We start from the raw sequence: 66,285 nt of genomic DNA, 5'->3' as shown, positions 1-66,285 counted from the left end.
CATTCTAAAAAATATATGTTTTAATTTTGTGCCCTCATAATTTGCATTGATGAAATTTGGAGACACAAACTATAGGCTTCTGTAGGGCTGGACCAACCGAGTTGATGTGCTATAGAATGTTTTCATTTTATGCCTGGGCTTTTCTCTGTTTTATTTTACAATTTTTATCATGTTAGATATTAGCCACGGTCGGGAGGCACCTTCAGTAATACCCACATAAATTTATAACTGTCATTTTAGTGTTTGTTTTCTTCAATTTGTAGTTTACATTTCACATCATTCCATAAACAGTTCCATGATTCGTGAGGATTATAGGACTATTGTTCAACCCTTATTGTACACTTGTTTCCACCTTCCAATATCTCATGGTTTGAACTTGGATATGACAACTTTCAGGATGAATCAAACCAATGTATTTGATTAATCAATATATTTCATGTGTAAAGGCTCTCCTAACCCCAAAAATTGCCTAAATAATCTACAAAATCAGAGTATTTTGAAATTTACCAGTTGCTGAAACAGAGTCAAATATATTGATCCCTATAATCTGAACCCATTGTATTCTATTCTCAATGTATTCTAGTGAGTCAGTTGACAAAATTCTAATTAAAGGTACACCGTATTTAAAGGGATGGCTTAAGATAAATGTACTAATAACACTATTGAATGAAAACTTGAATTAAATGTATTCAAGGGAACACGCCTGCAAAGCCCGTTACACACCTGCATAAGGTAAGTCTGAATACTAACTACTGAGAATTGAATAGGAAAGGTAACTGAACTAAATGACTATCGCCCCGCATCACTCACTTCTGCCATCATGAAGTGCTTTTAGAGGCTAATCAAGGATCATATCACCTCAACCTTACCTGACACCCTAGACCCACTTCAATTTTCTTACCGCCCCAATAGATCCACAGACGATGCAATTGCCATCGCTCTTAACACTGCCCTATCCCATCTGGACAAGAGGAATACCTATGTAAGAATACTGTTCATTGACTATAGTTCAGCCTTCAACACCATAGTATCCTCCAAGCTCATCATTAAGCTCAGGCCCCTGGGTCTGAATGCCGCCCTGTGCAACTGGGTCCTGGACTTCCTGACGGGCCGCCCCCAGGTGTTGAAGATAGGAAACAACACCTCCACTTCGCTGATCCTCAACACAGGGGCCCCATAAGGGTGCGTGCTCAGCCCCCTCCTGTACTCCCTGTTAACCCATTTCTGCGTGGCCATGCACGCCTCCAACTCAATCATCAAGTTTGCAGACGACACAACAGTATTAGGCCTGATTACCATCAATGACGAGACAACCTACAGGGAGGTGAGGGCCCTGGGAGTGTGGTGCCAGGGAAATAACCTCACACTCAACGGCAAGAAAATGAAGGAGCTGATCATGGTCTTCAGGAAACAGCAGAGGGAGCACGCCCCTATCCACATCGACGGGACAGCAGTGGAGACGGTGGAAAGCTTCAAGTTCCACGGTGTACACATCACTGACAATCTGAAATGGTCCACCCACATAGACAGTGACGCCTCTTCAACCTCAGGAGGCTGAAGAAATTTGCTTTGGCCCCTGAGACCCTCACAAACTTTTACAGATGCACAATTGAGAGCATCCTGTCGGGCTGTATCACCGCTTGGTACGACAACTGCACCGCCTGCAACCGCAGTGCTCTCCAGAGGGTGGTGCTGTCTGCACAAACACATCACCGGGTGCACACTACCTGCAGCATCCAATAGCCGCAGCATCACAGGAAGGCCAAAAATATCATCAAGGATATCAACCACCCCACCTCCCGAGTAGCACAGCGGTCCTCAGGCACTGCATCGTAGTGCTAGATGCATCAACTCGCAGACGGCCGGGCTGTGTCGCAGACGGCCGGGACCAGGAGACCCATGAGGCGGTGCACAATTGGCCCAGCGTCATCCGGGTTAGGGGAGGATTTGGCGGCTGGGATGTCCTTGTCCCATCACGCTCTAGCGACTCCTTGTGGTGGCCGGGTGCATGCACGTTAACTTCGGTCGTCAGCTGTAAGGTGTTTCCTTCTACGCATTGGTGCAGATGGCTTCCGGGTTAAGCGAGCAGTGTGTCAAGAAGCAGTGCGGGTTGGCGGGGTCGTGTTCCCGGGGACGCATGGCTCTCAACCTTCGCCTCTCCCGAGTCCGTATGGGAGTTGCAGCGATGGGACTAGACTGTAACTATGAATTGGATAGTGGGCCTGTTCGCCCCACTATCATCCAGAAGGTGAGGTCAGTACAGGTGCATCAAAGCTGGGGCTGAGAGACTGAAAAACAGCTTCTATCTTAAGGCCATGCCTTCTGAAAATTCGTAGGCGAGTGAGTTAACCCTCTCTACCATCAGTCCTATTAGCCAACATGCAATCATTGGATAGCTAAATGGATGAGCTCCGATCAAGGATATCCGACCAACGGGACATTAAAAACTGTAATATCCTATGTTTTTCACCGAGTCGTGGCTGAACGACGACATGGATAACATACAGCTTGGCGGGGTTTTTGGTCCATCAGCACGATAGAGAAAAGCTGTCTCCGGTAAGACAAGGGGTGGTGATCTGTGTCTATTTGTAAATAACAGCTGGTGCACGAAATCTAATATTAAGGAAGTCTCAAGGTTTTGCTCACCTGAGATAGAGTATCTCATGATAAGCTGTAGACCACACTATTTACCAAGAGAGTTTTCATCTATATTTTCGTAGCTGTCTATTTACCACCCCAAACCAATGCTGGCACTAAGACGGCACTCAACGAGCTGTATTGGGCCATAAGATAACAGAAAAATTCTCATCCAGAGGCGGAGTTCCTAGTGGCCGGGGACTTTAATGCAGGCAAGCTTAAATCCGTTTTACCTCATTTCTACCAGCATGTTAAATGTGCAACCAGGGGGGAAAAAACTCTGTACCACCTTTACTCCACACACGCCCTCCATTTAGCAAATCTGACCATAACTCTATCCTCCTGATTCCTGCTTACAAGCAAAAAGTAAAGCAGGAAATACCAGTGACTCGCTTAATAAGGAAGTGGTCAGAGGACGCAGATGCTAAGCTACAGGACTGTTTTGCTAGTACAGACTGTAATATGTTCCGGGATTCTTCCAATGGCAATGAGGAGTACACCACATCAGTTACTGGCTTCATCAATAAGTACATCGATGATGTCGTCCCCACAGTGACCATACGTACATACCATGGATTACAGGCAACATTCGCGATGAGCTAAAGGATAGAGCTGCCACTTTCAAGGAGCGGGACTCTAACACGGACGCTAATAAGAAATCCCTCTATGCCGTCTGACGAAACATCAAACAGGCAAAGCGTCAATACAGGACTAAGATTGAATCGTACTACACCGGCTCCGATGCTCATCGGATGTGGCAGTGCTTGCAAACTATTAGGGACTACAAAGGGAAGCACAGCCGCAAGCTGCCCAGTGACACGAGCCTACCAGCGAGCTAAATAACTTCTGTGCTCACTCGAGGCAAGCAACACTGAAACATGCATGAGAGCATCAGCTGTTCCGGACGATTGTGTGATCACGCTCTCCGTAGCCGATGTGAGTAAGACCTATAAACAGGTCAACATTCACAAGACCGCATGGCCAGATGGATTTCCAGGATGTGTACTCTGAGCATGTGCTGACCATCTGGCAAGTGACTTCATCAACATTTTCAACCTGTCCCTAACCGAGTCTGTAATACCAACATGTTTCAAGCAGACCACCATAGTCCCTGTGCCCAAGAACATCAAGGTAACCTGCCTAAATAACTACCGACCCGTAGCACTCACGCCTGTAGCCATGAAGTGCTTTGAAAGGCTGGTTATGGCTCACATCAACACCATTATCCCAGAAACCCTAGACCCACTCCAATTTGGATACTGCCCCACCAGATCCACAGATGATGCAATCTCTATTGAACTCTACACTCCCCTTTCCCACCTGGATAAAAGGAAGACCTACGTGAGGATGCGATTCATTGACTACAACTCAGCGTTCAACACCATAGTACCCTCAAAGCTCATCACTAAGCTAAGGACCCTTGGACTAAACACCTCCCTCTGTAACTGCATCCTGGACTTCTTGACGGGCCGTCCCTAGGTGGTAAGGGTAGGTACCAACACATCTGCCATGCTGATCCTCAACACAGGGGCCCCTCCGGGTGCGTGCTCAGTCCCATCCTGTTTCTTCCTGTTCACCCATGACTGCATGGCCAAGCATGTCTCCAACACGATCAGTAAGTTTGCCGATGACACAACAGGGGTAGGCCTGATCAATGACAACAACGAGACAGCTAATAGGGATATCAGAGACCTGGCAGTATGCTGCCAGGATATCAACCTCTCCCTCAACGTAATCAAGACAAAGTAGATGATTGTGGACTACAGAAAAAGGAGGACCAGCACGCCCCCATTCTCATCGACGGGGCTCTAGTGGAGCAGGTTGAGAGCTTCAAGTTCCTTGGTGTCCACATCAACAAACTATCATGGTCCAAACACACCAAGACAGTCGTGAAGAGGGCAGGACAATGCCTATTCCCCCTCTGGGTCCTCAGATCCTCAAGACGTTCTACAGCTGCACCATCGAGAGCATCCTGACTGGTTGCATCACCTCCTGGTATGGCAACTGCTTGGCTTCCGTCTACAAGGCACTACAGAGCGTAATATGTACGGCCCAGTACATCACTGGGGCCAAGCTTCCTGCCATCCAGGACCTCTATACCAGGCGGTGTCAGAGGAAGGCCCAAAAATTGCCAAAGACTCCAGCCACCCTAGTCATAAACTGTTCTCTCTGCTACTGCACGGCAAGCAGAACCAAAGCGCCAATTCTAGGTCAAAAAGGCTTCTTAACAGCTTCTACCACCAAGCCATAAGACTCTTGAACAGTTAACATAAGACTCTTGAACAGTTAACCAAATGGCTACCCGGACTATTTGCATTGTCCCCACCCCACGGCCCATTTTTACGCTGCTGCTACTCTCTGTTTATTATCCATGCATAGTCACTTTACCTCTACCTACATGTACATATTATCTCAATTACCTCGACTAACCGGTGTCCCCGCATATTGACTCTGTACCGGAACCTGCTGTATATAGCCTCCATATTGACTCTGTACCAGAACCTGCTGTATATAGCCTCCATATTGACTCTGTACCAGAACCTGCTGTATATAGCCTCCATATTGACTCTGTACCAGAACCTGCTGTATATAGCCTCCATATTGACTCTGTACCGGAACCTGCTGTATATAGCCTCCATATTGACTCTGTACCGGAACCTGCTGTATATAGCCTCCATATTGACTCTGTACCAGAACCTGCTGTATATAGCCTCCATATTGACTCTGTACTGGAACCTGCTGTATATAGCCTCCATATTGACTCTGTACCGGAACCTGCTGTATATAGCCTCCATATTGACTCTGTACCGGAACATGCTGTATATAGCCTCCATATTGACTCTGTACCGGAACATGCTGTATATAGCCTCCATATTGACTCTGTACCAGAACCTGCTGTATATAGCCTCCATATTGACTCTGTACCGGAACATGCTGTATATAGCCTCCATATTGACTCTGTACCGGAACCTGCTGTATATAGCCTCCATATTGACTCTGTACCAGAACCTGCTGTATATAGCCTCCATATTGACTCTGTACCAGAACCTGCTGTATATAGCCTCCATATTGACTCTGTACCGGAACCTGCTGTATATAGCCTCCATATTGACTCTGTACCGGAACATGCTGTATATAGCCTCCATATTGACTCTGTACCAGAACCTGCTGTATATAGCCTCCATATTGACTCTGTACCGGAACCTGCTGTATATAGCCTCCATATTGACTCTGTACCGGAACATGCTGTATATAGCCTCCATATTGACTCTGTACCAGAACCTGCTGTATATAGCCTCCATATTGACTCTGTACCGGAACCTGCTGTATATAGCCTCCATATTGACTCTGTACCGGAACATGCTGTATATAGCCTCCATATTGACTCTGTACCGGAACCTGCTGTATATAGCCTCCATATTGACTCTGTACCAGAACCTGCTGTATATAGCCTCCATATTGACTCTGTACCAGAACCTGCTGTATATAGCCTCCATATTGACTCTGTACCGGAACCTGCTGTATATAGCCTCCATATTGACTCTGTACCGGAACATGCTGTATATAGCCTCCATATTGACTCTGTACCGGAACCTGCTGTATATAGCCTCCATACTGACTCTGTACCAGAACCTGCTGTATATAGCCTCCATATTGACTCTGTACCGGAACATGCTGTATATAGCCTCCATATTGACTCTGTACCGGAACCTTCTGTATATAGCCTCCATATTGACTCTGTACCAGAACCTGCTGTATATAGCCTCCATATTGACTCTGTACCGGAACATGCTGTATATAGCCTCCATATTGACTCTGTACCGGAACATGCTGTATATAGCCTCCATACTGACTCTGTACCAGAACCTGCTGTATATAGCCTCCATATTGACTCTGTACCGGAACCTGCTGTATATAGCCTCCATATTGACTCTGTACCAGAACCTGCTGTATATAGCCTCCATATTGACTCTGTACCAGAACATGCTGTATATAGCCTCCATATTGACTCTGTACCGGAACATGCTGTATATAGCCTCCATATTGACTCTGTACCGGAACATGCTGTATATAGCCTCCATACTGACTCTGTACCAGAACCTGCTGTATATAGCCTCCATATTGACTCTGTACCGGAACCTGCTGTATATAGCCTCCATATTGACTCTGTACCAGAACCTGCTGTATATAGCCTCCATATTGACTCTGTACCGGAACCTGCTGTATATAGCCTCCATATTGACTCTGTACCAGAACCTGCTGTATATAGCCTCCATATTGACTCTGTACCGGAACCTGCTGTATATAGCCTCCATATTGACTCTGTACCGGAACATGCTGTATATAGCCTCCATATTGACTCTGTACCGGAACCTGCTGTATATAGCCTCCATATTGACTCTGTACCAGAACCTGCTGTATATAGCCTCCATATTGACTCTGTACCAGAACCTGCTGTATATAGCCTCCATATTGACTCTGTACCAGAACCTGCTGTATATAGCCTCCATATTGACTCTGTACCAGAACATGCTGTATATAGCCTCCATATTGACTCTGTACCGGAACATGCTGTATATAGCCTCCATATTGACTCTGTACCGGAACATGCTGTATATAGCCTCCATATTGACTCTATACCGGAACCTGCTGTATATAGCCTCCATATTGACTCTGTACCGGAACCTGCTGTATATAGCCTCCATATTGACTCTGTACCGGAACATGCTGTATATAGCCTCCATATTGACTCTATACCGGAACCTGCTGTATATAGCCTCCATATTGACTCTGTACCAGAACCTGCTGTATATAGCCTCCATATTGACTCTGTACCGGAACATGCTGTATATAGCCTCCATATTGACTCTGTACCAGAACCTGCTGTATATAGCCTCCATATTGACTCTGTACCGGAACATGCTGTATATAGCCTCCATATTGACTCTGTACCAGAACCTGCTGTATATAGCCTCCATATTGACTCTGTACCGGAACCTGCTGTATATAGCCTCCATATTGACTCTGTACCAGAACCTGCTGTATATAGCCTCCATATTGACTCTGTACCGGAACCTGCTGTATATAGCCTCCATATTGACTCTGTACCGGAACCTGCTGTATATAGCCTCCATATTGACTCTGTACCGGAACCTGCTGTATATAGCCTCCATATTGACTCTGTACCGGAACCTGCTGTATATAGCCTCCATATTGACTCTGTACCGGAACCTGCTGTATATAGCCTCCATATTGACTCTGTACCGGAACCTGCTGTATATAGCCTCCATATTGACTCTGTACCAGAACCTGCTGTATATAGCCTCCATATTGACTCTGTACCAGAACCTGCTGTATATAGCCTCCATATTGACTCTGTACAAGAACCTGCTGTATATAGCCTCCATATTGACTCTGTACCGGAACCTGCTGTATATAGCCTCCATATTGACTCTGTACCAGAACCTGCTGTATATAGCCTCCATATTGACTCTGTACCAGAACCTGCTGTATATAGCCTCCATATTGACTCTGTACCGGAACATGCTGTATATAGCCTCCATATTGACTCTGTACCAGAACCTGCTGTATATAGCCTCCATATTGACTCTGTACCGGAACATGCTGTATATAGCCTCCATATTGACTCTGTACCAGAACCTGCTGTATATAGCCTCCATATTGACTCTGTACCAGAACCTGCTGTATATAGCCTCCATATTGACTCTGTACCAGAACCTGCTGTATATAGCCTCCATACTGACTCTGTACCAGAACCTGCTGTATATAGCCTCCATATTGACTCTGTACCAGAACATGCTGTATATAGCCTCCATATTGACTCTGTACCAGAACCTGCTGTATATAGCCTCCATATTGACTCTGTACCGGAACATGCTGTATATAGCCTCCATATTGACTCTGTACCGGAACCTGCTGTATATAGCCTCCATATTGACTCTGTACCGGAACCTGCTGTATATAGCCTCCATATTGTCTCTGTACCAGAACCTGCTGTATATAGCCTCCATATTGACTCTGTACCAGAACCTGCTGTATATAGCCTCCATATTGACTCTGTACCAGAACCTGCTGTATATAGCCTCCATATTGACTCTGTACCAGAACCTGCTGTATATAGCCTCCATATTGTCTCTGTACCAGAACCTGCTGTATATAGCCTCCATATTGACTCTGTACCAGAACCTGCTGTATATAGCCTCCATATTGACTCTGTACTGGAACATGCTGTATATAGCCTCCATATTGACTCTGTACCAGAACCTGCTGTATATAGCCTCCATATTGACTCTGTACCGGAACATGCTGTATATAGCCTCCATATTGACTCTGTACCGGAACCTGCTGTATATAGCCTCCATATTGACTCTGTACCAGAACCTGCTGTATATAGCCTCCATATTGACTCTGTACCGGAACCTGCTGTATATAGCCTCCATATTGACTCTGTACCGGAACATGCTGTATATAGCCTCCATATTGACTCTGTACCAGAACCTGCTGTATATAGCCTCCATATTGACTCTGTACCGGAACATGCTGTATATAGCCTCCATATTGACTCTGTACCAGAACCTGCTGTATATAGCCTCCATATTGACTCTGTACCAGAACCTGCTGTATATAGCCTCCATATTGACTCTGTACCAGAACCTGCTGTATATAGCCTCCATATTGACTCTGTACCGGAACATGCTGTATATAGCCTCCATATTGACTCTGTACCGGAACCTGCTGTATATAGCCTCCATATTGACTCTGTACCGGAACATGCTGTATATAGCCTCCATATTGACTCTGTACCAGAACATGCTGTATATAGCCTCCATATTGACTCTGTACCAGAACCTGCTGTATATAGCCTCCATATTGACTCTGTACCAGAACATGCTGTATATAGCCTCCATATTGACTCTGTACCGGAACCTTCTGTATATAGCCTCCATATTGACTCTGTACCGGAACCTGCTGTATATAGCCTCCATATTGACTCTGTACCAGAACCTGCTGTATATAGCCTCCATATTGACTCTGTACCAGAACCTGCTGTATATAGCCTCCATATTGACTCTGTACTGGAACCTGCTGTATATAGCCTCCATATTGACTCTGTACCAGAACCTGCTGTATATAGCCTCCATATTGACTCTGTACCAGAACCTGCTGTATATAGCCTCCATATTGACTCTGTACTGGAACCTGCTGTATATAGCCTCCATATTGACTCTGTACCAGAACCTGCTGTATATAGCCTCCATATTGTCTCTGTACCAGAACCTGCTGTATATAGCCTCCATATTGACTCTGTACCAGAACCTGCTGTATATAGCCTCCATATTGACTCTGTACCGGAACATGCTGTATATAGCCTCCATATTGATTCTGTACCGGAACCTGCTGTATATAGCCTCTCTACTGTTATTTTATTGTTGCTCCTTAATTATTATTATTATTTAAAATATATATATATATTCTTGAAACTATATTGTTGGTTAATGGCTTGTGAATAACCATTTCACTGTCATGTCTACACCTGTTGTATTCGGCGCATGTGACAAATACAATTAACATTTATTATATTTTATTTTAGAGGCTGCTGCCCTATATAGATAGAAATGGAATCACTGGTCATTTTAATAATGGAACACTAGTCACTTTAATAATGTTCACATACTGCTTTACTCATCTCATATGTGTTTACTGTATTCTATTCTACTGTATTTTAGTCAATGCCACTCCGACATTGCTCGTCCTGATATTTATATATTTCTTAATTCCATTCTTTTACTTTTAGATTTGTGTGAATTTTTAGATATTGCTGCACTGTTGGAGCTAGGAACACAAGCATTTCGCTACACCCGCAATAACATCTGCTAATATGTGTATGTGACCAACAACATTTGATTTGATTTGAAAGGTGTGCGTAGGAAAGGCATACATTTCCTATATCGGAATCGGCCCCTTGGAGAGTAGGCTATACTAGCCCATGGAGTGTGAACAATGTTGTTTAATCTGCCTTTCACCCTAGCTGTGTGTTTGGTCTGGCCCGGGTATGGAAGGAGTAGGGGAGAGAAATGAAGGAGAGAGGGAGGGGGAGGGAGAGAGCGGGGGAAATAGAGGGGGGCAGGATGCAGGAAGTGGAGCTGGCAGCAGAATGCGGGGGAGGATGGAGGATGTGTGTGTGTGTGGCAGGGGGGTGGGGAAGTATTAGGGGGGTTATATATAGAACAGACATTAGAACAGAACACCTCACACATCCGCCTGGCTCACTTTCCCTAAGCCCACCACATTCTTTCCCTCAACCGGCCTCTCTCTGCTCCCCCAATGCCACGTATCCTTCCCTCAACCTACCTCTCTCTTCTCCTACCTTATGTCCATATCTTCTCTCCTCACACATTCCTCCACCGCATTCCTCCTTTTTTTCTCTGCTGTACTTCCTCCCTCCTGTCTAAAAACATCTTTCTTCTCTGCTCACCTTTTCTCTCCTCACCTCACACATTTCAGTTCATTCTGCTGTTGTATGATGCACTCATCCAAAAGTGAATATGTAGGTGACAACTGTATTAAAAACCTTATAGTAAGACATCATAAAAACGTATGCATGTGTATAACAAGTTATAAAGCAGTATGCAGACTTTCAGTTGTTACCTATCTATTTTATTGAGACATTGTCTATACATAAATTGGAAGAACACAGGAATAACTACTGTGCAGGTGAGATGGAAACCCTGAAACTGGCTCATAAAAAACCCTCCAATAATTGATAGGACAAATCTGTATTATCAGGATAACTAACTAAAGTTTTATTTTGCTTCCTTTATTAATCCAATTAGCTGTGCTACTGAAATGTCATGTAACTGACAGAGGTACACAACCCCTCGCTCTCTCCCTTTTCTCCATCCCTCCCTTTTCCTGGTGCTGCCTGTTGGCCAGATGGGGAAAGGGGGAAGGAGTGGAAAATAGGAGGGGAGTATAGGTGTGGAATGTGACATCCGGCCCATTGATTGTACTGCTAATGTTTCCGGCAGCAATCTGATCTGAAGCTGTCCTCTCCAAAGTACACAGAACACACAGGGTAGGCAGGGGGAACACTAGAAACAGACTAGAACACACAGGGTAGGCAGGGGAACACTAGAAACAGACCAGAACACACAGGGCAAGCAGGGGGGACACTAGAAACAGACCAGAACACACAGGGTAGGCAGGGGAACACTAGAAACAGACTAGAACACACAGGGTAGGCAGGGGGAACACTAGAAACAGACCAGAACACACAGGGTAGGCAGGGGGGACACTCGAAACAGACCAGAACACACAGGGTAGGCAGGGGGAACACTAGAAACAGACCAGAACACACCCACTGGGCACACATTGGTTGAATCAACTTTGTTTCCATGTCATTTCAATGAAATTAAGTTGGAATAGAGGTTGAATTGATGTCTGTACCCAGTGGGACAGGGCAGGCAGGGGGAACACTAGAAACAGACGGGAGATAGCAGAGACACAATATTTACACTCCTAAATGCGCGTATACACACTACCTTACACATAACAACACACTCCGTTACACACATCAAACGTCTCTACTTCTCCAAATCGATAACCCCAACGCAAACACACTATCATTCTCACTATAATACACTATTTCACTCAAACATACGCATTCAAGCATACACTTGAAAACACACACACACAAAAAAGAAACGGAAGTCTCTCCAGACCAACAGTGTGCATTCTCTCTGGTTTTTATTCATTAGGAAGAATTCTGTCTGGAATTACAAAATGCACTGGTAGAAATAGCGGTGAGATAGGTTGAGAGTGTGAGAGATAAGAGTGAGAGAGACAAGAGTGAGAGAGAAATAGAGAGGGAGTGAGTGAGAGATAAAAGATCCCACAGCCAGAGTTTTAAGGGTTACATCATCAGATTTGGCTGGCTCCTGGCCCTACCCAAAGTAGGCAGGGATATCCCCATCTCTTTTTATATGATTCTCTTCTTTAAAACAGGAGTTCTCTTTTTTTGTAGTGTCCTGAACATGGTTGTGTAGTGTCTCACCTCCATGTTTACAGTTAACAGCTGGCAACATAAATAAACAAACCAACTTTGATTCTTACCAAAGTCATCATGTCGCTCTTTTGATGTTTTTTTTTTTTAAATAGATTTTTTCAACCTTTTTTGTTCTCAAAAATAGAAGGAAAAAAGAAAACATGTTGCTTAGTAAAAACATCTATCTATATTCATATATTTTTTAATCTGAATTCATATTCTTATTTTTTGGATTCCTGAAGATGACTGTTCACCCACGGTGTGGCATGCACATAGCACATGCAGTTCTGGAAGTAGATATTTTCCCTTTTTTTTGTATTTTTTTGGTACTTAAAATGCTTTTATTTCTATGTTTTCCATAGCAGCTCATACATTGCTTTTTGAAGTAACGGTGGGGTTATTTAGAATATGTGTTGTTAGTGGATGGTTGGTCAGTACAGGACACAATGATTGACAGTGAATGTTAGGGCCTCTCATAGTTTGAATTGGAGGGTGATTGACATCTTATTTAATCTTGCACACAGTCACACAAACATTCTGTCACTCGCTCACAAACACAGGCTAACTCACACACACACACACACAAACACTCACCAACTCAAATGTCATCAGTGTGCTTTCACAAAATATTCAAAGCAAATAAACAAATGAAATGAAATATCCAATGAAAACAGCTAGCTATTGATGTACACACACACATTGAATGTACACACACATTTTTGCTATAAAAGAACGCATTCATACACAGACACACACGCAAACGCACACACGCCATACGCACGTACACGCATACTTGCTACAGCCAGGAGCTACATACTGAGAGTGTATCTGTGTATTCCTATCTTATCAGTGTTGTGATGTGACTTATACACGTCTATGACATTCCTACGTTAGATGAATACTGTAAAGGCAATGTGCCTGTGCACTTTCTGGTCAAAGTGTGGTACATAGAATCATGGGATATGTCATTACAGTACATCAGAATCCAGATATGTGCAGATCTAACTGCGCTATATCTATGGCAGCCGTGAACAAACACTGTTACCTGACGCTAATGGTTTTGACATGGGGTGTAATAATAAGAATAATAATGACATCATTCTAATAAATGAATGGTTCACTATGGATATCCTCAAAGTCCGGCAACTGTGAGAGAGACACTGTACGGGACAGTGGTAGGTATTAGGATGGATGTTAGTTTGAGGCGCACAAAGACACACAAAAAGAGAATAGGGTGACACAGGACACAGAGGTTTGCCAGAAAAGACCCAGTCATTGTTTCTCCCATGCATTTTCATTGGCTGTGATACATGTCCTGTGCATTTGTGATTGGCTGTGTTACATGTCCTGAACACAAAGGAGGTGATCCACCAGTGACAGACAACACTTAAACCTTATGCTCCCAGTTTAAAGACAGATACGAAAACATTGGAATCAGACAGTCAAAATAGAAGGGGTGATACAATGATACAATAGGACAGGGGTGCAATGTATTGCATACAGTGCCACCTAGAGGGCCAAACTGGTAGAGGAGCTCTGTCTCATTACTGCTTTATCTGGTCTACTTTAGTCTGTAGACCCCGTTACCTAAGCAAAAGTGACCATTTAGCTGCCCTATATTTACCCAAATGATTCATATATGTAAACAACTGTTTGATCAACAAGTATACATGTCAGATACATGATTTCCTGTATGACTTTTGACATTGTTCTTTTTTTTAAAGTTCATTTTTAAGTTCCTTTTCCCTTCCCCACCGTAATACACTGTATCAGAGTCATTACTATGATTACTACTGTTCCCACAATGCACCTCTCTGACAAAGCTCCGCCCACCAGCCGGACCAGTGGACCACCAACCAGTCTCACTAAACAAAGATGGTGACGCGCTGAGCACAACCGACTCGAAAGTAACAAACACAAATACAAGACTAAAATAATTCTCTCTCACAAGCATGAACATCGTCATCATCATCATCACCATTATCATCATCGTTATTATTATCATCATCGTCATTATCATAATCATCAATAGTATTGTTATCAGTATCTATAGAACCATTATCACTATTATTAACAAATAAACAAAAGATGAAGAGGTTCCCTCCTTTCATCGGCCTTTCTTTCTCTCTCTCTCTTTTCATCGCTCTTTCAAACACAAACCCTGGAAGACGAGAGACATATCTCTGGTTTGAACGAGGCTGTGCGTCAGCAGATGAAGAGCCAATAAGGACCATGGAGCTTGTAACTTCCTCCCCAGTTTCAACTCCCTTTTAATATGAACCTATAATATGTGGGGTCTGTTTTTCATACTTTCCTGCCTTCTTTCCTTCCATGAAATAAAAGTTGGCCTTGTAACAAAATATCTACTTCCTTGAAAATGATTGTGCAATCTCAGCCACATCAACAGTTATAATTTGGCACAGAGCATTTCAATAAGAACAAAGTGGGAAATAGATCATCCTGTCCCTCAGCATAAAAAAGGCTTGGACCTTGTTCTTCTCTTCCTCATCGCCCCATCTCTCCATCCATCCTAACTATCCTGATTATACCTCCAGCACAGGAAGAGTGAGAGAGGGACGCCTCAGGGAGAAGAGAGAGAAACAAAGGGATTACAGGAAAAAGAGAGAACCCCACAGACTAATATAGAAAGGACCAAGGAATAGTTTCCCCACATTACAGTAGTTTCTCTTTGTTATCATTTTTTTTGTATCAATCATGCAGGATTCCACAGGTTTTGAAACTCTGCAAGTTCCAACGAAGCTGAGCGGGTGCAACAGAAGAATCAAGCTTCAATGTTTCGAAGAAGAAGAAAAAGAGGAAGAGGAAAAAGTAGCAGCCGCAGGAGTAGAAGAAGAAATACTGAAGAAAATGTTTCTTTTTAAGTTTCTTTTTTTTTGTTCACCATCCACTTTTTTATGTCTCTTCTCTACTCGGTTGGGGCGGAATCTTTTTTGGGGGTTGGGGGATTGGAATGGATAGATTCCGCCTACATAACCCCCTCCCTCCTTCAGAGTTAGGGTGTGTGTCCCGGTGTCCCCCCCACCACCTGTTACCCCCACTCCCCCCACCACACTCAGGTGGAAGGCTCATCATCACTGATGTCATTATTAACAGTAAACACAGATGATAAAACTCATCAATATCTCCCCATCATCGGGGTTGGTGGTTGGTTTTTGCAACTAACGCAACTCCACTTAGTTCTCCGCAATGTCATAGTTTTTTGCGTTGATTACGTGATGACGTCTTGGTCGTTGTGGCGGTTTTTAATATTGTTTCCAGAGGCGTAGCATCATGATACGTTGAGAAAAGCATCCGTCCCCCATATCATCCATTTAGAATTTTTTTTACATTTTGAGTTTTTGTCTCCTTGCATCCGATGAGCTGGGTTCCATAGTTTTTGGAGGAGGAATTGGTTTGTACTCCATACACTGTTCACTAATTTCCACTCATCCTTCAGTGGTCCTCCTCCTCATCCCTCTATTCTAACTACGCCTTCCTCACTCCCTCCATCCCCGGGAAACACTGAGCAGCAGAAGAAACGAAAAGAAAAACAAACGGAAATAAGGAAAGAAAGAATCATGCCTTGGTTTCCCCTGTCTCATGGCGGTCAGTGCTCTGGTTGTGTGTTTTCCTGGGCTGGGAGGGACTGATAACTCAGACAGTGTGGTTGAGCCCTCCCTCCCTCCATCCATCCCTCCATAGTCCCCAGAGGCTAGCACCTGTTGTCATCCGTGTTGTTGTAGGGTTCGTGCAGGCCTTTCGTGCGGGGCCCTCTAGGCTGGGGAGGGGGGACCTTATGGGGCCCGGGGTGGGTGGGGCCGTGGTGGTGTTGCGAGGAGGGGGAAGAGGCGCGGTACCCGTTGGGGAGGCGTCGAGTGGGGGGAGGCTGCTGCCCTTGGGGGGTGGGGGTGGTGTTGGGTGGGGGCGCGTGGCGGGAAGTCCTGGGCGAGGTGCGGGAGTTGGGGCTGTTGGGGTGGGGGTTGTTTGGGTGTGGGTTGATAGGGTGCTGCTGCTGTGGGGTTGGGGGATGGTTTAGCACGGGGAGAGTAGGGTGGTTGAGGGGGTGAGGCTTGTGAGGGTTGCCCTGTGTGGGGCTCTGCTCGTAGGGAGGCGGTTTGTGGTGCTCACGGTCGTAATCCTGGTAGTCCTGGTTGTAGAAGCAGCCGTCGCCCTCCAGCGACCCACTCTCTCCTCCTCCTCCTCCCCCGTCCCCCCAGCGGGGAGGAGGGTGGCAGGCTTGGTTGGGTGAGCCATGGTGGGGCGGGGGAGGTCCCTGGGGGGGCTCAGGGGAAAAGCGGTGAGGGGCGGGGGCGGGATTGCGCCCCAGGGGCTGGGCTCCGGGAGGTGTGGCCATGGCTTTACGGACGACAGGAGAGTAGGTGACGTGTGGGCGGGGCGTTGCCGGGGTCTGAGGGAGTTGCCGACGGCCTCGTCTCGGGGTACTGGTCCCCGAGGTAGAAGGAGCGGGACTTTCGCTCACCGAACTACTGCCCTACACGAACATTGAAGGCAAATAAAAAAAGAACCATAAAATTAACGACGACACGAACAGAGAGAAGGAGGAAGAGAGAAAGGGAGGAAGAGAGAAAGGGAGGAAGAGGGAGAGAGGGAGGGCGAGAGAGAGAGAGGTAAGAAGGAAGAGAGGGAGGGAGGGAAAAGAAAGGGAGAGAGAAAAAGAGAAAAAGAGAGAAAGAGATAAAGACAAGGAGAGATAAATAAAGAGAGGGAGAGAGAGAACAACAGACAATAACAACAAGAACAACAACAGCAACGAGAAGAAGAAGAAGAAGAAGAAGAAGAAGAAGAAGAAGAAGAAGAGAGCAATCAGGAGAGTGTGAGGGGAAGGAAGGATGCCGGGAAAAGAAAGACATAAAAAAGAAAGAAAGAAAGAGAAGAGATATATAGAAAATGATGGGAGTCAGCATACACCGTAGAAAACAGAGAAAAGCGATGAGTCATGAAGAATAAAGAGAGGACACAAAAACAACAGGAGAAAAGAAAAGAAGAGATCAGATCTGACACAGTAGGCCTCAAAATGGTGATTGTGAAGGTACCCACAATGCACTCTTTCAGTGTTGTTGCCTTGTTCAGTCTGTCTCTTATCTGAATCTAGGTTGTTAACCAATCACCTCTGTGTGTAAGTGTGTGTCTAAACTGCTGAGTCCTATAAACAACAATAGTTAATGAAAAGACAATGTATGGAAGTGTCAAAAAGGGAAACACAAGAGACAGTCAGCCGCCTAAAGATATTTAGGCCAAGGAGATGGGGGAGACACTCAAGGCAGAACTAAAAGGAGAACCTGAGGCTAAAACAGTTAGGAAGGTGGTTCACTGTTGACACACATCATAGAAGCCCACCTGTCTGTGTGTCATGCACTCTCTGCCCTCGCTGGGTGACCGTGACCAGCGACGATCGTGCTCCCTATCCCGGTCGTGGTCTCTGTCTCCTCGGGGCTGTCTGTGACCACCGTGCTCTCCCCCCCGGTCGGCACGGTCTGGTGTGTAGCGCTCCTTGTCCACAGAGCCGCTGTGATGGTGGTGGTGATGGTGGTGGTGTTTGCGGTCTTTCTGCCGACCGCGGTCTCTGTCGCGGTCACGTTCCTTCTCCTTGGGTGGCAGGTCACCTGACTGAGTGGTGGTGCTCAAGTCTGTGCCCAGTCCTGCCAGAATGGAGGCCAGTTATTGTTGTCATCATGGTATCTCTAATGTCTTTGTAACCATGACAACATGACAACATCAAACACACTTTGACACAGTAGCAACTCAGGGAACTAAGCACGTTCTCCTCACACACTCTCTGACTCACACACATTCTGAACCGTTCCTGACCAAAGCATGCACACTCATTCTGTCTCTAACCTGCATCTGCGTCTGTATATCGACACAGTGACCGCTCGGAGGCCCGGTGGCTTCGGTCGCGGCGTCGGTGGCTGTGCCTCGGAGCTCCGCCCTCCTCAGGGATCACATACTCCATTGCATAATCATCGGCCCCTCCCCTTTCCCTCTGGCCCCTCCCAGATCGACTGTGACCAAGGGAGGAGGCCGAGCGCTTCATAGGACTATTATCTGTTATAGTCTGAGAGAGTGGGATGGAGAAAGAGAGAGAGAGAGAGGGATGATGGGAGAGTGAGACAGAGAGGAAAAGAGTAGTCACACAGCAGGCTTCTTTCCTCGTGTCTCCTTTCTATATTTTATATAGACTTTCTTGTCGACTTGTGTGTGTGTGTGTGTGTGTGTGTGTGTGTGTGTGTGTGTGTGTGTGTGTGTGTGTGTGTGTGTGTGTGTGTGTGTGTGTGTGTGTGTGTGTGTGTGTGTGTGTGTGTGTGTGTGTGTGTGTACTGTATAGTTGTTTACCTGACTTTTACATGTGTGTGCTTCTACATTCCTACCATATACAGTATAACCTTGTAGAGGTGGGCACCAGGTAACCCATGACAACCCCCCCCCCCCCATACTGTTCCACACACATGCCTGTATTAGTTTCATATATACATCATGCTGCCTCAGGCAGAGAGAGAGACCGAGAGAGAGAGAGAGAGAGAGAGAGAGAAAAGAGACACAGAGAGAGAAAGAGACAGAGAGAGATCGAGAGAGAGAGAGAAAAGAGACACAGAGAGAGAAAGAGACAGAGAGAGATCGAGAGAAGAAAAAGAGAGAAGAGGAAGAAGACAAATAACAGTAAAAGTAAGAAGAAAGGGAGATGAGAGGGAGGCAATAGGCCATGCCTGACATGCATCCAGGACTTCATCTGGAAAGATAGGTCAGTGTCTCCTAATCCCCCTAAAAGACTAACCCACCCGTCCCCACCCAATCCCTCCCCCAAAATCATAACACAATCCAGGCTGCGCACAAGGCTCTGCCAGCCCCCTCTGCCAGCGTGCACATAGGAGCTGTCCCGAGTCCTCAGCCCCACTCAGGAGCTCTCTTTCTGGGGCACGGGGAGCCGCTCTGACCTCCTAGGGCTGCTGGACACCAGGACAGTGCCTATAATGCTACTGGTACACACCTGCATAGTGCATACTGTATATACCAGGCCTGCTCAGTACTAGTCCGCCAGTGTCTGCTGGTTTCCGATTCTTTATTGAACGAAGGGATCATTTGGCTGTTGAGTTAACTTCTTTGGGGTAGGGGGCAGTATTTTCACATCCGGATGAAAAGCAAGTCCAGAGTAAACGGCCTGCTACAAAGCCATAAAAGCTAGAATATGCATATTATTAGTAGATTTGGATAGAAAACACTCTGACATTTCTAAAACTGTTTGAATGATGTCTGTGAGTATCACAGAACTCATCAGGCAGGCAAAAACCTGAGAAAAAATCCAACCAGGAAGTGAGAAATCTGAGGTTTGTCCGTACTTTCCGCTGGACCTGCCCACGCGTTGTGAGTTTGGAAAGTGTACTGAATGCTAGAACAACAAGGAGGAATTTGGACATAAATGATGGACATTATCGAATAAAACTAACATTTATTGTGGAACTGGGATTCCTGGGAGTGTATTCTGATGAAGATCATCAAAGGTAAGTGAATGTTTATATTGTTACTTCTGACTCCTGTTGACTGCATAATATGGCGGCTATATTTGTGGCTTGATTGGGCTCTGAGCGCCGACTCAGATTATTGCATGGTTTGTTTTTTTCGTAAAGTTTAAAAAAAATCTGACACAGTGGTTGCATTAAGGAGAACTGCATCTACAATTCTATGCATAACAGTTGTATCTTTAATGTTTATTATGAGTATTCCTGTAAATTGATGTGGCTCTCTGCAAAATCAAAGGATGTTTTGTGACTTCTGAACGTAAGGCGCCAATGTAAACTCAGATTTTTGGATATAAATATGAACTTTACCGAACAAAACATACATGTATTGTGTAACATGAAGTCCTATGAGTGTCATCTGATGAAGATCATCAAAGGTTAGTGATTCATTTTATCTATATTTCTGCTTTTTGTGAATCCTCTCTTTGGCTGGAAAAATGGCTGTGTTATTCTGTGAATAGGCACTCACCTAACATAATCGTTTGGTTTGCTTTCGTCGTAAAGCCTTTTTGAAATCGGACACTGTGGCTGGATTTACAACAAGTGTATCTTTAAAATGGTGTGAAATACATGTATGTTCGAGGAATTTTAATTATGGGACTTCTGTTGTTTTGAATTTGGCACCCTGCACTTTCACTGGCTGTTGAAGAAGTGGGACGCTAACGTCTCACGTACCCTAGAGAGGTTAACTCCCCTGGTATTCCAGGTTGAAACCAGAATAGATTATAATGGACTGAAACCAGCAGACAGTGTGTAGCTAGGATACCCTTACACACACAAACACACATGGACACACACACACCAAGCACACACAACAAACACACTCACCAAGCATACACACACACGCAAACACACACATGCATGCACGCACACACAAAATCACTCCAACAAGGGCACACATATTCCTGGCATGCATGCAACACCAACACCAATACAGCAGCACATTGATGACATCAGCACAGACAAGCACACAGGCATGATACACGCAACACACATGGTACTCCCAACACAGAGCAGCAGCAGCAGGAAGAGAGAGAGACAGAGAGAGGGTGCAGAGTTTGCCAATCCCAAATCAACACCTTGACCCCACCCGCTTGGCACTTGGCACAAGGACTAGAGAGGTAAGTAAATTAGCCTTGTTCCAACATCCTGACCTCGCATAATCACATTCACCAGGCAAGATGTAAGTAATATGGCAAAAATCCATCTGGCTTATCAGAGGGCAGGGTGGAGCTATTGCAATATTGCTTATATTTTGCGTAGACGCCGAGTATCCAAAACATTAAGAACACCTGTTCTTTCCATGACATAGACTAACCAGGTGAAAGCTAGGATCCCTTATTGATGTCACTTATTAAATCCACATCAATCAGTGTAGATGAAGGGGAGGAAACAGGTTAAAAGATTTTTATGCCTTGAGACAATTGAGACATGGATTGTGTATGTGTGCCATTCAGAGGGTGGGTAAGAAAATATTTAAATGCCTTTGAATGGGGTATGGTAGTAGGTGCCAGGCGCACCAGTTTGGGTCAAGAACTGGGGGGTACAAAAAGGGGGGTGCAACTCAGAGCCCCACCTGTTTTGAGCCCTATCTGTATACATATACAGTGGGGCAAAAAAGTATTTAGTCAGCCACCAATTGTGCAAGTTCTCCCACTTAAAAAGATGAGAGAGGCCTGTAATTTTCATCATAGGTACACTTCAACTATGACAGACAACATGAGAAAAAGAAATCCAGAAAATCACATTGTAGGATTCTCTATGAATTTATTTGCAAATTATGGTGGAAAATAAGTATTTGGTCACCTACAAACAAGCAAGTTTTCTGGCTCTCACAGACCTGTAACTTCTTCTTTAAGAGGCTCCTCTGTCCTCCACTCGTTACCTGTATTAATGGCACCTGTTTGAACTTGTTATCAGTATAAAAGACACCTGTCCACAACCTCAAACAGTCACACTCCAAACTCCACTATGGCCAAGACCAAAGAGCTGTCAAAGGACACCAGAAACAAAATTGTAGACCTGCACCAGGCTGGGAAGACTGAATCTGCAATAGGTAAGCAGCTTGGTTTGAAGAAATCAACTGTGGGAGCAATTATTAGGAAATGGAAGACATACAAGACCACTGATAATCTCCCTCGATCTGGGGCTCCACGCAAGATCTCACCCCGTGGGGTCAAAATGATCACAAGAACGGTGAGCAAAAATCCTAGAACCACACGGGGGGACCTAGTGAATGACCTGCAGAGAGCTGGGACCAAAGTAACAAAGCCTACCATCAGTAACACACTACGCCGCCAGGGACTCAAATCCTGCAGTGCCAGACGTGTCCCCCTGCTTAAGCCAGTACATGTCCAGGCCCGTCTGAAGTTTGCTAGAGAGCATTTGGATGATCCAGAAGAAGATTGGGAGAATGTCATATGGTCAGATGAAACCAAAATATAACTTTTTGGTAAAAACTCAACTCGTCGTGTTTGGAGGACAAAGAATGCTGAGTTGTATCCAAAGAACACCAAACCTACTGTGAAGCATGGGGGTGGAAACATCATGCTTTGGGGCTGTTTTTCTGCAAAGGGACCAGGACGACTGATCCGTGTAAAGGAAAGAATGAATGGGGCCATGTATCGTAAGATTTTGAGTGAAAACCTCCTTCCATCAGCAAGGGCATTGAAGATGAAACGTGGCTGGGTCTTTCAGCATGACAATGATCCCAAACACACCGCCCGGGCAACGAAGGAGTGGCTTCGTAATAAGCGTTTCAAGGTCCTGGAGTGGCCTAGCCAGTCTCCAGATCTCAACCCCATAGAAAATCTTTGGAGGGAGTTGAAAGTCCGTGTTGCCCAGCAACAGCCCCAAAACATCACTGCTCTAGAGGAGATCTGCATGGAGGAATGGGCCAAAATACCAGCAACAGTGTGTGAAAACCTTGTGAAGACTTACAGAAAACGTTTGACCTCTGTCATTGCCAACAAAGGGTATATAACAAAGTATTGAGATAAACTTTTGTTATTGACCAAATACTTATTTTCCACCATAATTTGCAAATAAATTCATTAAAAATCCTACAATGTGATTTTCTGGATTTTTTTTTCTAATTTTGTCTGTCATAGTTGAAGTGTACCTATGATGAAAATTACAGGCCTCTCTCATCTTTTTAAGTGGGAGAACTTGCACAATTGGTGGCTGACTAAATACTTTTTTGCCCCTCTGTATATAGTCAAGTCAACAACCTTTGTTGAGTTGCAATTTTTTTAAACGTATGAAATCAAGTTGAATCAGCTAAGCACTATGTGTGTCCTCAACTTAGAAATTCACATCCATGAAGTCATATCAACTGAAGCAACATAACAGTTGTGTTGACAAAAAAAGTCCAGATGACTATAATTAATCAAATTGTCTGAACTTATGAAATCCAGTTGAATCAGCTAAGAACTATGTGTTTAACTGACTTAGAAATTCACAACCATGTTAGGAGATGACATGAGGAGAGAGAGGCAGAGATGGAGACAGACAGAGAAAGAGAGAAATGGTTTTCGTGAGTGAGTGAATCAGTGAGTGAGAGAGAGAAAGAAAGGGGGAGAGATGGGGGAGACAGGGTACATACACTGAGGTTATTTCCACGCTGCCTCCCTTTCCTTCGCTGCTGTGTGAGCACAGAGAAGACACACACACGCACACACACATCACAGCCACGGATACAGCACAGGTAGAGCACACACAGACACACAGAAGAGGACAGAGGGACAGGGAAGGAGAGAGGGATGGATACGCAAATAAATATTGAAGGGAGGGGTGAAGAAGGTAAGGCGAGGGGGTGAAAATCGGATAACGGGGGAGGCGTGGGCAGAGAGCGAGGGAGAAATGGAGAGGGGGATAAATATGGGTGAGGATAACCCGAAAAGAAAGGGAGGTGAGATGGAGGAGAGGAGAGAGAGAGAGAGAACCCGGTTAGACACAAAAGCAGCGGTGAGGGGAGAAACAACACTTACCACAGTAGCGCACAGACACTGGAGAGCCAGAGACAGTGTTATAGACAAGGTCACCATGGCAACAACACTACCATCTACACCACAGTCACCATAGTAACAGCACCCATCAACACCATGCTACTACGGCAATAACAACAGTACAGTGAAGTACAGTGTAAAGGCACAACTTACGACACACAAGAGTACGAAAGAAGACTGGATGACACACACACACACACACACACACACACACACACACACACACACACACACACACACACACACACACACACACACACACACACACACACACACACACACACACACACACACACACAGGACATCAGGACATAGTCACACATCCACACATAGCAGCAGTACACTTACTCATATCAGAGCAAAAGCACTGTTTCAACCTGGTGACAGTTTTTGTTTCAAGATAGTAGTATTCTATTTTCTATATCTTTTAGTTTGAGCATGACAGTACACCACTCGACCACTTGAACAATACCTTCTCAAAGAAATGTTGACCCCAAAATGACACTAGATCATTTGCAGTTGGGCATGATTTCAAATTCAAACCTGGTTGAAACAAAACCCCACATTTCAAGTCACCTTTGTAGCAAAACCATTAGAGAAGAGGGAAAGAAAGAATGATTTAGATAGAAGATAAGAACTTTAGCTGGAGAGAGAAAGAGAAATAAAGATTGATTTAGATAGAAGATAAGAACTGAGGCTGGAGAGAGAAAAAGGAAGAGAAAGAAAGAAGATCTAGGGCTTGACAGCAGTGATAGTTATGAGGGTAGAAGAATGTACATGTGTGCTGGTGTGTGTGTGTGTGTGTGTGTGTGTGTGTGTGTGTGTGTGTGTGTGTGTGTGTGTGTGTGTGTGTGTGTGTGTGTGTGTGTGTGTGTGTGTGTGTGTGTGTGTGTGTGTGTGTGTGTGTGTGTGTGTGTGTAGCAGCGGAAGGAGGCACAGAGTACTCTACGACAAAATGAGTGGTGGATCTCCAAAGCACAAGAACTTCAATCTTGTGGGGATAGATAAAACATGCACAAGTTGTATGTTGCCCCGAAAACAACCCACGGCCCAAGAAGTTGTATGATGCCCTGAAGACAACCCACGGCCCAAGAAGTTGTATGATGCCCCGAAGACAACCCACGGCCCAAGAAGTTGTATGATGCCCCGAAGACAACCCACGGCCCAAGAAGTTGTATGATGCCCCGAAGACAACCCACGGCCCAGGAAGTTGTATGATGCCCCGAAGACAACCCACGGCCCAAGAAGTTGTATGATGCCCCGAAGACAACCCACGGCCCAAGAAGTTGTATGATGCCCCGAAGACAACCCACGGCCCAAGAAGTTGTATGATGCCCCGAAGACAACCCACGGCCCAAGAAGTTGTATGGTGCCCCGAAGACAACCCACGGCCCAGGAAGTTGTATGATGCCCCGAAGACAACCCACGGCCCAGGAAGTTGTATGATGCCCCGAAGACAACCCACGGCCCAGGAAGTTGTATGATGCCCCGAAGACAACCCACGGCCCAAGAAGTTGTATGATGCCCCGAAGACAACCCACGGCCCAAGAAGTTGTATGATGCCCCGAAGACAACCCACGGCCCAAGAAGTTGTATGATGCCCTGAAGACAACCCACGGCCCAGGAAGTTGTATGATGCCCCGAAGACAACCCACGGCCCAGGAAGTTGCTTTCTCTGTCCCCTAAGAAGTGCAGATGGGTCCACTCTCATAAAGGACCAAACTACGATAGTCCAGAGGTGAAGCCCTCTTAAACCAGCCGAGCCCAGTTGACTACTCAGTCCTGGAGGAGCTCCAAACACTGCCCACCATCCAGAGCCTTGATCTCCCACCCACCTTTTCTGAGGTCTGCACCACCGTCAGGTCACTGAAGAATAACTCAACTCCTGGACCTGACTCCATCCCTGCTGAGATCCTAAAACTGGGGGGCTATCTCTGTACCAGAGCAGTTTGCCTGTTCATCTCTGAGGTATGGAGACAAGAGCACATCCCGATCAATGGAGGGATGCAAACATATATACAAAAAACAAGGGAGGCAAATCCATCTGCGGCAACAGCAGGGGCATATCATTCCTTCCAGTTGCTGTCAAAGTCCTGGTGAAGGTCTTCCACCACAGAATCATCGACACCGTCACTGCAGACCTGCTCCCGGAGTCCCAGTGCAGCTTCAGAAAGAACAGAAGCATGGTGGACATGATCTTCAGTGCACAACAACTGCAGAAAAAGTGCAGTGAACAGACACAGTACCTGTTCATGGCCTTTCTGGATCAGTCCAAAGCCTTTGACACAGTACACCGTGAACTCATTTGGAAGGTCCTCCTGCAGTATGGCTGCACTGGGAAATGTGTGAACGTCCTGCGTCAGATCCATGAGGAGATGGTGGCCAGAGTAAGAATTAGCTGTCAGGAGTCTGAACCCTTTTAGAGTTGGTACTGGTGTGAGGCAATGGTGTGTGCTTGCGCCGGTCCTATTCAATGTCTTCTTCTTGTGTGTCACAGCAGTCCTGCACAAGGACATGGAAACAGAGAGTGGGGTGACCCTGTACTTCAGATTGGATGGAAAATTCTTCAACATTAGGAAGCTTCAAGCTGCCATAAAGCTCAAATCTTAACAAGTACTTGAGCTCCAGTATGCGGATGATTGCACTCGTGGCACATACCCCAGAAGCTCTACAAGCCATACTCAGAGCAGCTGTGCGAGCGTATAGCCTAATGGGGCTGTCTGTTAACGTCCCAAAAACAGAGGTCCTATGTCAGTGGTCATCTGATCCTCCGCCTGAAACACCTCCATTCTCCATCTCAGACTCCTCACTTCCCATTGTATCACATTTTAATCTTCGACCAGGATATCCAGAATCGGGTCAAACAGACCTTGTCGTCTTTAGGTCGGCTAAGGAAGAGGGTTTTTACCAACAGCAACCTGCACCTCCACACCAAAGTTGCAGTCTACCAGGCAGTGTGTGTATCTACAGTCCTTTATGGATGTGAAACATGTACAGTCCACAGCCGACACTTAAAACAACTGGAGTCCTTTCACATAGAATGCCTTCAAAGCACTTTGAAAGTGACCTGGCAGGACCGTGTTCCGCACTCAGAGATCCTACAGAAAACCAACTGCATGAGTATTGAAGCGTCCATCACACACCACCAGCTTAGATGGCTCGGCCATGCCATCCGGATGCCAGAGGATCGCCTGCCGTGAAATACGCTGTACGGACAGCTACAACTGGGCTGTCGCTCTTCAGGTGGGCAGAAAAAGTGGCTAAAGGACCAACTGAAGACATCACTAAAGAAGTGTGGGGTAAACTCTGCCTCCCTCCAGACTGTTGTTGCGGACCGTTCCACCTGGCGTGGCCTCTGCCATCAAGGAGTGCAGTTGACCGAGGAAAAAAGGACTGAACGTAGACCATGACTTCACTGGCCTCAACAGGACAGGCCTTTGTGTGCTCTGTCTGTGGCAACAGTGTGCATCCCGCATCAGATTATACAGTCATCAGTGATCCAACAAGCAGTAGTGGAAGTCATCATCGGATACGATGGACTACCTTAAACAAAGAGTGTGTGTGTGACAATATAGCAGAGATGACTTGGTACTGGATGAGAAGGGACAACCACAGTAACACACCTCCATGGGGATGAGTGGAGAGGAGGAGGGGAGGAAGAGTGGGGTGTTGGGGTGTTAGTCTGTAAGACTTCTGTAAGACTTACCTGTAAGTCTGTCTGGGAAACATCCTATGGGCGATATTTCAACAGCATAGAAAGGGGAGCTACCGTCAAAATGCATGATATCACGTCAAATACCATGCTTTTTTATTTTTTAATTTTTTAAATATGCTTGAAAGTATCACGTGTCCATTTTCAGCAATGTTTCATAGTATTTTGCTATGCACTGTGTTGGATTATAAATAGTCTGTCTCTAGTCTTTGTGTGTCTCTAGTCATGTAGCTTATCGTGGAGATTGAGTCAAGGAGATGAAAAGCTAGAGGGAGCGAGAGAGGGAGGGAGGAGAGGAAATGAGGGGTGCTCACTTGGTTGTCGCCTGGAAGGCGTGGCATGGAAGCGGCCCTTCCGTGGCCTTCCATTGGCTGAAAGTGCTCGGTATCCGAGTAACCATCACGCCCCATCTCTCTCATCTCTACCGTCTGCAAAATAGAGTGAGAGCAGGCGTGACTGTGATGAAGGAATATGACGGGGACAATGGTGTGTTTGTCATCCTTTATCCCACGTGAGTGTGGGTGAGTGTAGTGTGCACAGGAGGTTGATGGGACCTTAATTGGGGAGGACGGGCTCATGTTAATGGTTGGATTGGAATTAATGGAATAGTACCAAATACATCAAACATAGTTTCCATGTGTTTGATGACATTCCATTTGCTCCGTTCCAGCTATTGTTATGAGCCATCTTCCCCTCAGCAGCTTCCTGTGGTGTACAGTAGCATGTAGTGTAGTGTGGGAGGGACTGGGGTTTGAGCCTGGGAAATGCCTGGGAAATGGGGATGGGGGAAGGTTTACGGCTAGGTTTAGATCTAGGGCAAGGGGCTAGGAGCTAGGACTTGGACCTGGACTTGGATCAAGAGCGGGAACTGCTGAGGCTGAGGCATGGGGCTTCAGTGCAGGAGGCTTCGGTACAGGTGGCTTCGGGAACAGGGGGCTTCGGTACAGGGGGCTTCGGTACTGTACTGGGGCTTCGGTACAGGGGGCTTCGGTGCAGGGTGCTTCGGTGCAGGGGGCTTCGGTACAGGTGGCTTCGGAACAGGTGGCTTCGGTGCAGGGGGCTTCGGTGCAGGGGGCTTCGGTGCAGGGGGCTTCGGTACAGGGTGATTCGGTACAGGGGGCTTCGGTACAGGGGGCTTCGGTACAGGGGGCTTCGGTACAGGGGGCTTCGGTACAGGGGGCTTCGGTACAGGGGGCTTCGGTGCAGGTGGCTTCGGCGCAGGGGGCTTGGGGATAGAGGGCTTGGGGGCTGAAGGTTTGGGGGCTGAGGGCTTGGTCCGTGCTATCTGGTATCCTTGGGACATCCCTACCCCATTTAAGTTGAAATTTAACCTCTAAAAGTCTACGCTAACACATGGAATTGTTTTAAGATGGTCATACCATGGATCATTTAGCTATTTGATTTAGGTATATATAAACACATATATACAGTACCAGTACAAAGTTCAGACACACCTACTCATTCCAAGTTTTTTCTTTATTTTTACTATATTCTACGTTGTAGAATAATAGTGAAGACATCAAAACTATGAAATAACACATATGGAATCATGTAGTAGCCCAAAAAAGTGTTAAATAAATCAAAATATATTGTATATTTGAGATACTTTAAAGTAGCCACCCTTTGCCTTAATGACAGCTTTGCACACTTTTGGCATCCTCTCAACCAGCTTCATGAGGTAGTCACCTGGACTGCATTTCATATAAGGTTAACAGGTGTGCCTTGTTAAAAGTAAATTTGTTTCATTTCTTAATGTATTTGAGCCAATCAGTTGTGTTGTGACAAAGTAGGGATGGTATAAAGAAGATAGCCCTATTTGGTAAAAGACCAAGTCCATATTATGGCAAGAACAGCTCTAATAAGCAAAGAGAAATGACAGTCCATCATTACTTTAAGACATGAAGGTCAGTCAATTCAGAAAATGTCAAGAACTTTGAAAGTTTCTTCAAGTTCAGTCACAAAAATCATCAAGCGCTATGATGAAACTGGCTCTCATGAGGACCACCACAGGAGAGGAAGACCCAGAGTTGCCTCTGCTGCAGAGGATAAGTTCATTAGAGTTACCAGCCTCAGAAATTTCAACCCAAATAAATGCTTCACAGAGTTCAAGTAAGACACACATCTCAACATCAACTGTTCAGAGGAGACTGCATGAATCAGGCCTTCAGGGTCGAATTGCTGCAAAGAAACCACTACTAAAGGACTCCAATAAGAGGAGACTTGCTTGGGCCAAGAAACACGAGCAATGGACATTAGAGCGGTGGAAATCTGTCTTGGTTTGATGAGTCCAAATTGGAGATTTTTGGTCTTTGTGAGATGCAGAGTAGGTGAACAGATGATCTTTGCATGTGTGGTTCCCATGAAGGAGGAGGTGTGACACTGTCTGTGATTTATTTAGAATTCAAGGCACACTTAACCAGCATGGATACCACAGCAATCTGCAGCGATATGCTATCCCATCTGGTTTGAGCTTAGTGGGACTATCATTTGTTTTTCAACATGAAAATGTCCCAAAACACACCTCCAGGCTGTGTAAGGGCTATTTGACCAATAATGAGAGTGATGGAGTGTTTCATCAGATGACCTGGCCTCCACAATCACCCGGCCTCGACCCAATTGAGATGGTTTGGGATGGGTTCGACCGCAGAGTGAAAGAAAAGCAGCCAACAAGTGCTCAGCATATGTGTGAATTCCGTCAAGACTGTTGGAAAAGCATTCCAGGTGACTACCTCATGAAGCTGGTTGAGCGAATGCCAAGAGTGTGCAAAGCTGTCATCAAGGCATGTGGTGGCTACTTTGAATAATCTAAAATGTATTTTGATTGGTTTAACACTTTTCTGGTTACTACATGATTCCATATGTGCTATTTCATAGTTTTGATGTCTAGGAAAAATAAAGAAAAACCCTTGAATGAGTAGGTGTGTCCAAACCGAACCTTTCACTGGCACTATATATATATATATATGTATATATATTGCCACTTCACAATAACAGCACTTACAGTTGACCAGAGCAGCTCCAGCGGGGAAGAAATATGACGAACTGACTTCGAAAGGTGGCCTCCTATGACGGTGCCACATTGAAAGTCACTGACCTCTTCAGTACGGGCCATTCTACTGCCAATGTTTGTCTATGGAGATTGCATGGCTGTGTGCTTGATTTTATACACCTGTCAGCAACGGTTTGGCTGAAATAGCCGAATCCACTAATTTGAAGAGGTGTTCACATACTTTTGTATATATATATAGCATACTTCGATTCCTTTTTTAAACCGGTACTGGGTTACTTTCAGACAAGTCCAGTGACACTTGTGGGTGTCGTAAAGCAAAACGGAGAACACCATCGTTTGGACGCTGTAGACGTTTTCGTGAGAAGACCGATTTTCGGGATGTCTCCTGGTCTGACAAACAGTGCTGTTCTGCCACTTTCCACCACAGATGCAGAAGGCCGACAAGGGCGTATCCGATGGATTGAGACGCAGCCAATACAAAAATATATCTCAATCTTAAACAGACGGATTTTGATAATATTATGTTATTTAGGGCTTGGGGGATGAGGGTTTGAGGGCTTGGGGGATGAGGGTTTGAGGGCTTGGGGGATGAGGGTTTGAGGGCTTGGGGGATGAGGGCTTGGAGGTTGTGGGCCTGGGGGCTGAGGGGGGTCGATGGGTATGGGATGTGAATGGTGGGAGGGTTTAAGCAGGCATAGCCAATCAGGGCAGGTTATAGGGAAACCATCATGTTCACATTTTCCCAATAACTAACTCTAACTCCTGGGCCCTTCATGTAGATCTGAAAGGATTAGTAATGACTCAAAGCCATTAGATGAATGTGCTGTATTGCTTACACCTATACACCTTTCAGATCTGTCTAAGTGCCTATAGGGAGAGGAGCTGTAGGGACCATATGGAATTGGACAATAGGCAGGAATAAAACAGAGCCAGCGGTGACTCTGTGTACGAGTTGATTCAACAATGATGACCCTAAATATCCTGTAAGGAAAGAGCACCAGGACACGAGCTCTATATGAACCAGTCCAATGAAAATATGTTCAGACAACATGAAACATGAATAGCATGAAAGAAAATCACTATTTCATGTTTACTGGGAACCATTTATTAGTGTGTTCTTGTGTGCAATGACATACTGTACATGTTACATGCACGTACTGTATTGATCTGTATTTGTGCATATGCATGTGCGTGTATATACACTTATGAGTTATGTCTGTTGTCCAGGGATTCCTCTGGATGCTGGTGTGTGTGTGTGTGTGTTTGCGCACCTGTGTATATGTGTTACCTGCGAGTTATGCCTGCTGTCCAGGCCATCCTCAGAGTGCTGTCCCTCAGGACTCCAGCTGCCTACTCTCTGGGACATCTCCTGAGCCCGCACTGTCACCCACGACTGGCTCTCTGGAACCCCCCCCTCCACCGGTCTACAACACACAGACAGTCAGACAGGCCCCTCGCACACACACACACACACACACCACCTCCCTCCACCGGTCTACAACACACACACACACACACACCCAGTCAGACCCGGGACATATATACACACAGATAGGCAAACACGGGCACACGCATGCATACACACAAGCCAGGCCCCATATACATCACCTTCATCAGACCCATGCATTCAGCGCTTGTATGAGGCTAACTGAATGCACTCATCCCCACAAACCAGCCTTTCTGAACACACTACACACGCACATGCACACACAGGTCCTCTACACGTGAGGCGTGTCCGCCCAGCGTGTCGTCCTGCTCCTCCTTCTCGTGGATGACACTCCACCTGTGGAGCCACTACCCATCCTCCCTCTGGCTGCAGAGAAAGAGGGAGAGAGAAAACAGAGAGAGGGAGAGGACAGAGAGAGAGACCCAGAGAGAGAGTTGGAGGGGGGGGGGGGCAGGGGTCTACTCACAGGCTGTTGACGGGGTCTGCCGGTTGGGTAGGAGGGAGGCTGAGAGGCCCGTCCTGGATGGGTGAGGGCGGCTCCACGCGCTGAAACAGTAATGTCGTTCGATTCTGTGTGAGATACAACATGGCCGCCGGCTTTAAGGTAGACATACAGGAAATGGGGAAGGTGGAGAAGAAAGTGAGTTCAGAGCAGGTCACAGCATCCAGGGGGAGGAAGGGTTTCAGTCAGCAGGGGCTGACTGAGCCAGAGAGCATTCTGGGAGGGGAGTTGGAGTCCTGCTGTAAATGTGAGAATGGAAGGCTCATGCCAATGAATCATCTACTTCCAGGTCACCATGAATGAAGGGTATTAACCAGAGCCATAGCCACTGTATATGACCTACAGTATACAGTACCTAGCTATGGATTTGGACGTGTTCCGTTGGATGCTACAAAGAGGTCTGGATTTGTCTGGCATTAATTAAGCTCTTTGTCTACAGTATTTTTTATTTGAACAGACAATTTGCATGTTGCTCATAGGAACACATCTCAAATGACACACTATTTCTGATTTTCACCTAGGCTTTGATTCAAAAGAAGTGCACTATAGCATGAAAAGGGTGCCATTCAATACACAACCCATTCGACAGGATGGACAGTGTTTACCTCTCGACCTGAATGGATTTCAACCTTGACTTTTGATCCCCATTTGACCTCAAGCAGCCAAATGATCACTATCGGCAACCAGGAAATGAGAGTCGGTGGGTGCAGTTTGAGCCAGTCCAACAATCCATTAGAGCAGTAGAACAGCAAGACCAGGGAGGGAATAAGGAAGAGTTGAACAAGGCAGAACATCAGTGCAAAACCAATGGACAGATCCATCAGGAAGAGAACATTCCAAGTCTCTGTTGAAAACAGACGTTGACACATAAGGAGAGGAGGGAGAATAGTCTGTAAATAATATAAACATGATGATAGAGAAAGGAAGACAGGAGGAGGATGAGAAAAGGAAAGAATAGAGGTAGAAGTCCATGTGAGCGAATATCGAGAGAGAAAGGGGACACAAGGAGGGATAGAGGAAGGATGAAAAAGAGAGAGGAAGACGAGGACTGGGAGTAGACCTGTTGGGAACATACAGTACACTCTTAGAAAAAAGGGTTCCAAAGGGTTTTTTGGATGTCCCCATAGGAAAACCATTTTTGGTTCCAGGAAGAACTGTTTTGGGTTCCAGGCAGAACCCTTTGTAGAAGGGGTCTACATAGAACCCAAAGGGGTTCTACCTGGAACCAAAAGGGTTATATCTGGAATCAAAAAGGGTTCATCAAATGGTTCTCCAATGGGGACAGCTTAAGAACTCTTTTAGGTTCTGGATAGCACCTGTTTTTCTTAGTGTAGGTGAAATGCATGGTGGGAGTAAGTGTGTTCAAATAACCACATACAGTGTCATTCAGTTATTACACATCCACTTAAAACTGACAAACTGCTACTTTTATGTCCGTAAGATATCTGGGCAAAATGTTGTTGGGCCGCATTTGGTTTCCAGCTGTGGGCCGTAAACCATGCAGGCAGTGGGCCACTCCTGGGCCAGTATATACTTGCTAGCTGGAATGGATTATCAATGGTAAGTAGCTGTTTTGGTTTAAGGATTTCACAAGCCATGGAGGGTCAACGTTTAAAGTGGATGGATCACAAAGGTCCCAGGTCATACAAGAAAATAGCACACAAATATTTTTCCAAACAATATTTGTCCAATCATCATTTCTAAACACTTGGAACAGTTCTTGTCCGAACCTGAACCGTTCGAAGCAAGGATATTCCCATTCTCCAGGTCCCACACCTAGTCTCACATCATCACAAAGCACATGCTTATCTATGGCAGCAAGCTCTACCTGGAATCATGCAGGGAAGAAACTCTCATCACTGGGATAGATGCTATCCTTCACTATGTCTCTCCTTATCTAACACTATGGTAATAATACTGTCTGAGATGGTGCAAGGGGGAGGGAAGTCCACTCCTCTGCTCCTGTCCTTCTGTAAGCAAGTAGCAGCAGGGGTGGGGGTTGGGAAGGAGGGGAAGGGAGGTGGGGGTGCAAGGGGGAGGAGAGTGAGGGGCAGCTCAGTAAGAGGAGATGTAGAGAGGGGTACAGGGGAGAGGGGAGAGGATGTGTAGGGATAAAGGGTGGGAGAGCAGACATTGGCTGGAGAGCAGGATGGGCGACGATTGGATGAGGATGTTGCAGTGACATCATCAATTATCGCCATCGGGCTGTGAGCATGCTGAAGAGTCTGAAAAGTTTGATACCATTCGTTGCCCAAGAAACTCCAGTGTGTGAGTGTTTGTGCTCTGTACATGTTTGTGGTCATGGGTAAGTACGCCTTGGGAGCATTAGAGTAAAAGCACAAGGACCAGCTGGGTGGTATGGTTGTGGTTGTGAATGAAGACCAAGCATATGACATGACTTGACTCTAAGTATTGGGTGACCAACTCTTGAGTCTTCTCAGCTTGTCTTATGAGTCTTCCATTGTACTTTGACAGGTGATAGAGGGTGGTTTCTACAGTTGTTTAGATGGTATCCTTCTTAGATATCTCCATCATGTTCCCGAGGAGTTCCTGTGCCTTCTCCAATCAAACTATCCCCTGACTCATACTGTAGGTCCCATTCAACCAACTCTTCAAAAAGCTGCAACATCCTCATCCAATCGTCACCCATCCTGCTCTCCAGCCAATGTCTGCTCTCCCACCCTTTACCCCTACACATCCTCTCCCCTCTCCCCTGTAACCCTCTCTACACCTCCTCTTACTGAGCTGCCCCTCTCTACACCTCCTCTCTACACCTCCTCTATACAAATCTATACACATGGCTAAGGCAGGTTTGAGGTCAGTTTCTAAAGCTCAGACAGAGCCAGACTCTCTCAACTAACTCCTAGATCTTCCAATATCCTGCCTCTCTCACGCCCTTCACATCATGTGCCAGAGAAAAAGAGTTAAGATCATTGTTTAAACTTTGAATTTAGTGACTATCCCTTCAAGACCAACCTCTTCCTTGTGCTATCCTACAAGGAAGGAATGCCAGAAGGCAGAAATGAAGTCATGAAGAATTGATATGGCTGAGAGTTGTGTACAGAGAGTGGTAGCAGGTGGCCATAGCAGAGCAGGGAAAGTGGCATGCTTAGAGTGCAGTGAGAGAGGAGAGGAGGAGTAGGACTCTGTCTGTAAAATAGGAAAGCGTGTATGTGTGTGCGTGAGAAATACAAATAAAACAAAATAAAACAATCTCCGTAATTTAAAACGTCATCTTTTACTTACACTTAAAATGTTTCTGTAACTGTGTTACGAATACTGCTACAACTTTAACGTTTTATCGTCAGTGGCTTCACATGTGACTACATAAACACAAGATCCATTGTATTGGTTGTATATGCATTCTCTCTGTCAACAGGGAATAGGGGGCTACAGTGCAATGCTACAGTCCAGGGTGTAGGGCAACAGTCCAAGGCCAGGGTGTGGCTAAAAGGCTTGGGAAGACTAGCATCATCATCATCATCATCATCATCACTAGCAGTGGATTCACAGCCAAGAAAAGGGAGGATAAAGAGGAACAGGCTTAGGTGAGGAATGTACATTAACGTCGTACAGTCTTCGCCATCCAGAGCTGTGACAAAGACACCCAGCCCAAACCAATTCAAAGATGATCGAGAGGGTTCTGTATAGCAGAAAAGTGCCTCTTCTTTAGAAATAATTGTGATTCAGAATTATATAATTGTGCTTGAAATATAATCTGCTGGTTTTCTGTATAGATGCTCTAGCAATAATATAATATCATGTACAAATGTAATATAACATGAATGTAATATAACATGATATACTTTGTCCACCAGAGGGCCTCACAGAGTTTTATACCGACTAACTGCAGAGATAGATAGAAAGGAAGGGAGGATGGAAGAACACAGAGGCAAGACTAGAGTGGGTAAACCCAATGGCAGTGGTCCTCTAACCTTTGACCTCTAACCTTTAGCCAGGTGAGGTCAATGATAACAAGTGACCTTACAATAACGTAGTAAGTAAATGCTATAGTAAGACTGTGGGTGGGCGTGGTTATGGGTTGTCACAGCTCCGCTTTGACCCCTGTACTAACAGCACAGCAGTATTTCTAGTCAGTCTGACTCTGCCCTCAGTCAGTCTGCGTTGTCTGAAGGTTTGGGGATGGTTCCTAGGGACAGTAGTTGTACCTGCTCCGCCTCTAGCCGCGCCTGAGAGCGCTTGGCCTTGCTCTGCCTGTAGTACTCCATGATCATCATGGCAGCGTAGATCTTCCCCACCGTCAGGTCTGTTGCTGCTGAGAGAGGGACAAGTTACCCTGCACGATTAGACCACTACGTATGGGACCCTGAGCGAGAGGGATGGGAGTAGAGGGGACGAGGCACGCAGAGAGAGAGACAAACTCACACAGACAAATACACACATATACACGAACACAGAGCTGATAGTCTTTTCACAAACAGACTCGGACTAAAAAATGATCATGTGTCACATTTTCTCTTTCTCTGTTTAACTGTAGTCTTTCTTTCTCTGTTTAACTGTAGTCTTTCTTTCTCTGTTTAACTGTAGTCTTTCTTTCTCTGTTTAACTGTAGTCTTTCTTTCTCTGTTTAACTGTAGTCTTTCTTTCTCTGTTTAACTGTAGTCTTTCTTTCTCTGTTTAACTGTAGTCTTTCTTTCTTTGCATCTTTTCTGTATTTCTACTGACTGGTGGTCTTCAATCAGAAGACAAGACTCAAGACCACTTCATTGTGTAGATGGGGGACCTGGTAGAGGACTGGACAGTACCAACAGAACTACTGGGGCTGCTTTGATGCTGTTTTGGCATTCTGATGCAGGACTGATGGTTCCCCCTTTACTTCTCAATAGAAGGTGGACATGTTGTACTTAGTTCAATTTGGACCTTGTACTTTGTTATCTCCAAACAGATAAACAAAACAGAGCTTCAGAAGAGAAAAAAAGTGTGATAACAGTCTTTGAAAGAGAGTCATTTCCAGGTGTCAACAGCAGAGCACATCTTCACAATAAAAGGGCCTAAAGTCCAGTTCAAAAAAGTGTGTTCACAAGCATTATGCTATTGGCCATTTCTGTACACCGTTCACCAGCATGCTAAATTGCCAAACATTTTATTTCAATTTGGTTTGAACGTTATTAGCAGGGCACAGAAGCCTGTGCATTCTGATAACATTTGGTACAATTAGCAATATGGTGAGTAGCTATAACGCACCTGACCCAGATGCCTTTACCTATACTGTAAATCATGCTTACTTTCATATAATATACAGCTAATATCTACATAGCAACTAGTGCTTTGGCACTTGTGCATTCCTTCTAGTCCTGTATGTATTTCTCCGACATGCATAGCAGCCAGTGTTCTGACCTACAGTAGTACTGTATGAACTAAACCCCAGAGTGTTCTGACCTACAGTAGTACTGTATGAACTAAACCCCTGGAGTGTTCTGACCTACAGTAGCACTGTATAAACTAAACCCCTGGAGTGTTCTGACCTACTGTAGTACTGTATAAACTAAACCCCTGGAGTGTTCTGACCTACAGTAGTACTGTATAAACTAAACCCCAGAGTGTTCTGACCTACAGTAATACTGTATAAACTAAACCCCGGAGTGTTCTGACCTACAGTAGTACTGTATGAACTAAACCCCTGGAGTGTTCTGACCTACAGTAGTACTGTATGAACTAAACCCCTGGAGTGTTCTGACCTACAGTAGTACTGTATGAACTAAACCCCAGAGTGTTCTGACCTACAGTAGCACTGTATAAACTAAACCCCGGAGTGTTCTGACCTACAGTAGCACTGTATAAACTAAACCCCTGGAGTGTTCTGACCTACTGTAGTACTGTATAAACTAAACCCCGGAGTGTTCTGACCTACTGTAGTACTGTATGAACTAAAGCCCTGGAGTGTTCTGACCTACTGTAGTACTGTATGAACTAAACCCCTGGAGTGTTCTGACCTACTGTAGTACTGTATGAACTAAACCCCAGAGTGTTCTGACCTACAGTAGTACTGTATGAACTAAACCCCTGGAGTGTTCTGACCTACAGTAGCACTGTATGAACTAAACCCCTGGAGTGTTCTGACCTACAGTAGCACCGTATGAACTAAACCCCAGAGTGTTCTGACCTACAGTAATACTGTATTAACTAAACCCCTGGAGTGTTCTGACCTACAGTAGCACTGTATGAACTAAACCCCTGGAGTATTCTGACTTACTGTAGTACTGTATAAACTAAACCCCAGAGTGTTCTGACCTACAGTAGTACTGTATAAACTAAACCCCTGGAGTGTTCTGACCTACAGTAGTACTGTATAAACTAAACCCCAGAGTGTTCTGACCTACAGTAGTACTGTATAAACTAAACCCCAGAGTGTTCTGACCTACAGTAGTACTGTATGAACTAAACCCCTGGAGTGTTCTGACCTACAGTAGTACTGTATAAACTAAACCCCAGAGTGTTCTGACCTACAGTAATACTGTATAAACTAAACCCCTGGAGTGTTCTGACCTACAGTAGTACTGTATAAACTAAACCCCTGGAGTGTTCTGACCTACAGTAGTACTGTATGAACTAAACCCCAGAGTGTTCTGACCTACAGTAGTACTGTATGAACTAAAGCCCTGGAGTGTTCTGACCTACAGTAGTACTGTATGAACTAAACCCCAGAGTGTTCTGACCTACAGTAGTACTGTATAAACTAAACCCCAGAGTGTTCTGACCTACAGTAATACTGTATTAACTAAACCCCTGGAGTGTTCTGACCTACAGTAGCACTGTATGAACTAAACCCCTGGAGTGTTCTGACCTACAGTAGTACTGTATAAACTAAACCCCGGAGTGTTCTGACCTACAGTAGCACTGTATAAACTAAACCCCGGAGTGTTCTGACCTACAGTAGTACTGTATAAACTAAACCCCAGAGTGTTCTTACCTACAGTAGTACTGTATAAACTCAACCCCTGGAGTGTTCTGACCTACTGTAGTACTGTATGAACTAAACCCCGGAGTGTTCTGACCTACAGTAGCACCGTATGAACTAAACCCCGGAGTGTTCTGACCTACTGTAGCACTGTATGAACTAAACCCTGGAGTGTTCTGACCTACAGTAGCACCGTATGAACTAAACCCCTGGAGTGTTCTGACCTACAGTAGCACTGTATTAACTAAACCCCTGGAGTGTTCTGACCTACTGTAGCACTGTATTAACTAAACCCCTGGAGTGTTCTGACCTACTGTAGTACTGTATGAACTAAACCCCTGGAGTGAAAAGACTACTATAGAGAGTTGGTCTATAGAGAGGCACCCCCTGATCTCAGGCACAGAGCTGGGCAGACAGCCTGCTGGTATTGGATCCGGTGGAGGTGTGATGTTGGGCCTACAGAACAGACCTGGAATCAGTGGAATGGGCTGTTGGAAGTATTGCATTGGGACTTTAGGATGAGGCCTGCTGTGTACAGTTGTTAGGTTGGGTGGAGGTGTGGTATGGGTGCAAGAAAAGAGGTCTATATGGGTGTGTGGGGACTGGGGCTGGGGGGTAGTGGATGGGGTACATGGCCTGCTGTAGGGAAATGGGGCTAGGGCTGGTGGAGGTGTATGGAGGCTGGAGGTCTAAAATTAGGTGTGTCGTCTTCGAGGATATGACTGGTGGGAATCATGGGTGTGTGTGTTGGTATGTGTCTATATGTACATAAAAAGTGTGTGTGTGTGTGTGTGTGATTGTGTGTGTGTGTGTGTGTGTGTGTGTGTGTGTGTGTGTGTGTGTGTGTGTGTGTGTGTGTGTGTGTGTGTGTGTGTGTGTGTGTGTGTGTGTGTGTGTGTGTGTGTGTGTGTGTGTGTGTGTGTGTAGGGAGCTGTGCCTGCTGTATCAGAGGGTGCAGCAGTGAAGGAGACTGGTTGAGAGAAGCTGTCCTCGGGTGGCATGAAGAAGTAGACAGACACTGGCATCGCGTCGCGGTCCAAACACACTGCAACTTACACTTATGTGGCGTGACTAAGAGGTCCAGGGTCTTCTGGGAGAGATTGGGCCAAATCGCCATCATCTCTTTCCTCAGCTCTGCATCCATCTGGTGTTTGTCCACACCTCCTACACACACACAATGACACACACACACAAGCAGGCACACACACACACACACGCACCAGTGTATACACACACATATAATAGCAACACACACACATAAACACACACATTCACATCGATACAAATACACAGCAGAGCCATAGAGGTGTAAGAATTGACGCACAGACATGAAAACACACACAAGCACACAGACATGAAAACACACACAAGCACACAGACATGAAAACACACACAAGCACACAGACACAAGAGAATGTGTTTGTTAATAGAGGTGAGCTTTGACTCCCAGTTAAAATGTATAGTGTGGATGAGCCATGTAACACAGAGACATGGGGATTAAATAGTATGTCTGGCCATCTTCACTTTAATTGGGCCAACCAAATAGAGTGAGACTCAATTACATTGAAACTATGATTGTTATTTCACAAGAACTCTACAAAGTCTACAAAAAAAGAACTGTAGCCTATTTGAAACCCTATTACACTGACAGTATGGCTGGTAGTACACATTAAATTCTATTGGTTAATAAGAACCATACAAACTCTATAGAAAAAGAGCTGTACTTAGGACACCGTGGGAGAAGCAGAGGGACCGATGTAGGTGTCAGGGACAGCAGGGTACACACGATACACAACCACCTTACAGTAGCAGACTGCCCCGCTCTGTTCTAGGGAAGACAAGAAACAGGGAGAAGAGATGGTGAAAAAGGCAAGCAGGAAAGAGGGGTTCCAAACCTTCCGTACCCTTGGCGATCTTGATGTCCAGCGCCGTGCGGATCAGGGCCATCAGGGTGGAGTTGAAGTGGACTGAGTTGTCGTCGGCGACCGGGAGGTCCATCCGCAGCAGCCTCTGTTGGAAAGAGCCAATCGGGGGAAGGTGGGTGAGTAAAAAGGGTGTTCCCCCCAGGAAGTGGAGGTATAGGTGTGTTCTGAACCTCCAGGTGAGGAGACAGGGAAAGGGGGTTGGGGAGAGGGGGGGGGGGGGGGGGGGGGGGGGGTGAGGGGGAAGGGGAGGAAAGGGAGCTCTGTCATTTTTTGTAGCAGTTTCTATGAGTCTGTCTGTCTATCTGTACGTCTGTCTGTCAACTATACAATGTGTCGTTGGCATTGCTATACCAGTTATGGCAGCTGAGTTGTTATTAGGTACTGTCAGCACCAAAAAGATGTAAACATTGATATTTCAGTCATTTGATCCTTTCATGGCGGTGGCAAATGATACCATTATTTCTTTACAGCCTGTGAGAGCCAAAGGGTTAAAAAGGTTAACATTACACTTCCACTACTGATTACTATGAGTTGGTTGGTTCCTCTTGTGGGTGTTACCTTGTTCATGTCTGTACACAGATATGAATAACAGTCCTTGTTGTGTTACTTAGGAGGACCTCACAGGTTCAGTAGTGTCACAGCATTATTTATGCCTTCTCTGATAGAGGGTGTAGGATGAAGTTAGACTCTGATCCAATGTCAGCTTTGTGCGTTTTCCCCTTGAATGGTTTAGTTCAGGATTATGGGATATTAATCTGATTCTAGATCAGTAAGAGCAGACAGCTGGCTGCCACTAACAGAGCTCCCCGTAGTGGATTGGAGATTCACAGAGTTCAACAGAGACCAGGCCATAAAGCGATAAAGCAAAACTGAGGGACAGAGGGAGGGGAACGTCATCGTTTTCATTTATCCTTTATTCTGGTCTTGTCAATATAAGAGAAATGGACACGAGACAACACACACACACATGCACAGACAACACACACAGACAACGTGACGTTAGTGTGTGAGAGACAGGCTCGCAGTAACCGTTGTCACGGCGACATCCCAGACATGCAGCAAGACCATGCCAACCACTCTGCTCTGCTCCCCTACCCCAAAACCCTGTGACACATACCCCATCCTCCCCTGTCCCCCCCATGCAACATGCGGTGCACACATAATGCTTCACAGGACAAGCAGCGGCACAGCCGTACACAGAAAGCATCCTCTGTGTGGTTTAATAAAGAATAATGTTTATCTGTTTGGGTTTAGTAGTGGTTACTGGCAGGAGGATATGACATCATTGAAACTACATGTGCTACATCTATAGGAGATATTAGATGAAGGGCTGTTGTTGTCATACAGAGACAATAGAGCTGTAAAGCTCTATTCAAATCCTCTGATCTCTCAGTAAATAATGGGTGCAGGGCCTGACAGGGTTAATAGGTGAGTGTGAGAACAGAATTCAGCCTATCAAGGTAATCTAAGAAAATCAAGATGGCCGCCGCGGCAGCCATTTTTTAAAAGGTAAGATGGGCTGAGGTTCTAGGTTAGGCTGCCTTAGGCCTGAGGAGGGCTATACAATAGGTGTTCGTGGGTGGGGAAAAATACATCTCGTTATCAGAAAATAATTGAAAAGAGAGAGGGGGGGTTGGTTGTGAGTGGCGTTTTAGAGATCGTTTTCAAAAGCAAAAGAAGGGAGAAGTTGGAGGATGAGAAGAGGTTTGAGGATGAGAGAGAAAAAAGACGTCAGAGAGATAAACAGCGAGTGATAAGAAAAAGAGGTTGAAAGTGATAGAATAAAAGAAAGATCTACCACCACACAAGCTGGTCGAGTCTGTAACACAGCATCCTGCCTGAAGACTACTGTCTGTCTGTCTCTACAGAACAGAGAAGAGTGGGGGTGACAATTTAACACTACACATACAGGGGACATTTTTCTGTGGGTCAGAGGTGAAGGTCAAGTGTGAGGGTTTTGACCTCTCTCATTGGGCTGGTAGGTAGTGATGGTGGGTGGGGAATAGGGGACAGGTGAAGGGCAAGAATGGGGGTCTGTGGGTTTTTAATGTCAAACTAAGGTCATCACCTACAGATGACAGTTTACACAGGGAAAGGGGAGAGAGGTATTTTCAAAGACTGGACTGTTGCTATGGTTACCCCCAGACACAGTAGATGGAGGTGGTGGGGGATGGAAGGTTAGAGGTCAAAGTCTGAAGGAGGGGTTATATTACAGGGGACACTTCAGGAGGGAGGCTGTTAGGACTGAGGGACAAAACGGAGGGAGGAGAAGAAGGGAGAGAAAAGAGAGGATAAAGCAGAGAGGTGAGGCAGGGAGAGGAGAGATGAGCTGAGCTGATAGGAATGAATGAACAGAGGACAGAAAGGCAGAGAGATGCAGATATGCAGAGAAAGAGATGGAGAGAGAGAGAGATGGAGAGAGAGAGGCAGGGAGAAATAGAAGGAGAAATAGAAAGATAGAGAAATGGCAAAGTGAAGAATAGAAAGAGAGAGAGAGAGACGCGGAGAGAGGGATGCTAGAGATCGAGGTGGAGGTAAAGATTAGCAGAGATGCAGGTAGGGGGAGCAGCTGGGAGGATAAGGAAGGTTTGAGGGACAGTAAGTTCTGGCGGTAGAGAGATCTTCTGTGCCTACAGATTGTTCTGCTTGCTGCCCCTGAGGCTCACAGCGATCTGCCTACGAAGGGACACGTGTGTGTCATAATGGTGTCATAATGTGTCGTAATGGTATCATAAGAGTGCCATAATGTGTTGTAAGGATATAATAGGGGGTATGAGGTTATATTAGAGCAGTGGTCACTACCATCCCTGGTCTGAGAGAGAGGGTGTGCAGGACAGGTTTCTGTCCCTGATTCTGTTGGTCAGCTAATCAGCAAGACCTTGATTAGTTGAATCAGAGAACTGTTAATTCTCCAGGACCAGGGTTGGTGACAACCAAATTAGTTTGGTATATGAGTGTGTGTTAGAATATCTGAAGGATTTCACAGGTATATAAGGGTATTTAACAGACATGAGTGTGTGTCGGTGTGTGTGTGACTGTGTATGACAGTGTGTGAGAGAGGTAATGGTAGTGCCCGTGTGGTGGTGGGGGTGAAGGGGCAGGCATGCGAGTGGCGGGTTAGGAGGAGGGGAGGAGACAGCATGTGAAGAGGAGGGGGACTGGAAACAGAGTAGAACTGCATTGACAGAAGAACGGGGACTGGTGGAAAAGATTCACTTGCAGATTTTACTGCAGGGCCGAAGAGATTCTACTACAAAAAAGAGGCTAGACGTTATTCTGTGGCAATGATAACAGTTAACTGGTTAGCAAACTACACAACCAACTAGATAGACAACAAACTATAATCCACCTAAGGGGACCTTTCAGCTCTCTGTCCTCTACCCAGAAAATACATCCTGATTTGTATATGTTGGACTACTGTACAACTAAAGACAGAGACCTGCTCCTCTATGTGTGTGTATGTGTGTGTGTGTGTGTGTGTGTGCCTGTGCGTGTGCGCGTGTGTGTGTGTTTGCAGTAGCGCCATCCACAGGACGGAGAGACTCAGAGGACAGAAGTCTTACGGACCTTCCAAGCCCGGCTGCACACGCATACTGGTGTGTGTGTATGTATGTGTTTTTGTCTGTTTATGTGTGTGTAGCTGTGTGCATACACTATTTTGCCAGCTTGGCCAAACATTTATATATATTTTTGTATAAATAGATTTCTTTAATATTTTTCCACTAGTATACATTAAAGAGGTCACTAATGTACACACCTGTATAGAGTCAACATGGAAGTTTGAGACCCCCTGAAGTTTACTTTAGCCAAAGCTCCTATAGTTACCACAGCTGATTGGTGTATTCTATTCCACTATGCACTCTATTCGGATTTGTAAAGCTTTGACTGGCAAAAACAAGGTGTGGGTGTATGTGTTTGATAATACGTTTGTTTAGAGATGTGTGTGTGTGTTTCCGTCAGTATACACGGTGCAAAAGAGCTGAGAAGTTCCCTCCATTCACCCCTTCCTGTGGATAAACCTGTCTGACCTTTGTCCCTTGACCCTAACCCCCCCGCCCCTCACCCCTAAACCCCCAAACCCCTACCCTCCATCCCTCCTCCCCATTCCCCACAACGACATCAGCGCTCCCCTCCATCAAATAACAAAAGAGCAGAAAAAAATGGAGATAAAGCAAAATATCAGAAACAAAATGTATAGAGAAGAAGAAGAATACAGCAACACTACGGATACACAGTAACGCGGAGGAGGAGGCACTAAGCCCCCTGGTTCTAGGGGGTCCTGACCTTGTAGGCCACCCGTGCCGGGCACCTGTTCCCCAGGCCTAGCGGAGGGCTCATATGCCTGAGCATGTCATACATATCCCTGCAACTGATCCTGCCACTGCATGTCAGCGCAGCACAGCCACCGCCCCCCACAGCCACAGCCAGAACAGCCACAGCCAACCACAGCCAACCAGGGAGAGAGCAGAGAGAATAAGAGAAGAGAGCAGGGGTGGGAGAAGGGTAGAGAGAGAAGGAGAAGAGGGAGGGAGAGAGAGCAAGAGAGAGCGAGGGAGAAAGAGAGAGTGAGGGAAGAGAGAGAAGAGAGAGGGACACAGATAGAAAGAGATAGAGAATGAGAGTGAAAGAGAGACCAAAGCAAAGAGTAGAGGAGAAAAAAGAAAAAAAACTAAGTTATTTGGCTGGTTTGAGAGCGAGACGCAGTGAGGTTGTCTAGAACTGGTCTGAGTGGGCGGGTGAGGGGGGGTAGAACTGGTCTGAGTGGGCGGGTGAGGTTGTCTAGAACTGGTCTGAGTGGGCGGGTGAGGTTGTCTAGAACTGGTCTGAGCGGGCGGGGGTGTATATCTTGTAGAAGATAAGACGGGGGTATAGGGAGGAGGAGGAGCGGAGTTGAGTAAAGTTGGAGACTTTTAGTAGAAGTAAAACATAGTTCTATGCAAGTGGGAGGGGATTGCATAGAAGAGCAGAGGACTTCAGAGACAAGCACTGAGCTCCACTGCTGGGACTGGCCTATACCATGATGAGGGTGGGGTGTCAATGCAGTTTCTGTCCTCCCCCCCAAGAACAATGCAATGCTACAGATCCCACAGTGTGTCTAGCACCGCGCCTAGCCGTGGCTCAACAGCAAGCAAAACAACAGAAAGAAAAATGACCAAAGGAGAACAATCATAATTCTTTTTTTTCTTCATAATCAAACTCTTAAAAGTTTTTTATTTATTTTTCATTTCAGTGGTGCACAACGTCATGCTCGTCTGGGTGTCTGCATTGTCCTACACATTCTTGTTTCAGATCAGAATGCAAGTAGAAATGGTCAAAATAAAGAAGAAGAGAGAAAGTATAACAAAAATGAAATCCAATCAGATCAGATAAGCGACACTCATTCCATTCTTGGATGCTGTAGCAGGTGTGGTTGAGGATTTTTAGTGGAAGTCAAACCTTGCAGGCCACTCTATGGGGGCATTTCTTTCCTAAGCCAAGAGGCGGGTCGATAACTCGCAATAAACTGTACATATCCTTATAATGAATGCGGCCGCTGCAAAAAGAACAGGAGGAGTCAGAACAAAGGTAGAGGACAGATACGACAAGAGAGAACAATGGGAAGAAAGAAGAGCACAAGATTGACAAGAAACAAGATATCATAACAGCAAAATTACTGTACGGTGTACACACATACTACACACACCACACACACACACACACATTGTTGTTGCACGTCACCCGTTTGAGCTGTAGTGCTTTTCTTCTGCAATGACACTGCAGTCTTTCCCTGTTCCTACCATTCTCTCAGCCTATCCCTTCTCTGTTTAACCACTTCCTGTCTATTATCGTTCCTGTTTTCCTAATACAACCCATCCCCGTCTCTCTCAAATCCTCTTCCTAATATTACCCATCCCCGTCTCTCTCTCAATTCCTCTTTCTAATAGAACCCATCCCTATGTCTCTCAATTCCTCTTCCTAATATTACCCATCCCCATCTCTCTCTCAATTCCTCTTCATAATAGAACCCATCCCCATCTCTCTCTCATTCCCCTCGTTCATTCCCTTCCCCCTCTCTGCCAGCAGTGGTGTGTGCCAGTAATTGGTTGTGTGTGGAGTATAATTAAGGAATAGCTCATTAACTAGAAATGCATGTGAATGCTAAATGGCCTAATGTGTAATAGCCACTTGTCATACAGAGGCCCATCTCCCCATAGATTGTCTGTTCCCCCTCCCTCCCTCCTTCCCTCCCTCCCTCCCTCCCTCCCTCCCTCCCTCCCTCCCTCCCTCCCTTGCTTCTCTCCAGAAAATCCTCCTTGTTTTCTTCCATGCCTGTCTTTATCTCAATTCGCCATGTTACCAAAACCTTTTAATTCTGATTACTTTGATATTCCTACCCATCTCAGTCGCTCATTCTCTCTCTCAATTTCCCTTCCCCCACCACTGTGTCTCTACCTCCTTCCCTCAATCCACTCTCTCTCCCTCCTGCTCTTCCCTTCTTCTCTCCCTCTACATTGCAGACTACAGGACAGCAGAAGGATAACAGGCACTGGAATACAGATACTAGGAAACTTAGCGCGTGTCAGGTTCCACTGGGGTTGAATATACAGTACTGTAAAGGGGAGGTTTGTTGCCACAGTAAGTTTTGGCAGTATGCAGATTCCAGAGGGGGTGGAGGTGGGGTGGGGGTCTGAACCACACACAGAGAGGGAGAGGGCACAGGGAGGGAGGGATAACTGGATCACTGAGAAGGTTACTCCTCAGATCCATGATCCCACCTACAGCTGCTGTCTTGTGTGGGTTCTTTAGACTGATTTGGGTTCAGTTCAACTACAGGAGACTTGGCCTTTATATCCTTTATGACTATGGAGTAATTTACTTCATGGTTACTGTACAGCTCCCAGACTCCCACTCTTTTCATCTGCTGTTCCCAAAGACTGGACTTAGATCAGTTTTACCACAGGCTAATGAGATCTAGTGCCAGGGTTGAACTAGAGCCTAGCCTGAGGACACGTTAACAGTGTTTACACCAGTAAGTTATACAACACTACTGTACACAGTACAGGAGGAGTTAACGCTCAGAGATACACAGACATGAGAGGTTGATGTCTACCTCTGAAAAAGTAAACACATTAAACAACAAGAAACCATTGGCATCGTGTGTGTATGTGTGTTTGTGTGTTTTTAAATCACCCAGATTATAAGTGTTCAGTATATGAGTGTTTATCATGAGGTGCTGATGTGATGCGTCACATGTGTAAGATGTGTGTGTATATCTGTATATATATACAGTATATGTGTGTGTGTGTGTATGTGTGTGTGTGTGTGTGTGTGTGTGTGTGTGTGTGTGTGTGTGTGTGTGTGTGTGTGTGTGTGTGTGTGTGTGTGTGTGTGTGTGTGTGTGTGTGTGTGTGTGTGTGTGTGTTTCTATGTGATGTGTTCATGTGTGTCACTCACCAAGCTGCTTGGTCATATTCAGCCCATATCCTGACATACTCGTCTAGATGATGTGGGCCGAGGATGGAGGAGTCTCTGGTCAGGTACTCAAAGTTGTCCATGATGACAGCCACGAACAGATTCAGCATCTAAAAATACAAACAGCCACATTATTACACAGTATTATGTCAGCCAAGCAAGTGTGCACTTATAACAGACTAGGGTTGCAAAATAAATTCCCTGGTTTTACAGAAATCCTGCACTGTAAACCTCAAGGCATTTTTAACTCAAATACTTCTAATAAGTTGTACTCTAAGTCAATAAAAAGTCATTATTACTTAACATGTTTATGTGGTACTGACTCAAAAGTAAATGAGAAGTCACACCAACTAAATGTTTAAAAAATATGATAACAAATGAACATTTTCCCCAGCATGCTCTATTGCAGTTAGATTTTTTGGAATTGTTTTTAATATCTGTGTTTTTGCATGTACATTGACTGATTGACTAAATGTTATGCTACAAAAATATAAATATAATTGTTTCTAATCCAATCACTTCATTTTTGCACTTGTTACTGAAATGGTTGTTCCAGTTTAAATGGCTTATGTAGTTTCCTCCCACTGTTCTTAACCCTGGCAGTCATTATGAATGCAGGATGAGGGTGAATACACATTTCAACTGTTGGATAGCCTAACGCTGGCTAAATCCCAACAGGAATTACACCTTACACTTTGCAAGCCAGCATAATGGGATTTACAGTTAGAGTTGCACAATTCTGGTAAATTTCCCAGGATTACTGGAAACGTTTTGGGGAAAGTTTGTGGAATTTTGCAAACCTACTTGCATGACTGATGTGGCCTGTAAACGAAGAGTTTCAGGCCACTGTATAAGGCCTTATGAGACATGTAATGGTTCAATAATAATGATCATTTTCGCCTAGGAACTCTCTTGGGGAAGACCAAAGGCTTGAAAACTAACGAATTCAACAACCAAGTCTCTGTCATTAACAAATACAGTCATGGGTGGTAACTCTACAATTCAATCGAAAAGGCAAGGCACACTGGGAAATTATTGGAGGCATGGATTAGTGGGAGCGTTAAATTTAAGAATACCTTACAAAACAATGCATTTGTATTACACATATGAAGGTAGTACTGCTAACTTCAGCTATTTAAGTTTCTTAACTTCACTTTTTTAGTTAATCGGTTTCCTCAAAATGTTTGAGTAGCCAAAACTTATCCGGTTTTGCAGTGTGGTTGGACTATTCTGGATTTCCTGCTTTTTCCCTCCTGATTCCGGGAATCCTCCAACTAGGATTTAGGGAATTTTGCAATCCTATAACCGACACTAAGGGGGAAAATATGACTGAAAGGGGAATAGAGAAAGACAGACAGCTAGTGCTTCTCACCAGGAAGGAGCAGAAGAAGATGAAGGACACAAAGTAGAGGTAGGCAAACTGGCTGCCACACTCTGGTTCAGTGTTCCCTGCCAGAGGATCACAGAGCTTCCCTCCAAGACACGACAGCATGATGTCATGCCACGCCTCGCCCGTGGCACTCCTATACAAATACACACACGTTGGAGACACACGTATGCATGTACTGTACACACAGGCACACACAAATGTAAACACACACACACCTGAAGAGCAGCATGAGAGCTTGGAAGAAAGTCCTGAAGTTGTTGTGTTCATTGATGGCGCTCCCCTCCTCCTCCTCCATCCCTATGTTCCCAAACAGCTGACAAAATAACAAACTGTCAACATGCTAGGTAATATGGGAGAATGCACAACCTCACACACGTCCCTATGGCAGGCAAGTGTCACATTCCCTGGATGCTTTTTATAAAGTTCATGTTGATCTGTAAAAATGACCATTCATTTTGACTTGTTTTTCTTCTGGTGTCTCTACTCACCTGCATCCCGATGATGGCATAGATGAAGAACAGCATGCCGATGAGCAGACACACATACGGCAGCGCCTAAACAGACATAAAGAGCTGGAGTACTATTCTGTGTGTGTGTGTGTGTGTGTGTGTGTGTGTGTGTGTGTGTGTGTGTGTGTGTGTGTGTGTGTGTGTGTGTGTGTGTGTGTGTGTGTGTGTGTGTGTGTGTGTGTGTGTGTGTGTATTCTGTCATCGGTCCCCACAATGCTGCTAAGTGGGTTTTGTGCAGAGGTGGGACCAAGTCACTATTATTCGAGTCATGAGCAAGTCTCAAGTCCCAAGTTCCAGGTCTTAAGTCGAGTCCCAGAAAGAATAGGTTGAGTCTCGAGTCTAGTCCAAGTCGTGCATTCTAAGGGAAAGTCGAGTCAAGTAAACAAATCTATACATGCAATGACTTGTTCCAACTACAAATCCAGGCCTTGGGACTATGAGGTTCTATCTGACATGTCAGAAATGAGTTAGTCACATATAATAGATCTTTAGATGGTTCTTCATATGTCTGTAAAGTTACATTTTTGAAAAAGTACATTTTAAGTGAAAACATGTAAACTATACAATTCTGTGAGGTCACATCGTTGTTCAGTGATGACAGTCATTTGTCTAATGATCATAATGCATGTCTTAATGTATTTGATGTGTCCTGACTATTTTGGTCAAATACTAATTCTATCATTTATGTATTCAAATAGCTACAGTCTTAAGAACTGAATATGTCTAATTTAGAAGTGTCAAATAGAACCTTATGGCTGAACACAGATTAACATTTCAGAACCATAAGCTTATCTGCTAATGCACGCCCCTAAAAAGAACTCACTACAAAACAGTTCTGATGTAACGATGTATGAGAGTCGGGAAGCAAGTTCAGGGAGTGAATTGTTTTATAAATAAATGAAAAAAACAAGAAACACAAACAGCGCACCGACACGAAACAAGAACAATGACGACTCGGGAAGAAACCAAAGGGAGTGACTTATATAGAGCAGGTAATCAAGGAGGTGATGGAGTCCAGGTGAGTGTCATTATGCGCCTAACGCTGGTGACAGGTGTGCGCCCTAACGAGCAGCCTGGTGACCTAGAGGCCGGAGAGGGAGCACAAGTGACATCTGAGATCTGGGATGTGAAAACTGATGCTCAATATCTCAGAACTTTGCTTAGTGCAGATAGAGCCTTATACTCCCAAGGTCACAAAATCTTTGTCTATTTATTGTGGCTTCCAGACATCCCTTTTCCTTATTTTGTCTACAACATTTTGATTACGTGATAATTGATTTTAACAACAAATTCCAAATCCAAGCTTCATTTTTATTCATTACATTTTAAGCAATTTTGACATACCAACATACCAGTAAACCTATGCTAGTAATTGTTGCTTGATGCCCCATTGCTGGTGAGCATGCAAAGTAATATTCTTGATCAGCACAATTTTTGGAGCTGCATATTTATATATGTCAATCCTCTCTTCCTACAATTTGGTGTGTGCACTGCACCCGATTATAAAGCTGTACAGTAGATGATATAGCTGTACAACAGATGATATAGCTGTACAGTAGATTATATAACTGTACAACAGATTATATAGCTGTACAACAGATTATATAGCCGTACAGTAGATGATATAGCTGTACAACAGATGATATAGCTGTACAACAGATGATATAGCTGTACAGTAGATGATATAGCTGTACAACAGATGATATAGCTGTACAACAGATGATATAGCTGTACAACAGATGATATAGCTGTACAGTAGATGATATAACTGTACAACATATGATATAGCTGTACAGTAGATGATATAGCTGTACAGTAGATTATATAGCTGTACAACAGATGATATAGCTGTACAGTAGATGATATAGCTGTACAGTAGATGATATAGCTGTACAGTAGATGATATAGCTGTACAACAGATGATATAGCTGTACAGTAGATGATATAGCTGTACAACAGATGATATAGCTGTACAACAGATGATATAGCTGTACAGTAGATGATATAACTGTACAACATATGATATAGCTGTACAGTAGATGATATAGCTGTACAGTAGATTATATAGCTGTACAACAGATGATATAGCTGTACAGTAGATGATATAGCTGTACAGTAGATGATATAGCTGTACAACAGATGATATAGCTGTACAACAGATGATATAGCTGTACAGTAGATGATATAGCTGTACAGTAGATTATATAGCTGTACAACAGATGATATAGCTGTACAGTAGATTATATAGCTGTACAACAGATGATATAGCTGTACAACAGATGATATAGCTGTAGAACAGATGATATAGCTGTACAGTAGATTATATAACTGTACAGTAGATTATATAACTGTACAACAGATGATATAGCTGTACAACAGATGATATAGCTGTACAACAGATGATATAGCTGTACAACAGATGATATAGCTGTACAACAGATGATATAGCTGTACAGTAGATGATATAGTTGTACAACAGATGATATAGCTGTACAACAGATGATATAGCTGTACAACAGATGATATAGTTGTACAACAGATGATATAGCTGTACAACAGAAGATATAGCTGTACAACAGAAGATATAGCTGTACAACAGATGATATAGCTGTACAACAGATTATATAGCTGTACAGTAGATTATATAGCTGTACAGTAGATTATATAACTGTACAACAGATTATATAGCTGTACAACAGATGATATAGCTGTACAGTATATCATATAGCTGTACAACAGATTATATAGCTGTACAGTAATGATATAGCTGTACAACAGATTATATAGCTGTACAGTAGATGATATAGCTGTACAACAGATGATATAGCTGTACAGTAGATGATATAGCTGTACAGTAGATGATATAGCTGTACAGTAGATGATATAGCTGTACAACAGATGATATAGCTGTACAGTAGATGATATAGCTGTACAACAGATGATATAGCTGTACAACAGATGATATAGCTGTACAACAGATGATATAGCTGTACAGTAGATGATATAGCTGTACAGTAGATGATATAGCTGTACAACAGATGATATAGCTGTACAGTAGATGATATAGCTGTACAACAGATGATATAGCTGTACAACAGATGATATAGCTGTACAGTAGATTATATAGCTGTACAGTAGATTATATAACTGTACAACAGATTATATAGCTGTACAACAGATGATATAGCTGTACAGTAGATTATATAGCTGTACAACAGATTATATAGCTGTACAGTAATGATATAGCTGTACAACAGATTATATAGCTGTACAGTAGATGATATAGCTGTACAACAGATGATATAGCTGTACAACAGATGATATAGCTGTACAGTAGATGATATAACTGTACAACAGAGGATATAGCTGTACAGTAGATGATATAGCTGTACAGTAGATGATATAGCTGTACAGTAGATGATATAGCTGTACAACAGATGATATAGCTGTACAGTAGATGATATAGCTGTACAACAGATGATATAGCTGTACAACAGATGATATAGCTGTACAACAGATGATATAGCTGTACAGTAGATGATATAGCTGTACAGTAGATTATATAGCTGTACAACAGATGATATAGCTGTACAACAGATGATATAGCTGTACAACAGATGATATAGCTGTACAGTAGATTATATAACTGTACAGTAGATTATATAACTGTACAACAGATGATATAGCTGTACAACAGATGATATAGCTGTACAACAGATGATATAGCTGTACAACAGATGATATAGCTGTACAACAGATGATATAGCTGTACAACAGAAGATATAGCTGTACAACAGATGATATAGCTGTACAACAGATGATATAGCTGTACAACAGATGATATAGCTGTACAACAGATGATATAGCTGTACGGTAGATTATATAACTGTACAACAGATGATATAGCTGTACAACAGATGATATAGCTGTACAACAGATGATATAGCTGTACAACAGAAGATAAAGCTGTACAACAGAAGATATAGCTGTACAACAGATGATATAGCTGTACAGTAGATTATATAGCTGTACAGTAGATGACATAGCTGTACAACAGATGATATAGTTGTACAGCAGATGATATAACTGTACAGTAGATTATATAGCTGTACAACAGATGATATAGCTGTACAACATATTATATAGCTGTACAACAGATGATATAGTTGTACAACAGATGATATAGCTGTACAACAGATGATATAGTTGTACAACAGATGATATAGCTGTACAACAGATGATATAGCTGTACAACAGATGATATAGCTGTACAACAGATGACATAGCTGTACAACAGATGATATAGCTGTACAACAGATGATATAGCTGTACAACAGATGATATAGCTGTACAACAGATGATATAGCTGTACAACAGATGATATAGCTGTACAACATATGATATAGCTGTACAACAGATGATATAGCTGTACAACAGATGATATAACTGTACAGTAGATGATATAGCTGTATTGAAGGTAGTGCAATGTTACAACTATCTTTGGACATATACAGTTGAAGTCGGAAGTTTACAAACATTTAGGTTGGAGTCATTAAAACTTGTTTTTCAACCACTACACACATTTTTTGTTAGCAAACTATAGTTTTGGCAAATCGGTTAGGAGATCTACTTTGTGCATGACACAAGGAAATTTTCCCAAAAATTGTTTACAGACAGATTATTTCACAGTATCACAATTCCAGTGGGTCAGAAGTTTACATACACTAAGTTGACTGCCTTTAAACAGCTTGGAAAATTCAAGAAAATTATGTCTTGGCTTTAGAAGCTTCTGTTAGGCTAATTGACATCATTTGAGTCAATTGGAGATGTACCTGTGGATGTATTTCAAGGCCTACCTTCAAACTCTGTGCCTCTTTTCTTGACATCATGGGAAAATCAAAAGAAATCAGACAAGATCTCAGAAAAAGAAATGTAGACCTCCACAAGTCTGGTTCATCCTTGGGAGCAATTTCCAAACGCCTGAAGGTACCACGTTCATCTGTACGCAAGTATATACACCATGGGACCATGCAGCCGTCATACAGCTCAGGAAGGAGACGCGTTCTCTCTCCTAGAGATGAACCTACTTTTGTGCAAAAAGTGCAAATCAATCCCAGAACAACAGCAAAGGACCTTGTGAAGATGCTGGAGGAAATAGCTACAAAATTATCTATATCCACAGAAAAACGAGTCCAATATCGACATAATCCAGCAAGGAAGAAGCCACTGCTCCAAAACCGCCATAAAAAAGCCAGACTACGGTTTGCAACTGCACATGGGGACAAAGATCGTACTTTTTGAGAAATGTCCTCTGGTCTGATGAAACAAAAATAAAACTGTTTGGCCATAATGACCATCGTTATGTTTGGAGGAAAAAGGGGAGGCTTGCAAGCCGAAGAACACAATCCCAACCGTGAAGCACGGGGGTGGCAGCATCATGTTGTGGGGGTGCTTTGCTACAAAAGGGACTGGTGCACTTCACAAAATAGATGGCATCGTGAGGGAGGAAAATGATGTGGATATATTGAAGCAACATCTCAAGACATCAGTCAGGAAGATAAAGCTAAGTCGCAAATGGGTCTTCCAAATGGACAATGACCCCAAGCATACTTCCAAAGTTGTGGAAAAATGGCTTAAAACCTGTTATGGCTGCAAGCCCGATATCGGTACACCTATGACAACATCCAGCTCAAAGTGCAGGGCGCGAAATTCAAAAAAATATTTTTTTTAAATATTTAACTTTCACACATTAACAAGTCCAAGACACCAAATGAAAGATACAGATCTTGTGAATAAAGCCACCATTTCAGATTTTTTAAATGTTTTACAGGGAAGACAAAATATGTAAATCTATTAGCTAACCACGTTAGCAAAAGACACCACTTTTCTAACTCTTACTCCATCAGGTGCTATCACCAATTCGGCCAAATAAAGATATTGATAGCCACTAACCAAGAAAAAACCTCATCAGATGACAGTCTGATAACATATTTATTGTATAGGATAGGTTTTGTTAGAAAAATGTGCATATTTCAGGTATAAATCATAGTTTACAATTGCACCCACCATCACAACTCGACTAGAATAAATACAGAGAGCAACGTGTATTACCTAATTACTAATCATAAAACATTTCTTAAAAATACACAGCTCACAGCAATGGAAAGACACAGATCTTGTGAATTCAGACAATATTTCAGATTTTCTAAGTGTTTTACAGCGAAAACACAATAAATCGTTATATTAGCATACCACATATGCAAATGTTACCCGAGCATTGATTCAAGCCAAAGAGAGTGATATCGTTATCATCGCCAAAATATATTAATTTTTTCACTAACCTTCTCAGAATTCTTCCGATGACACTCCTGTAACATCATATTACAACATACATATAGAGTTTGTTCGAAAATGTGCATATTTAGCCACAAAAAAACGTGGTTATACAATGACAATACTAGCAAAACTAGCCTGAAAATGTCGGGCGCCATCTTTCACAGTGATCTTGTCTCATGGATAACTATTCATAAACTTGACTAAAAAATATAAGTTGGACAGCTATCGAAAGACAAATTAGTTCTTAATGCAATCGCTGAATTACATTTCTAAAATTATCCTTACTGTGCAATACAGGGTTCGCCAAGCGAAGCTATACCAAACAAAATGGCGGAATATGCGTTTAACATTTTTTCGACAGAACAACGATTTATCATCTTAAATATTTCTTACTATGAGGTAATCTTCCATCAGAATCTTGGGCAATGTATCCTTTCTTGGGTCTAATCTTCTTTTGGTCGAAAGATGTCCTGTTGTCCGTCGAAATGCCCACTAACGTTCGACCGGGACCCCGAAACGTGCCCGGTGCTTCAAAGTTCATCACATAGAAATGCCTCAAAATCGCACTAAACGGATATAAATTGCTATAAAACGGTTTAAATTAACTACCTTATGATGTTTTTAACACCTATAACGAGTAAAAACATGACCGGCGATATATTACTGGCTAAACAACAGCTTGGAAAGAGAGGAGGTCCAACGTCCATCGTGCGTCAGGCGCAGGGAGCAAAAGAACGGTACATCCGGTCCTTTGGCGTTTTATACAGGCCCTGATTGCGCAATCGACTCCATTCAAATTGTCACCACTTACTGACATCTAGAGGAAGGCGTGGGCAGTGTTTGTATCCTCATAGGATTTACAGGGACTTTAAAACTGACCTGGAACCAGAGGCCAAGATTTCTGAAATCTCACTCACTGGGAGGAAAAGTGCTGTAGAATGAGTTCTGTTTCACTCAGAGACATAATTCAAACGGCTATAGAAACTAGAGAGTGTTTTCTATCCAATAATAACAATAATATGCATATTGTACGAGCAAGAATTGAGTACGAGGCCGTTTGAAATGGGCACCCTTAATCAGAGCTACTCAATACTGCCCCTGCAGCCATAAAAGTTAAGGACAACAAAGTCAAGGTACTGGAGTTGGCCATCACAAACCCTGACCTCAATCCTATAGAATATTTTTGGGCAGAACTGAAAAAGTGTGTGCGAGCAAAGAGGCCTACAAACCTGACTCAGTTACAGCAGCTCTGTCAGGAGGAATGGGCCAAAATTCACCCAACTTATTGCGGGAAGCTTGTGGACGGCTACCTGAAACGTTTGACCCAAGTTAAACAATTTAAATGCAATGCTACCAAATACTAATTGAGTGTATGTAAACCCACTGGGAATATGATTAAATAAATAAAAGCTAAAATAAATCATTCTCTCTACTATTATTCTGACATTTCACATTCTTAAAATAAAGTGGTGATCCTAACTGACCTAAGACAGGGAATCTTTACTAGGATTAAATAGGAATTGTGAAAAACTGAGTTTAAATGTATTTGGCTAAGGTGTATGTAAACTTCCGACTTCAACTGTATAATCCACCTAAACTTGGCCTATCTGAAATATGAAAATTATCTATGAAAAGATCAGCCTATTGTTCTGGCAAAGTTGAGCCTGATGAAGACAGCTTGTCTTCATTGGAAGACAAGCTGGACAAGCGAAACGTTGGACATATTTTTTTTTAATAATAATAATTTTTGCATCTGAGCTCCTAGTGTGTGCGGCTCTCCTTCATTTTTCAAAGATGAGCCTGTAGCAGATTGATTAATGTAGGTAGGCTACTCTGTTTTTGCCAGGCAAACCGGAGAAAATTAAGTGCTTTCTTTCTGGTCACTAATCTGGATATGTGCGCCTGCCTTTGAGCGCAATGCTGATGACTGGTCATTGGTTAACAGTCAAGACGCTCAATTTTTGGGAACTGAAGCATAGATTACAATCATTTGGTGCAATGCCGTAGGCTTAGGATAGTGACCAGTTCGAATAACCAAGGGTAAAAATATAAAATACAAACGGTAGTCTATAATTTTTATGTATTTTTCCCATTCAGTTTCACACTTACGACCCCCCAAAACCTTCTATAGTGTGCTACTATAGCTCACACAACCTGTGTTGATTGACGGTTTGCTGGTCCAATCAGAGGGACAAGTGTGCATTTCACTAGCAAATCTTTTTTGTTGTTGTTGCAAGTGCGATACTGAATGAGTGACACAAAACAAGTGACCAAATGTTACAAAACCTGGCCAGATAAGTCATCAGTCTCAAGTCTAAGTCGAAGTCCCAAGTCTTGAGGCTCCAAGTCGAAGTCAAGTCTCAAGCTGTTTTATTTTCTATGAAGTTGACTCTCAGGTCATCAAATCTGTGACTTAAATCTGAATCGAATTCATGTCATGTGACTCGAGTCCACACCTCTGGTTTTGTATGTGTATTCTGTCATAGGTCTCCAGAATGCTACTACTAGGGTCTGTGTGGGTGTATTCTCATAGGTCCCTACAAAGCTTACCTCTCTCTCTCTCTGTGTGTGTGTGTGTGTGTGTGTGTGTGTGTGTGTGTGTGTGTGTGTGTGTGTGTGTGTGTGTGTGTGTGTGTGTGTGTGTGTGTGTGTGTGTGTGTGTGTGTGTGTGGAGGGGGGGGGGGCATTACCTTGAAGGATTGAACAAAGGTCCAGAGCAGGATGCGGATGGTCTCTCCCTGCCGGAGCAGTTTGATGAGCCTGGCAGCCCTGAACAGTCTCAGGAAACTCAAGTTGATGAAGTTATTCTACAACACCCACAGTATGACCAGACACAAGAGAGAAGAGAGAGAGAGAGAGAGAGAGAGAGAGAGAAGAGAGAGAGAGAGAGAGAGAGAGAGAGAGAGAGAGAGAGAAGAGAGAGAGAGAGAGAGAGAGAGAGAGAGAGAGAGAGAGAGAGAGAGAGGAGAAGAGAGAGAGAGAGAGAGAGAGAGAGAGAGAGATAGATAGATAGATAGATAGATAGATAGATAGATAGATAGATAGATAGATAGATAGATAGATAGATAGATAGAGATAGATAGATAGATAGATAGATAGATAGATAGATAGATAGATAGATAGATAGATAGAGATAAATGGGAGGGGTGAGGGGTAGAAAGAAGGAGAGATGGAATAAGGGGGAAGAGAGGGATGGAAAGATAGAGGCAGGGACAAATAGAGGGAGAGAAGTGTGGAGAAAAGGAGTTACGGGGTAGAGAGGAGAAGCTTATCACTTGCCATGCAATGTTAGATAACTATTTCCTGTCCTAAAACAAACCAAACCATAAAAGCAGGGGAAAAGTTCAAAACCAAACTGAATAGGATTCAAAACCAACAGAAAAGCAACCAAACAGAACTGGAATCAAATGCAAACCAAACCAAAAAATGCAAGGCTTGTAACAGGCTCGGGCATATCCAAGGAGTTAGAAGAAGGGAATCGATACAGGGGAAAGGAAAATCATATGTTTTCAAAACCTAACCATTGGCACCCAATTGGGGCAGTAAGTAGTAGCAGTAGGTAGAAAGTAGTAGTAGTAGTACTAGTTTGTAATAGTAGTAGTAGTTTGTTGTAGTGGTAGTAGTAGTAGTAGTAGTAGTAGTAGTAGTTTGAAGTAGTATTAGTTGGTAGTACTGGTAGTAGTAGTAGTTGGTAGTAGTGGTAGTAGTAGTCAAAGTAGTTTGTAGTAGTAGCTGGTAGTAGTGGTAGTAGTAATAGTAGCAGTTTGTAGTAGTTTGTAGTAGTAGGTCCCCACAATGCTCAGATATAAAGGCGCCGGAGGGGATGGCTCCTAACCAACTGTGCTATTATGTTTGTTTTTTCGCATTGTTTGTAACTCATTTCGTACATAATTTGCTGCTACCGTCTCTTATGACCGAAAAGAGCTTCTGGACATCAGAACAGCGATTACTCACCTCGAACTGGAGAAAGATTTTTTTCTGCTTTGTCAAGACAAGGCCCAAATCCCCGTCATCAGTGTGAAGAAAAGACGGAGAAAAGGGAGGAGGGCCGAGTGCCTTGTAAGAATTTGCCGAAGAGTAGGTAAACTACCGCTACCCTCCATATTATTGGCCAGCGTGCAATCATTGGAAAACAAACTGCACGATCTACGATTAAGACTATCCTACCAACGGCACATTAAAACTGTAATATCTTATGTTTCACCGAGGCGTGGCTGAATGACGAAACGTATAATATAGAGCTGGATGGCTACGTCTGGTAAGACGAGGGGTGGAGGTGTGTGTCTATTTGTCAATAACTGCTGGTGCGCGATGTCAAATATTAAAGAAGTCTCAAGGTAGTGCTCGCCTGAGGTAGAATACCTCATGATAAGCTGTAGACCACACTATCTACCAAGAGAGTTCTAATCAGTATTTTCGTAGCCGTCGATTTACCATCACAAACCGATGCTGGCACTAAGACCGCACTCAACGAGCTGTATAAGGCCATAAGCAAACAAGAAAATGCTCATCCAGAAGCGACGCTCCTAGTGGCCGGGGACTTTAATGCAGGCAAATTTAAATCTATTTTACCTCATTTCTACCAGCATGTTAAATGTGCAACCAGAGGGAAAAAAACTCTAGACCACTTTTACTCCACACACAGAGATGCATACAAAGCTCTCCCTCACCCTCCATTTGGCAAATCTGACCATAATTCTATCCTCCTGATTCCTGCTAACAAGCAAAAACTAAAGCAGAAAGTACCAGTCACTCGCTCAATACGGAAGTGGTCAGATGACGCGGATGATATGCTACAGGACTGTTTTGCTAGCACAGACTGGAATATGTTCCGGGATTCATCCAATGGCATTGAGGAGTATACCACCTTAGTCTCCGGCTTCATCAATAAGTGCATCGACGATGACATCCCCACAGTGACCGTACGTACATTTCCCAACCAGAAGCCAAGGATTACAGGCAACATCTGCACTGAGCTAAAGGCTTGAGCTGCCGCTTTCAAGGAGCGGGACACTTATCCAGACGCTTATAAGAAATTCCCCTATGCCCTCAGACGAACCATCAAACAGGCAAAGCGTCAATACATGACAAAATTTAATCCTACTACACTGGCTCTGATACTCATCGGATGTGACAGGGCTTGAAAAATATTACAGACTACAAAGGGAAACCCAGCCGCGAGCTGCCCAGTTACGCGAGCCTACCAGACGAGCTAAATGCCTTTTATGCTCGCTTCGAGTTAAGCAACACTGAAGCATGACTGAGAGCACCAGCTGTTCCAGACGACTGTGGGATCACACTCTCCGTAGCTGATGTGAGTAAGACCTTTAAACAGGGCAACATTCACAATTACCTCGACTAACCTGTACCCCCGCACATTGACTCGGTACCAGAACCCCTTGTATATAGCCTCGTTATTGTTTTGTAATTTTCTTGTCTTATTTTTTTTTTTTTATTACTTTAGTTTATTTAGTAAATATTTTCTTAACTCTATTTAAACTTCATTGTTGGTTAAGGGCTTGTAAGTAAGCATTTCACGGTATTCAGCGCATGTTTTTAATTGTATTTATTGAACCTTTATTTAACTAGGCAAGTCAGTTAAGAACATTTTCTTATTTACAATGCCGGCCTACCGGGGAACCATGGGTTAACTGCAACCTTTCGGTAACTGGCCCAACGCTCTAACCACTAGGCTACCTGCTGCCCCCCACATGAGGCTACCTGCCGCATGTGACAAATTAAATTTGATTTGATTTGAGTAGTAGTAGTAGTAGTAGTAGTAGTAGTAGTAGTAGTATGAGTAGTAGTAGTAGTAGTAGCAGTACTAGCAGTAGTAGTAGTAGTAGTAGTAGTAGTAAATAGTAATAGTAGTAGTAGCAGTAGTAATAGTAGCAGCAGTAGTAGTAGTAGTTAGTAGTAGTAGTAGTAGTAGTAGTAGTAGTAGTAGTAGTAGTAGTAGTAGTAGTAGTAGTGGGTGCAGGGAACCGATTTTCTTGTAAATACAACCAAATGCACTGATCCTCAAGGCAAACGCACCACCACACAATATGGAACTAGCTAGATCACAGCAAGTTAACCAGGTGTCAACGCAACGCAGCAAAGCTGACAGCTCTCCTCCACAAGGGATTGGCTCGTTTTAGTCCTGTGACACTATAAAGTCAGGTTCGATTCCATTTCAGTTCACTCAATTCAGGGGATAAAATGAGATAACATTTAATTAATAAAATAAAAATTGTCCACTGTTGCTTTAAGATGACTCCTGAATTTCAAGTCACCTCCTGAAATAACAGAATTTACATGGAATTGAACCCAACCTTTCTTGCGTCACAGTCAGAGAAAGGGGAGGGGGAGTGGGGTTCTGGGTTGAAGGACAAACTGCAAATATATTGATGATATTTAGAAATATAATTGTTACAAAGTTCTAATGTTGATATAACAGTGATAGCATTACTATAATTCCATATTCATAGGGCGAATCATACGACTCGTCTTGCTCAAATTATTACACACTTAATGGTGAAAGCATTTGTAAAAACCACTACAGAAATCAAACTGTACTTGATTACTGTAAACTATGTTTGTGATGCTCACTGTCCTATGATGTGCATGGTCCTTCAACCCTCTACCAAGGGAAGGGTTCTGGGTTAGAGAGGGCTTGGCAGTAGGCACATTCAGCTCCCATCAAGAGCATGTTCACTATGGTATTGCAACACAAGCCTATGTGCGTGTATTTATTTAGCTATGTACTGTTGTATGTGTGTATATGTTGTGTAGGTCAGTGTCCATGTATGTCTGGGTGTGTTTAACTTATCTGTCTATGAGTAGTATACGTGTGTGTCATCCCTGCCAGAGACATGCAGTGCGGCAGCATGCACCGTAGCCCGGTCTGCCATGGGTGAAGCTTTAGACCCAGTCACTCTGTGCACTCCTGTCACACCTTACTCCCCTGGCTCTCACAGACACTAGCATGCATGTGTGTGTGTGTGTGTGTGTGTGTGTGTGTGTGTGTGTGTGTGTGTGTGTGTGTGTGTGTGTGTGTGTGTGTGTGTGTGTGTGTGTGTGTGTGTGTGTGTGTGTGTGTGTGTGTGTGTGTGTGTGTGTGTGTGAGATTGCTTTTAAGGAATGTAAGTGGTGCATGTCTAGTGATTGTGAGAGTATTGTCCACAGGACAATGGCTGTGTCCTAATAGGCTTGACCAGCTTCCTTTCCTTGTTCCTTTCCTACATTACCACAGATCTGATAGAATACTTTTACAACACATTTGTTCTTCCTTCCCTCCTTGAAATAATCACTGATTGAACATGATCAGATTAGCGAGAGCAGGAGTTCCACCACATAGCTACATAAAGGTAACTGCCAAAATAGAGGAAACACCAACATAAAGCGTTGTAGTAGGGTGTTGGGCACCACGAGCTGCCAGAACAGCTTCAATGTTCTTCCATGATAAAATTCCATTACTCCTGTCTCAGGCGTCGCTCCATTTTCATGCTCATCAAACCATTCAGTGACCACTCGTGCCCTGTGGATGGGGGCATTGTCATCCTGGAAGAGGTCACTCCCATCAAGACAGAAAGGTTGAAAGGGTTCATTCAGAAAGGCTGTGTATTTATTGGCGTTTACCTTGCCCTCTAAAGGGATGAGTGGACCATGCCAGGAAAAGCACCCCACACCATAACAGAGCTGCCAGAAGCCTCATTTACTCAAGTGTTTCCTTTATTTTGGATCAGATCAGTCAGATCGGTCAGATCAGTCAGATCAGAGCTGTGATCACTTCAAGGAAGGGAGGAAGGAAGGATGCATTTGAACAGTATTAAATCAGAACCTGAAGGGTATTAGGACAATGACTACTGGCCAATTCCAAATTGACCTCAAGCCCCTCTAGGCCTATCACATGTGTAGATCTGAAAGCATTGGATTGGTATCAGTAATCTGACAACGAACCCATCCAGATAGGATAGGTGGAATATTTGCTAAATCCTATCTGATCCTTTTAGATCTATACAAGGGGTAGTCCATTTGGGATTGGTCGAATGTCTCTGTCCGGTGACTGGGAGCAGGAGGTCAGTCGAGTCATCTTGTCAAACCTGGGTCAGAGATCAAAGGTCAGGGGTCACTGCCAGGGTGAGGAGTCGAGCAACATGCATCACCACAGCCACACCAGGAAATGGATGCAGTAATTCAAGTATCTCCAAAAAAGTACAAACCATCTACATGTGTATGTTGCAGATGACATGGTTTATAGCGGCATTTTTGGAGTTTGATTTAACAAAGAGTGCGATTGGCCAGGCCAGGTTTCATGGATGGACACATAGTGCATTTTGATTGGATGAATTCGTCAGAAGGGAGAGGGACGAAGTAGTTGCCATTAAGTAGCGTAGAGTTAAAGAAAGCATGTAAAAAAAGATAAAACAGGAAATGAATTGTCATTATGTACACTCATTATTACTGAGTTCAGTTCATAACACTGCCTCCATACATACAACAGTTCAGTCATAACACTGCCTCCATACATACAACAGTTCAGTCATAACACTGCCTCCATACATACAACAGTTCAGTCATAACACTGCCTCCATACATACAACAGTTCAGTCATAACACTGCCTCCATACATACAACAGCAGGGATATCAACGACTAGGAAACCGATGAAGTTCCAAAAATATATTATGAGATTACTCCTAACATGACATTACTCCTAACATGAGATTACTCCTAACATGAGATTACTTTTAACATGAGATTACTTTAACATCCACACACTAACAAGCTTCCATTGGGCTGCGAGGAAAATGAACATGATTGTGAAGTCGTGTGTTTGAATCAGCGCAATGGCGCT

At 44.1% G+C, this 66,285-nt stretch overlaps 1 protein-coding gene across 1 annotated transcript; it reads right to left on the bottom strand.

Annotated features, from left to right (window-relative positions):
• Positions 1-16,415: 16,415 nt before the first annotated feature.
• Positions 16,416-60,254, bottom strand: LOC120036666 (voltage-dependent P/Q-type calcium channel subunit alpha-1A-like; the record flags this gene model as incomplete). Its single annotated transcript, XM_038983052.1, has 17 exons — positions 16,416-17,195; positions 18,062-18,147; positions 18,196-18,363; positions 18,563-18,779; positions 28,272-28,385; positions 32,256-32,381; positions 32,751-32,774; positions 32,892-32,984; positions 37,086-37,189; positions 40,892-40,999; positions 41,740-41,845; positions 47,197-47,293; positions 49,195-49,322; positions 50,585-50,735; positions 50,818-50,915; positions 51,091-51,156; positions 60,138-60,254. Coding segments are annotated over 17 exons (2,583 nt in total), but the record flags the coding sequence as incomplete, so codon positions are not given.
• Positions 60,255-66,285: the final 6,031 nt, after the last annotated feature.

The sequence above is a fragment of the Salvelinus namaycush genome, unplaced genomic scaffold (genome assembly GCF_016432855.1).
Source record: "Salvelinus namaycush isolate Seneca unplaced genomic scaffold, SaNama_1.0 Scaffold1418, whole genome shotgun sequence".
Taxonomy (NCBI): Eukaryota; Metazoa; Chordata; class Actinopteri; order Salmoniformes; family Salmonidae; genus Salvelinus; species Salvelinus namaycush.
The sequence above is the reverse complement of the archived record's forward strand: the minus strand, read 5'-3'. Positions and strand labels throughout refer to the sequence as shown.